Raw genomic sequence first — 72,089 nt, 5'->3', positions numbered from 1 at the left:
ACTCCTGTTCAGGACCATAGAAACGTAACTGAATATCTTCACAAACATTTTCAACCTCCAATATTATACCATACAATAGGGCTTTGTTAATTTATCCTTAACCCAATACAGGACTTTTTACTAAGCAAAGTATTCTAACTACATTTTGCTTTTTTGAATTATGAACAGGCAACATGTGAAAATGATGAAAAGTGCTTAGCAACACGTTCTTAGATCAACATGCCAATGAGTGTCCTTGTAAATTAGTGTATTTCCTAACTTTGCATGGATCTTACCCTTGCAATATTTCAATTTTCCATTCTACATGTTTACATGGAAATTTCTGTAGAAATGTTATTAATACATCAATTGATTCTTGCCGAACACTACTAACACTAGTGCAGTCTCATTTATAAACAGGAGCATTCATGTGCCTTCCTTGTACCTCTTCAGTCTATCTTTTCCTTTACATTTCGGGGAACCATCTTCCACTTTTTGAATGAGTACCATCTTTCACCTCATAGCATCAACCAGTTGTTTCACCTGCATGGACTAATGTGTTCTCTTGTGAGTAGCTTTCTTCATTAAAGAAAGCCTCAGTACTAGAAGTGTGTTTCTATTCTCCTTTGAAACTTATGCAAAAATTACTTTTATTGTTAATCCTTTTCTTTGACTTTTTCTCATCATACACAATTCGGTTTTACCTAGTGTTCTCATCCTGTTCAGTATCAAGATCAATTGTTTTCACGTCAGGGCAAATACTTTGTCAACCACATTTTCAATGTGCTGTTTTTGCTTCAATGTTGTCCTTCTTCTCTTACTCTCTGTCATATTTCGTAACAAATTTCACATTACTCATCTTCTAAACATTCTCACTCCTATTTCTTCACATTGTTTCTGACGTCATGTCAAATTAGAAATTTTTTACAACTTTTCCTACTTTTATTATGACTTACTCCTTATCTGTTGTTACTACATTGTAAAGCTGACTTTTTTATTTGAAACGTTTTCCATATTTTGCATTGTCCTATATACAGTTTTAACAAACTCCTTAGTTTTCTTATCAGCAGCTCTTTTTTCTGAGCACATTCAGCACATCTTGTGCTGTTTTATTCTCAGTTTCAAGTAGATAGTAGTGTGTCCTCTGTTTTTGTCTGTTTTCTATCTTTCATGACATTATAAATGTTCTTCTTTAAACACACACATCTGAAAAACAAACATAAAATACTTGCAACTTTACATTAAATACTACTTCATGAAATGCTTTAAGCAAACAAATACATATATAACAGTTTTATCTCATTTGGTAACAGATTCCTTAACTATAAATATAAATTTATGTTTATAAGTTGCTCTGCACTAAGGCGTCTCAGTGTGTTTCTCATCCAATGAGTATCTCAGTAACTGTATCAGTGCCTCTGTGAGTGTCACTAGATATGTAAGTAACTGTTTGAGTATGTCAATGGCTGTGCTATTGACTGCATAAATGTGTAAATGGATATATAAGGACCTGAAATGTAACTATCTGTGTTAGTTCATCCTGAGATGTATAACTCTGCTAAGCACTGACTATGTTAGTGGTACATACTTAACCTCTATGTGGGTGTGTGAGCAGATGGGCACTTGCCTCTGTTGCTGTGTCACTTGATGTCTAAGTAACTGTTTCCATCTGTAAATAGGTATATGAGTGCTTATATGAGTATGTGGTGCACTATATATCTGGAAAAATGTTTGTGAACCTGTCTATACTGTATACCTGACTCTGTGAGTGCTGGGTACATGAATGGCGCTATAGGTGTATAAGTGCATAGATTATTTCCTTTTTGGATCTTTCACTGGCTACATAAGTGCATCGATAGTTAAGTAAATTATTTTTTTTTTTTTTAAATGTGTTTTTATTATTTATTATCACACAACAAAGTTACACAAATGAAAACTGTCAATGAGAATAGCATTTGCAACAGGTGCGTTCATCACGTCGCCCTAGACGGCTATTGTACCGTGCCTGGGCTAAGGTGCACTCCGCCCGCTCCCGCACCACTGCCAGGGGGTCCGTGTAGCCACGAGCCGGGGTAGGGGGGGATAGTCCAGGCTAAATAGTTAAGTACATTCATATGTGAATGCTTTTATTGGTGCATTTCAGATTGTTTTATTCTCTACCTATGTCATTAATGGGTACATAAGTGCTTTTCTGCTAATGTAACTGGGTGTACCAGTCACTTCCTTGCTATTTATAAGCAAGTGAGTCCCTACATAACTGAATATGTGACTGTGTAAGAGCATGTAAAAGTTTATCACTATACATGCAAAAATGAATATCCTGGGTCTGCTTGATTACCAAACTAATCTGTACACTGCTAGAGGTCTGTGTTTCATCTGAAGGTGACAGTTTAAATATTCTACCATCCACTCTGCCTTTTATTCAATCAAAGTGTTTAAATTCAGTAACATTCAACTGAGTGATACTAAGCATCTTTTACTCACCACAAACATACCTTTCTGAATAAACAGGTGCTTTAGCGACACATATTTTGACCAGTGGTATGATTGCCTGTACGGTGAGTAAATCGTAGTATGAGTAGTTGAGTACATAAATCCTACCCGACGTTTCCACTGGACATCTAATTGTCTCGATCACTCTTTCACTGAGTGTGAGAATGTCTCTATGGTTTTCTGAATAGGTTATGTGAGTGGCTGTGTGGGTGGGCAACTGCATGAATAACTGAAGGTATGGCTGAATGCATTCCTCTGTAATTGACTGTGAACTGGGTACATAAAAAGCTTTTTATGTGTCTGAGAGGATCTGACATTGCCTGTCATATTTTATTTCACCTTATATACAATCTTACATTTTAGAGCACATGTAATTTTTTAAAGCACATCCCAAATGACATACCTTTGAACTGTCTGTGCTGTTCTCCAGTTGTTATCTTAGTATCAGTTAGAATGTCTTGTCAGTCACAATCTGAAGGTCGAAGTACAGGAATGGCATACCACTCGCAGTACAAAGCAACCATTAATGGCAACCCTTCCCACTTCGATTTCAGTGATACAAATGTAGTAAGCAAATCACAACATTCCTTTCAAAATTTAATTTTGTTATGCCACTTCTGATGGCCACCCTTTTATAACCCCCTTCAAAGACTCCTATTAAGAACCTTCAATTTGATAGTGGTTTTGGGAAGATTTGCGGATCCATTGTGGTGCTTACTGTGGCCCCCCATGTAAAATTGCGATAGAACCGCAAATCCAGATGGGGGCCCCTAAAAGCATTTTGTAATCTACTGATGAGCATGTCATTTATCATCTAACTTGTAAAATTGACAGAATTTGAACCCAACACTCAATAATCAGAAATATTTTCATACCACTCTCATTTTCAGATTAATAGTCTAGTCTTTTTGTTGGCTTCCCCCACGCTCTTCTAGCTGCGTTTCCATGGTGACCATGTTTGCAACATTCTCTGCTTTCACTAGGTCAGAAGTTCCCAACACTTCATGTCAGCAGCCTGACAGCTTCAAATTCAGCTGTAGCAGTTGTGGTTGGCTGTTTAGAACCATAAGCATATCCCAAACAGCATAACTTTTATTTTTATTTTTCTGAAACCAATAATACATGAACTTATTTTTTTTTGCACCACCACTACCTGAATGCCATCTGCATATTTACAGCATCCAATCAATTTTGTTATTTTACAGTTTAAGTGCTGTCCTCCATTTTAACAGCCTTTCATTTTGAAAACTGTCAGCTGTTGCCTTCTCCTGTGTGCTAGTCCTGCTTGTCTCCAAAATGGTCAGAGTGTGAATTGTGGGTCACAGTTTGGTGTTTTGGGGATGAGAGAGTGCTAGAAAGAGTGATATTGGTTTACCTAATGTAGACATTACTGGGGTTAGCCAGAGAGGGATATAGGGGCATCAGCTGCTGTCTTTGGTTGAAAGCATTGTGTATTGCCAACATCCAAACCTCATGATTGTCTAATGAAGGATACCTTTGTAAATTAATTGCACTTTTCCCACACTCTGCCTTGGTGTTCTCCAACATTTGCCAAAGTCAGAAGTGGTCAAACAAATTCAGTCCACAGATAGATACATCCAGCACACATATCAATTTAGTGATTTCTGCATCTTCAGAGACCACAACATGGCTCTATATACCACAGCAATTTACGGTTTGATTTGGACAGGATACATAGAAATAAAGGATTTCATTTCACGGAGAAAGGCAACAGTGTGTTACTCAAAAACCTGAAAGACTGCATCCACTTCTATGTGTAATAAGCATCTATATATCATAACACAGAGGCTGTTTTCAGGGCCAAAGCTATTTCCAAACTGCACTTTAATTTCTGTGAAAACTCCCTTTTTTATTATGTCACATGGATCCACTGATCAGTTGCAGATACCAAAGCAAAATGAACATTCAACACATACAAATAACACATTTTGACTCCACGGATCCATTTGTAACCCAAAGTTTTTCTGCCAAACACCACCACATTTAATATACTCCTCAGACAACTGCTTAGATTCATATATCACAGACTGTGGGAATGGCTGTCTACCTGTTTGAGTGGATTTCTCTGTTGCCCGTTGGCTCTGTGAGTGTATATGTGAGTGGGTAATTAAGTAGCTCTGTAAGTGGTTGTGTAGGTGTGTGAGATACTGACTGGGTATGTATGTGGGTGTGTGACTGCTTATATGGGTGTGTGACTGTGTTTCTGAGTGGCTACATGGGCCAGTCAGTGGATGTTGTGGTATCGGCATGGTTGTGTGAGTGGGTGTGTGAGTGTTTGTGTGGGTCTGTGAGTGGCTGTGTGAGTGTCAGTGTGGGTCTGTGAGTGGGTGTGGGAGTGTTTGAGTGGGTACGTGAGTGGGTACGTGAGTGTCTGTGTGGGTCTGTGAGTGTGTGTGTGTGTCTGACTAGATTCGTGAGTGTCTGTGTGAGTGTCTGAGTGGGTATGTGAGTGGGTGTGTGAGTGTCTGTCTGGGTCTGTGAGTGGGGGTGTCTAAATGGGTCTGTGAGTGGGTGTATGAGTGTCTGTGTGCGCCTGTTAGTGAGTGTGTATGTCTCACTGGGAATGTGAGTGGGTGTGTGTGTGTCTGATTGGATCTGTGAGTGTCAGTGAGTGGGTGTGTGGGTCTCTGAGTGGACGTCTGAGTGGGTGTGTGAGTGTCTGTATGGGTCTGTGACTGGATGTTTTTTTTAAATTTAGGGTGGGATTTGCAAATCCATCCCAGATTCAAACAGGGGCCATGCTGAGCACTACGCAGATCTGTAAATCCATGTTTGTGAAAAAAAATAAAAAATGAGCATTTTGTTGCCCCTCAATGGTTCCTAACACACCCCTATATGACACCAATGGGGTCAAAGTACCTCTACCCTGACTCCTATTGCATTTCACTTGAAATTTCACTTTCCGGGACAGTGCCCCGATATACAAAATTGTGGCTGCAACTTTCCAGTCAGAGTCCAGCCAGCCAATCGCGGTATTGCTGGTGGTACCATGGTAGATCCACAATGGATCCACATCCCTAAATATCTCTATTTAATTTTCCTTTAATAATTCAGATAGTACTGAAGGGATTCAGACCAAATTAGAAAAAGAGATCTTTCTGGACCAAGATCTAGCTTTCTAACAAATTTCTTATAATTCCGTTCAGCAGTCCGAGGTGTACTCATATTCAAAATCACTATGGAAAATTGCTTGAGGAAAATGTGTTTAGTGACTCCCCCTTTCTCAGCCCCCACTTGATGGAGCACCCTGGAACTTTCAAGACAGTTGCTGAAGTGATGTGTGTACATGTTCATGAGGATTCATCAAGCGGCGCCAAAGTTATTGGTAAAACAAAACATGCTTTGTCTATGGGAATTAGGTCCTAACTATAATATATATATATATACATTTGCACAAATATACATATATAAATATTACCTGCTGGCGGTCACCAGTAGGTAGCTGTTGTTGGATACTACTTTCCATAGGAAAAGCATTTTTTTGACATGCCTATATCTTTGGCATAGTTTGCTGAATCTTCATGAACTTTTCCAAAAGAAGTCCCCTATAAGGGGTTGTTGAACATGGAAAGTTTCGGGGTCATCCACCAAATGGGGGCCAAGAAAAGGGGGGGGGGCAAAAAAGTGTGCTTCCCATGGTAATTACCATAAGTCTTTAAACATGCCTACAGCCCACACCTCCAAACAGAATTACACCACATTTGGCAGGAAGCTAGATCTTGGTGCACAGCTTGTGCATTTTGCAATTGAGTGTAAATCCGTTCAGTAGTTTTTGAGATATTAGAGGAAAAGGAAATATAAATATCTAGGAACACTGCTCCTCTGCGGATCCAACAGTGACCCTACTGATATCTCATTGCCCGCTAACACTTCAACCAGGAAGTGTTGGCAGACATTTTGGGACTTGGCTTCAGCTGAGTCCCAAAAAAAAGTAAAACAAAACAAAACAAAAGGGGGCAGGGCCTTAATACCCTAACCCCCTAGCCTTGGTCTTGGGGTCCTGCTTCATCCCTGCCACGGCATAAAAGCTTTTTTTTTAAAAAGCTTGTCTCCTTCTCTTTTTATTGAGATTGCCCCCGGGTGGGTTAGGTCTCGGTGGCATGCCCAAAATAATTAATATGCAGGGGGTGCACTGGACCGCCCTCTTAGGGCTTATAAAAGCCCCTGGGACCACGACCTGTCCGGGGTTAGTTAAATCAAATGTATGGGGGCCGTGTGGACCCACCCAGACTCCAGGGGCCACATGTTCCCTGGCCTACATAGAAATAATTGTTTGGGGCCGCCGCGCGTACCCACCCAAGCCCAGGGGACCACCACTTCTGTGAGATAGCTGTTTGCATTTGCTTGGCAGGAGCTTAACAGCTCCCGCCAAGCAAAAGCAAAAACACTGCTTCCAGCAAGCAGGTGCTCTCAAACTGCTTCCAATTGCTGGCAGCGGAGATTTCATCTCTTTCCCTACCCGCACACATTCAGGCAGGGAAAGAGATGAAAGTGTTGCTCTTGCATGCAGGGAGATGCTTTTCCAGCAGCTCCCTGCTTGCATGAGCAATGTTGGCTCGCATAGGAGGCAAGGAGCCTGCTGGGACCGTGTGGGCCTTAATGCTCCACCGCGGTCCCCAACAGCATTGATAAAAATAACCTTTTAAGGTGCAACTGCAGAGAAAACACACTTCAGTGTTTCCTGTAAAATTACACCTCGAAAAGGTATCTGAGGAAAATGCTTGAGTAACACTGAGATTGGAGAAGTTGTATACATGCAAGATCACTGGAGACATTTCCACAGCGTCTTATAGCAGCTAATGTGTAAGATATGCACTATAGATTTTTCCCAATGAGGTAGTACTTACTAATTAGCCAGTAGAAAGTACTCCATTTGAGTAGACATTCTTCTCAAAGCGGTGGACTTTTCTTGGATAAATATGAAGGGCAGGATTCATTCTGGCATAATGCTTATTTCACAGAAATCAAACCTCAACGGGAAGCACTTACAAATATCAACATAGCAGATGCCCAAGTTGAAGTTCCACTTCTGTAAAGTACTAATCATCCTAATTTTTTGCACATGGTCAAGGCAAATCAAGTGCCCTTTCTCTGCATTCCCATCTTGATATGTTAACCTTGATGGAGGTGCTTGCATCCTTGGTTTTTTCGAGCACAATATCTCATGTAGTGACTGTGATGACTGGGTTTGTTCTTGTCATGTGCTGATGAGGCCAGATATTGCATTCCCCTTTTTAAAAACTACAGGCATGAAAATGGTTTAAAAGCCTCACTCTTTTGGCACACCCCATATACATTAGTGGTATGCAACATCTTCCCAACATTTTCCCAGGACGATGGACAGCTTACTAACAGGCCCCTGAAGTGCGTTTTGACAGAAATCACGGTGGATCCACGGATCCCCCAAATTTCTTTTTTTTTAAACTAAGCACGGGCTCCCACACTTCTTTCCAAGGGTCCCCCTTGGTGGCCAAATACCGGGGGCATTGCCATTTTAATGCAAGGGGGTTCACAGCCTCCCACAGACCCTAGGACCGCCATCTACCTGGGGCGATAGATAAAATATGTGCAGGGGGGCTGCATGCCACTCACCCACACCCAGGGAGTACCACCTTGCTGGGGCAAAGTGCTTTGGCTCTCCCTTCCCCAAAAAATAATTATTAGGCTGGGCCCAGGGGATGGGGTCCCCAGGGCCAAGATCGGCCTGGGGATGGGGTCCGCACGGCCAAGCCAGACCCTGTGGACACCCACCGATGCGTATGGCCAAAGGCCATGCACAGTGCAGGGCTCTGTAGTTTTAGGGATTGTCCGCAGGGACTGGCTGCAGGCCAGGCCCTGCAGCCAACCCCCGCCATGCATGGCTGAAGGCTGGGCATGGTAGTGCTTGGATTAACGTATAGTAATGAAAAATACTTCAGGTTGAAAAAAAAGAAAAATTAACTGTTGAAAAACAAAGGTTAGAGGGACGTTATAGTTAGGAAATAGGATTAAAAAACATGGAAATTCACAAAAAAAAACAAAGGTTACAGCAATGTTAAAGTTAGGCTCACATTTTAAGCGTACCAAACCATAAAAAATTCACTTGATATAGTTAGAGTTATCTCAAGTAACTACAACTTGTGCCCTAAGGTAACTATAACTCGCACCCTCACCATGCACTGCTAATTACGGCACAAATTCCGACACTCATGACATTTTTGAAAATATCATTGCTAATATCGATCTAATATTTGCAGTAAAATTTCTGTTGAAAAATGTGCATGGGGGCACGAGTTATAGTTACATTAGGCACAAGTTATAGTTACTTGAGATAACTCTGTAACAGGTGAATTTCTATCTGTAACTGGTGTGAATGTTTGACAACATTCAGCATTTTGTCCTTCATCTTTTTGTGTTGCTATAGTTCCCCTAAATGGGAACAGCATGCCAAGAGATGGGTCCCATGCTCACTCTGCCACTGGATTCATGATAGCCTGGCTGGTGAACAGTGATACCTTGAAACCGGCCTCAGGATGCTTGTTTCCAGTCCAGGGAGGATCTGGACTGGCAGTTTTGGCTGGACATTTCCCATGGGGAACAGGGTAAAAACTGATCTGTATATGACTATGTCCAAACTGTGGTGACATGGTGAGCAAAAAAACATTAGATTTAACTCAGATCTGTGACTGGAGGTGAATATTTGACAATGATTAGCATTCCCATCATCTTTTGGTGTGGTGAATGACAGGTCTGTCCTTTCAGACCTCTCTCTCAGATGACATGGGTTCATAGTAATGCGCAGGGAGGGAATGGTCTCTCCTGTCAGACCTCTCTCTCAAGTGACAGGTGTTCGTATTAGGTTGTGTACATGGACTGGGCACTCCTGTGGGATCTCTCTCTAGATGACAACTTAGCATAGTAAGGTGTGTGCAAGGACTAGCCTCTCCTTTCAGATCTCTCTCTCAGATGACAGGTGTGCACAGTAGAGTGTGCGGAGAGAGACTGGCCTCTCCGCTGAGACCTCTCTCTCAAATGACAAATGTAAGTAGTAGTGAGTGAGGGAATCTCCTCCCTCTCAACACCCCTCTCTCTGATAATTTGTGTGCATAGGAGGGTGTGGAAAGAGACTAAACCTTACTCGCAACTCTTACAAAGCCAATGGGCGTAAATAGTACACTCACCATCTCCATTAATACTGCTTCCTACAGCAGCAAGTGTGCATACTACAGTCTATTCAAAGATCACCTACTCCTTTCTACTTTTGACGATATCCTGCAAGAGTCTTGCAAGATCGTAACTTTTTTTGAGAACTAGGAATTAACCATTTACTCATCACAGTACTTATGTTTTACACACTAGCTCTCAAAAGCAACTAATGGAGTGTATTCAGAACTTGTGTACCCTTTCTACTATTCACAATCATGGGTGAGTCCCGTGAGATTGTAAAAATTTGTTTAAACTACATTTATTTTCTGCATAGTAGATATCCCTTAGACACCTTCTCCCTAAATAAAGGGGGACAGCGTGCCCTTCTGCTGCCCCCATACACAGCTTTTTTACTTAATTTCCACAATACCTCCAATTTTTTACAGTAAACGGCAGTGACGGGCATTTCATTTCTAACATTCTAAAAGCTGGCATATTGAAGTGCTCACTTTCACAGGACTCACAGGAGCCTCTCGCTCTCTCAACAGCATGAAGGCTCACAGGAAAGACTGGCCCCTCAACCAATCAGAGACCTCTATTTTTAAATTTGCACTCCCGTGGGACTCCCACAGTGTTCTCAGGAGCCCAACCACTAATTTCACCCTTATTTTTCACCCTTAGTTTCTCAAAAACTACTGAACAGATTTACACTAAATCACAATAAGCAAAATCGGCAGATCAAGATCTAGCTTCCTGCCAAATTTGATGTAATTCAGTTTGCTGTAGCTGTCTCTGAAGAAGTCTGTGGAAAATGCATGGGGATTTTACATTTTGGGATCCCCCCTTTTTTCATGGCCCCACTTGACAAGTCAGCCCAAAACCTTTCAGGAAGGAGCTGAGGTGGATGAACTTTTATTTTTTGGAGCGTTTTGTGAAGATTTTTCAAACAAGGCCAGAGATATTAGCAAAGCAAAAAATGGTCCATCTATGAAAAAGCATACCTAACCATAACTTCCTACTGGCGACTGCCAGTAGACAATATATGGGTGTGTGTACATGTGTCACCACTTAGTTGCTACATTCAGGTTAACTGTTCCATAAGAAAAGTGTTTTTTGTGTTGCTACTATCTTAGGCACCATTTGACAAATCCCCATGAATTTCTCAAAAAGGTGCTACTTCTTGACCACTTTGCACATGGAAAGTTTCGGAGAGATCCAAGAAGCGGGGATCGAGAAAAAAGGGGGGTCCCAGAACAGTAAATCTTCCTGCAGTTTCAACAGACTTCTCTAAGATGGGCTATGTCAAAAACTGTTCAATGGGACTACATCACATTTGGCAGGAAGCTAGATCTTGGTTGGCAGATTGTGCTTTATGTGATTTGCTGTAAATCCTTTCAGTAGTTTTTGAGAAATTAGGGTTAAAAAAATAATTGCATAGCTAGATGGTTGGATCCAGAAGAGGCTCAAGAGTCTCTTGTGCTAGAGCCAATATACATATAGAGCATTCTGATTGGGCCAGGGAGCTTTATTTCCTTTGGGCAACCTCACTACCCTGAGAGTCTCTCCCACGGGTGTGAGTGCTCTGATTGGTAGCCAGCAACATCAGAAAAATGTTGCTGGCAGCCACTACAGGACGGTGACTAAGTCATCTTGCTGTGCTGCCCTACATCACAAAACAAGGGCAGTAATGAATGTATTTAAAAGAAGAATACTGCAAATTCCTGTCCTTAATCCTGTACTGGACCCCTTTAGGCAGCCTAGGGCCAAATCTGCATTGCACGCAGGATTGTTTTTGTGCAGGAAGGGGCCTTTCTATTACAGCTCCTTTTTTTAAATAATCTTCATTTAATGACCAATTGCTTCATAAGCAGAGGAATTTCTTTACATCTGCAATAAACCACCAGGAATACTCACATATATACCACTCTTGAGTATCATCGCATTACCATGTGAGACTTCCCCTGCACACACTCCCAACACTCAATATTTACACTGAGTGCTTCACTTGATACACAATTGCAGCAGTCTGCATTTTTTAAGCTCACTTTTCCAATGAATCACAGTCGTGGAGCACATGGCTGCTGGAATTGGATACATAAGACACTTTAAAGTTTAATGTCATGCTCTCACAAATTTAAATACATCCTTTACAAATGTTTAAATTCTTTTATGTCTTACCAGTATTTTCCAGCCTTGAAAAGGTCCCAAGCCTGACCGCCATGATGGGAAGAAACATGTGTTGGTTGTTGATCTCAGATCCAAAGATATAAGAACAAAAGCTTATCATCGTTTTTTAAAGGTTTTTTTATTGGATAATCAGGTATAAAAATGCATAATTTAAGCATAAATCATGTCAAAAGCAAAAATATGATATAAATTCATTCATTGTGTAATAGATAATATTACAGAATAATAAAGTGTATTATCTTAGTCGGCCACTTGATCTTGATCAGAATCCCCATAAAGACTCAAAATACCTTGGTCTTACCTTAATGCTCGCACTCTCTGAGCACAAGCCTCTATTCTAACCTCGTAGCCTGATCGATTTTGGTAATCCAGTTCTCAAATATGGGCAATCAGAGATTTCTATTTTTGCAAGATCAATGACTTGGCTACTAACAATCCAATGAAGAAAATTCTTGTTGTCGTAGACTTAATTGACAATAAATTGGAGCTATTCTGAACAGAGCCCCCGGCACATCTGGTTTAATGTGTATCTGCAACTTTTCACTCATAAAACAAAAGACCTTGTCCCAAAAATCAAACAACTGGGCCGATCATCCAAAACATGTGGCCGAGGTAGTCAGAAACATTTGCTGTAGGCAAACAAATGTAGTATAAAGCACATTTAGAATAAAATAGCATGCATTTGTAATTAGCCTGCGCAGGGCTTTGTAAGACATGGGTTTGAACCTGACCCAGCCAGTGAAATTGAGCTTCCCCTCAAAATATTGTGAGATAGAATTGAAAGCTGACCCAGCTATTGACTTGTGAGAATATAAGTACAATACCCAATACCAATTTCCCAAACCTATGCGTTTTTTTTTTTACAAAATATGCTTTAATAATGTGCTCTTTTACACAGCTTGACGCAAGGATATAGGCATGACGATGTTTATAAATCTAAAGGTAAGAGAAAAGAAGACCAGTTGGAATGTCAGGTGGTATACAACTGTCACCTTTTTTTATGGGCGAGCGCAAAGCGCTCAGTCCATTCAGTAATCTCTCTTTGGACTTCAACCCATGCCCATGTCACGTCAATCACTTACATTGGTTTGTAGGCCTGCCCTTAAAATCCGCTTGCTTTCATTTGTGAAAGGCATGCATTCGTCATGCCTTTTCCAGTGCTTAGCCCACCTATGCAGCACCGGTAAACTACTAAAAACATACAAGGCTCGATGTTTTGAGCCTGGGGTCCGGACTACTTTATCTGTTTATTTTCCACACAGCACCATCGCGCTGCATTTGACATAGTGCGATCGCGCTGCGTTTTTTCTTTACGCCGCTAATAGCTCTAACTCGAGCAAATGCGAGACCCGTTGCATTGAAAATGCTTGTTAATCTGGCTGTCTAATACAACATTTTCAAATCTGTGGTATCCTACTCTGGCCCACTTTTTGATATTGTTATGCTGCAAATGTAAGCCTATTGTTCTACATTCCTTCAGAGGCATCTGAGAATTCATCAAGGGTAACTGATAATCCTCTTGAATTTGCAAGAACTTTTTGACAAGTGCGTTAGAGCGGCTGTATTCAGATCTTTTGGGTAATTTTAGTATGTTCAGAAATACTGGCAGCTGTGTCTCTGCCTCAACAAGCATTTTCTGCAGATAAAAAAACAGATAAAAAACAGCTCAACTTTCTGTGGCAACCGATTTAGCCAATACGTACATGCAGCCTGGTAATTTTTCCACATGTGTGGTAGTGCTAATCCTCCGTCTACAATTCAGAGCTAAAGGGTGCAGAATTTTTGTCTTGATATAAAAACCTCTTTATCATCGGATCTATTTCTGAAAAAAAATGTTGTTTTACGGCAATCATAACATTTGAAAACATAAAAATAAATAGGGGTAAAATAGAAATTTTAATTACCACAACCCATCCTACAATAGATAATGGCAGATTATGGCAACTGGTGACAAAGGATCATGTCTTTTTCAGTGTGGCCATATAGATCAGTTTGAAAAGATCCATAAAATCATGTGTAACAGAGAGGCCTAAATACCTCATGGGCGAGTGTCTGAATAGTGTGCTTGCATCTTTTTGGGTAACATTTCAGATGAGCAATGAAACAATGGGTTTTGGATTAATCCTGGTTGATTTTATAGCGCCAGATATCAGAAAAGGACTGAATTTTTGCTGGAGTTCTCTGAACATTTGAGGCTGTTCCTGCCAGATAAAGAAAAATATCATCTGCAAATAGTTTAAGCTTTGGGGCTCCGTATAGCAGCGGCAAAATTGCAGGGGCCTGATAATGGCTGAAGCCAGTGGTTCCACAAATAAGGAAAAAAGAAACAGTGGCATTGGACAGTCCTGGGGCATGCCAATACGTATTGGGATAGATACTATTACGTGTAAATTTATCATACTGTTAGCCTCTGCTTTACTATCTGGATTATGCAATAGCCTAGTTAATTTAACAGGGAAACTGAACCGTGAAAGTTATTAGCTGATAGTTGATCACTTGAACCAGAAAGTTTGTATTGATGGATATAGACCTGCCTGGCAGAAACCCATTTTGACCCGCATGCACCACTGAAGCAGCTATGGGACCAAGACATAGGGGGTCATTCTAACTTCGGCAAAGTTCCCCCGCCAGAATACCGCAGCGCGGTCAAATGACCGCCGCGGTAATTCTGACTTTCCCGCTGGGCGGACGGGCGACCGCCAAAAGGCCGCCCGCCCGCCCAGCGGGAAAGCACCAGCAACGAGGAAGGTGGCTCCGAATGGAGCCGGCGGAGTTGCTGGTGTGCGACGGGTGCAGTTGCACCCGTCGCGATTTTCAGTGTCTGCTAGGCAGACACTGAAAATCAATGTGGGGCCCTGTTAGGGGGCCCCTGCAGTGCCCATGTCATTGGCCCCACGACACCCATTCCCGCCAGCCTGGTTCTGGCGGTGAAAACCGCCAGAACCAGGCTGGCGGGAAGGGGGTCGGAATCCCCATGGCGGCGGTGCTTGCAGCGCCGCCGTGGAGGATTCACAGGGGCAGGGGAAAATCGGCGGTAAACCGCCAGTTTCCCTTTTCTGACCGCGGCTTTACCGCTGTGGTCACAATTGCCCTTGATGCACCGCCAGCCTGTTGGCGGTGCATCCTCCAACCCCGGCCGCCAGGGTCGGAATGACCCCCATAATGCCATAATTGTGGTGAAAAGTTTATAGTGTGCATTCAGCAGGCTTATCAGGTGATAGGAGCCAGGTAACCCAAGAGTCTTACCTTTCTTAGGAAAGCTCACAATAATTGCTTCGGTTAAGTCTTTTGGAATTTCACTTAATAGAGAAATTTGTTGAATAAAGTAAGCAGGAGGTCTACTATTTTTGTGGCAAATACCTTATAGAAATCTAGATGCCATGCCATCATTCCTGCATGCTATTGAGCTGGGAAGGCGTTTAAGGGCGTCCTGAACTTTTGGCGAGTGTAATAGGAGTTACTATACTTTCCTGCAAATTGTTGTACAATACAGGGAGTTTGACTGAGTTAAGAAATGCCTCAAACTGGTTGGGCATGGGAGGATTGCTATATGAGTGAAGGTTGGCATAATGCTCTAAAAATAGTCTACCTGTTTGCTTGCCATCCGTTGTTATCTCTTTTTGCTTAGGATCAAATATGGCTCTAATAATTCCCTGATTGCACCTCTTTTTGATTGACCATGCTAGGAAACACTTTCCGAAAACAGATCCTTTGGCTTATGATCTTGAATGAGACGAAATAATCTTTAAGTATCCGATTTGCACTTACTTGTCTGGAATTAGATTGAGCTGTCATTAAGCTGACATCCTCTCTTCTGGTCTGTTTGAATTCCAATTGTAATGCAGCTATTTTCTCACGTCTTGTTCTATTTAGACAAGCTGTGTAGGCAATACATTCTACTCGTATAAAAGCTTTACATGCCACCCAAATTGAATAGCTCAAAGCTGTACCTTGATTCCTTTGTAGAAAATCAGCTAGTGCGACCCACATGTTGGCTACTCAAACTTCTTGGGTCAGCAAAGACCTATTGAGGGACCATCATATTGCCACTTAGTAGAGTAACTTATCTTCAGGTCTAAATACAAGGCAGAAAGATCGGAAGAAGGATTCGACAATATACTGGATCCTGCTGTTCTACAGCTGTGTGATGGTAAAAAATAGTCGATACGAGATGCAGTATTAGAGCGTTTAGAAAAGCATGTGAATTCACGCCCCATGAGGTGATCTGCTATTGAGGGGTCGATCAAGGTGAGATCCCTTCTCATCCTGGCCAAAACCCTCACTGATTTTGGTTCATTCTGCATTTTGCTTTTGCAGGAATAATCCTTGGTAGTCTCTTGAATAAAGTTGAAATTCCCTCCCATTAAAATTAATCCAGTTAGAAAGGCCAATAAATCATAGATTTCCTGAAGTGATGGCGCCTTGTCCTCGATGGGCCCTTAAAACTTGGGTTAGATGGATTAAAATATTATTAGTGCTTACACTCACCAAGTTCCATCGGGCTTTTGGATCTTGTACCACCTGCGGCACCTCTCTTATAAATCTTTGAGTAAATATAATAGTGACTTCCCTGACAGCCACGTTAGCGGATGCATAAAAGGCCTGTGATATATACCTTGGCAAACTGGCTGCTTAATGGACACCTTCAAAAGCATTTCCCAGGGGACAAATTATTTGAACACATGTTTATTTAAGCCATGATAGAATAGATTGATGTTTGCTCAGATTCTTGATACTGTTTGTGTTAAATGAGATGGTCATAAATATTGTATCTGTAGAACCTGAATTAGTCATAGTAATCTTCACCGACTAGCTCTAAAATGCCAAAGTACAGACCCTTCATTGCCGGCAATAGTTTGCCCGCTTTTCCCTTCTTTTTGAATATACATTCTAGGATTAAAAATACCTTGACTATGTTATATACATTCTCCTGGTTATCCTTTTTTACTCCTTGTGCTTCCCTCCAAAGTACCCTTTCTACTCTATTGCTGACCTCTCACTCTCCATTTCTGGGAAGCCTTCCATGGCTGGGGCCTCTAGGAGAGCTTACCTCCTTCCCCCACCTTAATACCCCTCCTCCCTTCAGCCCCACCTTCCACCTCCTCCTCCGACCATGGCACATTGACATGGCACCTTGAGTCAAATTTCCAGAACACTAGTTAGAGGGTGCTCCACTGTGTTCCGATCAATCAGTAGATCAGTCTTGCTCTATAGTTCCTCTACAGTTAGCACTTGCAAGCTTAGCCATAGTTAATTTCATATGTCTGGACAACCCACCTGTTCACATTAGTACTTAACTCAAAAGTGAAAATAAGCCAACAATGATTTCAGGCTGAGTGGGAATTATTTAGCGTCAGACATTTTTTAAATGACTACTACTTAAGTCTGACAAATTCTATCTACTGACTGAAAAATATGCATCTGACCCTTATATAAAACTTTCAACTTTGACTGCTGAGCTATTCTAGCAGGCACCCCAAGAGTCTTGAAAGTGTCAATCACGCCCTTCAATTCTTTGTGCCTCTGTGCCACCATAAGTAATATGGACGGAGAACACTCTAAATGAGTAGTTGTATGGCAAACTTTGCCTTTGATAGCACTGGATAATATGCGCTCTTTACACAGTAGTCCCCAAAGTTTACCAAGATATTTTGTGGATGCTGAAAATTATGGCTTTGATTAGATGGTACTTGATGGGCTTGGGTACTGATACAATCCACCTTTTTTGATACCATGCCTGTGCAGACGTATTTGTTTATGAGTTCAGTTACTAATGCCATTGCTGTGGTCTTGTGCTCCCAACCTTCCAGGATACCAATAAAGGGCAGATTGGATCGGCGGGACCGATTCTCCAGATCATTGAGCTTCCATTGCAGATTGGTGAGATTGGACTGTAGTTTTAGGGTTGCTGGATCCAGCTTTTGTTTAAAGTCTTCCAAATCTGAAACTCTTGTTTCCACTTGGGTCACCCAGGCATTCAGGAGCTGTGTATTGGTATTGAGAGGACCAAGTTGTTTGCATGTTTCATCTTGCAAATTTCTCCCCAATATCTGATGGAGAAGAACCTCTATTGAGGATGAAGGAAACAAGTTGAGGATCTGCCTAACACCGATGTCCCCAGAGTAATTTGTGAGGGGGCTATCCGAAGGACAGTCATTGCTTTACCCTTCTTATGTATCTTATAAGAAAAACGATTAATGAGGCAGGGAATACACATTCTTCATCAGCAGTTGCTAATAGATGGCTTGTGTCCACAACGCCTGTGCCATCTGCTCATTGTAAAAGAGCAATTCTCTTTCTCCCTTCATCTCCTGTGGCTGGTCCTTCACTTGGTTGGACTTGTGGAGTCTTCAGGCCTTTCGTATTGGTGATGGTAAATATAAGATAGGCTGGTAAATCTCTTGATATGTCATCACAACTCGTTGGGGCACCACCAGTGCTTTCTGATCCTGATGTTTGTTCGGGCACAGCTAAACCCTGAGGGCTTGTATCGGTAGTCTGTGTTTGATCAATTCTCACTAAGTCTGCAGGACCTATAGGGGCTTCTCTAAAGAGGCCTGCAACATTTCAGAAGCAGACATTGAGGATTTCATGTAGACTACAAACCCCTATACTGTTAGATATCAAGTTTACACTATGCCATTGGTAGCCAATGATGATAGCTCAAATGGGACAGGTTGTAGAAAGTCATATGGAATGACTGGACTGTCCATGATTTTATGGTCATGTATTATCTTAGGGCTGCTGGAGGTGTTCCCGATGTTTCGAGGCCTTGGGTGCTTTACCAGTAGTGCGGGCTCACAGAGAGTTATCCTGCTAGAATCTCTTCATTACTGCTTTAATTCTTTTCTAGAGGCCAACTTTCTGAGTACTGAAGTGCGATGGTAGTGGGGTGGAAAGGGAAGAAAGTGTAACTCTGGGCAACAAGCTACAGCCACAACTATGTAGACTGTTTCGGCAGCGGGCCAATCCTGCTTCTACCTGAAGGGGCTCCTATTGAGCCCTCCCTTCTGCTGTGTAGTTGCTGTATAGCTTGCTCTAGATTATAGTCAACAGCACCTTTACTTATAGTTCAGAACACCTTTGAGATGATGAGTTGAGAGCAACTCCCTGTTGATTCTGGTTAGACCAGAAGGTAATTCCGGATGGCAAAAATCACCTGCTCCAGTAGTCTCTTTGCTATCATCTTGGGCCCCCCGGGTAATGTAACTCAGATTATGATTTGCACCTTATATAGTATGACCTAAGGTCGGTGAGCAATTACTGCCGCTGGATATCCCCTTTCTCGGACCTCACCTGAAAAATTGCAAGGTGGTGCTGCGATGTATCTTACATTCCCTAAATCTACTCTCAGACTGAGCTGAAAGGAGCTAAAAGGAGCAGATTTAGAGTGCACCGTGGTGTGCACCGTAGCTTGTGTGTATGTTACAAATCCAAATAAAAGAAGCCAGCAGATGTGGCAATTCTTACCCCCTTGGAGTTCACCTTTCAGTCGTTTCTGGATTCAGGGCCATGCGGGAGGAGCAATGCGAACTGCAGCATAGTGCGATGTACTGAATTCAGTAAACTACTGCGCATCAGGGGCCCATTTTGCTTCTCCTCTGTGCGGGCTGAAAACCACATCACTGCATCAAATATCACCCCTAGATGTGGCCAAAACCTCCCACCTTCCATCCAAACGGGATTCAGCAGTTCAGAGACTCCACCACAACGTGATGCCTGCTGTCATCTTGGAATGTTCTTACCTCCTGCAGAGTTGCCTCAGTCACAGGGCAGGACGGGAGCTCCCAAGACCCATGTCAAAAAGCTCATCATCATTATATCTTCTATACTTATTTTCACTTATTTGCTGAATGTATGTTTCTGATGCACTATGCACCAAAGTGATTGAATGAGACAAGAATGAGACTTATTTCACAGAAACAAAATATGTGTAAACATCCCTCAAACTTTAACTTGGCAACTACCCAGAGTACTCTCTTTTTTTTATTGTATATAAATATATAAATATATATAGACATACACATATATATCACTACAGGTAGTTGTGTAATGTGATAATATCCTCAAAGTGTTCTGGTGACACAGCACCAGAATCCAGAGATACCAATATAGGACCATATAATACATGGTAACCGTTAAGTATTGTTCATATTACATAGTTATTTTGAGGCAGTAAACTTGAAAAAAGCTGTTTTGTTGAAAGTTCAACTAACAATGGACACTGTTTGAAATTAAAATGTTCAGTCTTTTTTACCTTTCTTGAACACACATTCAATAAAATAATGGGCAATAATATGGGTCACTTTTTCTGTGATTGCAGTGGCTTCAGCATTTATAGTATTATTATAGATTTATTCCATGTGCTGCATAATTTGGACAATTTGGAAAGTTCATCAAATGTTTCTGTTTCAAATGAACCAAAATAGTAATGACAGGGAACGTGTTGCATTATTTGCATTTTTGCCACACAAATTAGATAAACTTGCCTCATTATCTGGTCATTCATAATGCATATTCCTAGTAGCCCTTGCAGCCTGAAAGCTCTGCAGGGTGGTGTGTATATGTATTTATACATAATGTTGATATCCACCCTACTGCTAGTAATGATGGTGCAAGCAAAACTCCAATATCATATGATGATCTCCTGAACCATTTCTACTGAGTAATACTTTATCCAGCTCTTTAGATTGTAATAAAAATGGGAGATCATTTTAATGACAGGTGGCACCAGGAGGAATCCATTTTGTCTAACCTATACACATCTGGATATTCTCTTTCAGCAATGTAGGAGATATTTGTTTCAGCTTTGTCTCTCACAATGTCACCTATTTTCAGATTATATATAAATCATAAAACCTTTAAAGGAAACCATTGTTGCATTTGGCCTGATACTCCTCATCCTCCAAATAACTTACTTCAATTCCGAGAGATCAGCTTCATAGTCCCATTTTCAAGTAAAATGGTTTGCACGCTATTCAGAAAAAAGTTATTATGACTAAAGCACTTTTTCATTTATAACAAGCAATGTAAGGGAACTATCTACCTTTAAAAATCATACCATGGTGGATAATCACAATGATTTTCAGACAGCCAAGAGTTCCATGGCTGAGTTAAAAAGCAGGCAACCTGTCTTCATCCTTAACAAATATCAAAATTTAATTCAAAACTCTAACCAAAGTTTGAAAAAATACCTGCAGCACACACTATCAAATGCCTTTTTAGCACGAGAAGACATAACTATAAATCTGTCAATGTTCTGATGTTCCCATGTCTGTTTCTAGCTGTGATAAAACCAAGTTGAGAGAGATGAATACATCACAACAAGCACATTCAGTCCAAATGCCATTACCTGAGCTAGCGAACAAAAATTTGTATGTAGAAATGAAATTGGTCAGCAATTCCTACACATTCTATGGCTGCTTTGTGTTTTTCATTTTAACATTCTTCATCCTTTCTAATCTGCATGAGAAACCTTAACATTGTTCACATGGACCTTTAAGCGTACACACAAGACTAAAACTATAACATACAAAATCGTTTTTTCAAATTCTCCTGTCAGCTTATCTTATCCTGTTGATTTACATTGTTTCTTTTTTTTAAATGCCAGCAAAAACCTGAACATGACTTACTGTATCCAACAACTCTAGATCACCTTCTGCAGTTGCTCTAACTTTTCCCTAAATTCTGTACCCTCATATTAGTGTTGTTAACTATTATATTTAAGGAAAGCATTATGAATTTTCACAATTGAAATGATACCCACATGGACCCAACCCCTAATTGATATAATCATTGTATTTTTCTGAATCCCCTGAAGAAGTGATTATTACAGTTTCCAAACTCAAATTACACCTCCAAATTACTCACAAAACGACATCCATTCAATTCTCATAAAGGATAATAGAAAGGACAGTTGCAGCCTTGTTAAGTTTCACTGGTCCATGGATGTTGTGCTGCTTCACTTCATTTTTTGATTTCGCCTTGTGAAATCTATTATATTCAATATAAATCTTAAAAGGAGTTTGCATCCCACCCCCTTTCTTTTCATTGGTTCCTGTGCTTGCCACTTAGTGCAGAATATTATTTTGTGGTTTTGTTTGCTCTTATGAGTGACCCGAGGCACAGGTGCTCTTTTTATTCAGTTTTGGGTAATTTTGGTTTAACCTTTGCTTGCACATCATTTGCCCTGTGCTTGTTTATGGCTCTCTACAGTTGGTCTCGATCCCTCATGTTGCCCTCCCTTCTCCCACTCACTACCAGTACCTCAAATACTGAGTGTAGCTTGGCCTGCACTGCGCTTTCCCTGTGCTTATTTATGACTCTCTGCCGTTTGTCTCCTTCCCTCATGTTGCTCCACTCCTTTTCCCTCCTCCCACAGGCCACCAGTAGCTCAAATACTTAGCTTATCTCGACCCTTGTGAAACTGCCGCCATCTTGGAGTCAGACAGTAGTCGCGCTAACAACAAATTGTGTTTCTGACCCCTTTCCAAAGATAAACTAGGTCAGAACATTGAAACATGTGGAGACTACGCTGCTCTAGTTTTCACTATCTCCCTCTTTCGTTAATGTGTGCTCATAACCTATGTCGACGTTCTAAAGTTTTTGTTAACTTCCATGCACCAATGTTGTTTATACTTGCATAATTTTTGTGAATGTTGTGAAATGTCAATGTAGACAATATGTTTACTACAAATGACAAACAACGGCGCGGTGTTAGTACAATTCACTGTGCAAGATGGAGTCTTTTGTTTGTTTTTACTTCAGTCATGGGATGATTCCTGGGTCATGAGCCTTTATTTTTTAGTTTATGGGTTGTACATGTTTGGTTATTTAAGGGCTTCACATGCGCTGGGTCATGTTTCATATGGCTGAAGGTGGGGCTATATGTCTGTGGCTGCACTCTATAGGCATAGAGTTTGCATTAGAGACACTAGCAACAACATGGTCATACCTGCAGTTGGTTTGTTTTATTCTTTTGATGGGGGACTGACATACCGTGGTTGCTCCCTCTTTCTTTAATGTGTGCTCAAAACATATATCTACATTGTATTGTGTTTGTTAACTTTCGTGCACCAATGTTGTTTATACTTGCATAATTCTTGTAAACGTTGTGAAACGCCAATTTAGGCGTTAGGTTTACTTTGAATGATAAACAACAGTGGTGTTAGTGCAATACACTGTTCAAGTACTCCTTTTCATCCACTGAACTTCTTTGTGAGGCTGCTGTCTTGATGCCGTAACTTACATTTCTTCCATGAGGCCTGGAACGCATCGCTTCGTTTTCCAAATGCTTCTTTACAGCATGTCTGTCAGGGTCACGTTTGAACAAACTTGCTGCTTCACCAAAGCAACACCCAACGCCATTGCTTGTGGTACGTTTGGTGTCTTTCATTTGCTGGACTTGTTTTAATTTCTCTCTTTTCCTAATATCCTAACTGGATTAAAGCACTGGGACATGCTCTCTCCATTGCAGAGTTCTCATCTAATGTGATACCCACATAGTTTATCAAACGGGAGCAGGCATGATTGATGCAGGGGCTTACGAGGCTTGGAACGCATTGTTCTCCGAGCCTCACTTCCAATCTGAGCTCCTCCCGGAGAGTCCAATTGCATGTCTGTCAGGGTCAAGCATGAACAAACTTGAGGCTTCACCGTCGTAATGCCCAACACCAAGCAGGTTTCAGCAATTAACTCCTATAAAAGACTATAAAACACAGTCAGGTGCCCTCATTTTCATTCAAGTGTTTCTTTTTTTGTCCCCCTGTCGTGGAATAATCGCAGCTCCACTTTGTTTAATTGCAAAAAAGAGAGAAACATGTTTAAGTAATCATTCTGGACCCTCTCCTCCATCGAATGATGAAACAGGATGTATGATAAATAAGACCCAGCTTTTAGATGAAAATAAGGCACTGCTGAAAATCTTTGGCAACTGACGTGGGAGAGGTGCTTCAACAAAGAGGCTGTAAAAGGGAAGCAACAAGTGGGATTAGGGTATTATTTCTGTGTAGGAGGTACACACAGGGGTCTTCCTAACACATGCTGCACAGCAAACCAGCATCTTAATTATTTTGCTTAGGTATAGTTAAACCTCCTGCTTGAACCCCTGCTATGCTCTGTAGTTTCACTGCCCTCAGCAATTCCACTCTGTCCTGCACCTTCCCGTGCCCTCCTTACCCCTGTTTCTCTCCTCTTTGCCTCTCACTTCTCTAACTCATGTTGCTCTTAGTCTTTCCTCTCTATCCCCACCTCTCTCTGCTCCATCGGGGATCTATGCATTACTTACAGAGCTTTTAACCATATGCCTTGCTCTTGTTAAACACAGTAATTTGTATGCCTGTTATTTCCATTAGGCTTTTGTTATTGTAATAGTGTAACACTATCAGAGAGTTTCAATAACTTATATTGCACAACTGCTTACAAAGCTACAACTCACAATAGAAAACATCTTATTAATAATCACATTGGTGAAATCAATGCATTTACCAATGCTTGTTTTCTTTGAAGTCTGAGACTTGTAGTCTTATTTATTCCAGCAGAAAACAGGACTACAGGTCTGGACTGTGTCAGCACATCGCGCATCGACATAGGAATCTTGGCAGCAATGCATTTGTAGTGGGTGACATCTGCCAATGGTATAATGGCAAACACATATTTGAGAATGATTTAACCCCTTCCCCGCCATGGACGTAATGGTTACGTCAGTGGCTGCATCGCTGAGGTGCCACTGATGTAACCATTATGGCCTGGGACCGCCCCTTGGGGATAGCGCTAGCACTCCCCCGAGGGCCAAGTCAGGGTTGGAAAGGAAATCGCTTCCCCTTCCACCACCGACCCCCCGAATGCAGTCAGCACGCGATCGTGCGCTGACATCATCAGAGGGTGCCAGACGCGCTGGAAGTCATTTGCTTCCAGCTCGTCAAAGAAGAAGGAAATATGTTTTTCCTCCGGACGGGAGGGGGATTGCGAAAAAAGAGGCATCGGGGAAAGGAAAGGATTTTCCTTTCCCTCGATGTCTCTTTCAACATTCCTGCTGTGCCCACTAGACACCAGGGAATTTGTTTATGTGTGTGTGTGTATGTGTGGATACAGTGCCGGGGAGCGACCCCTTGGGCAAGGGTTTCTCCCCCTGTGGAGCCAGTATTTTTATTGCCGTTTCTGCCCCCCTTGGGGGCAGATCAGCCTATTTTTTAGGCCTATCTGCCCCCAAGGGGGGGGCAGAATCCACTTAGCGCCAGGGATCATGTGTGTGTGTGTGGGGGGGTGGCCCCTTGGGCAAGGGTCACCCCCCAAAAGGGGCAATATCATCTAATGCCATTTCTGCCCTCCTTGGGGGCAGATTGGCCTATTTTTTTAGGCCCTTCTGGCCCCGGGGAGGGGGGCAGAAACCATAAAAATGGCAGGAATTTTCTTTTTCTTTCTTTTGTTTTTTTGTGTTGGGGGCGCCCCCTTTGGTAAGGGTCACCCCCCAAAGGGGACAAAGCACTGTTGAGTAGTTCTGCCCCGTGTGGGGACAGAATGGCCTATGTTGTTTAGGCCAAATGCCCCCAAGGGGGGCAGAAGCCACTTAGTGTCAGGGATCATGTGTGTGTGTCTGTGTGTGTGCATGCACTTTGTGAGGGCGTGGCCCCTTGGGAAAGGGTCGTCCCCCAAAGGGGGCAATATATTCTATGCCATTTTTTGGGGCAGATTGGCCTATATTTTTTAGGCCCATCTGCCCCCAAAGGGGGCAGAGAACACTAGACAGCAGGGAAAATGTATAAATGTTTGGTTGCAGGGTGTTTGTCAACTGGCGAAGTATTTGCATTTGTGATTATAACAGTTTATTTCTCCTTTTTGTTCTAGTTCAAAGCTTTTGCTTTCTTTGCTGTGGCTTGTTGCAGTTTTGGCAGTGGTTGCCCTGTGGTTTGCGTAGTTGCATGTTTTATGTAAGTAAGTAAAGTTACTCCATAGGAGTATTGCTGCAATGCATGAATGACATGTTTGTAGGTGGGGTACTAAATGCAGGATTGTGTGTGAAATTGTCCTTAGATTTATGCACAATGATATTTGTGTTGTCTTGTGTCTAATTTGCTTTTCTTTTCTCTTTTTAGTGGGATATCATTGGTGATTGCTGTGGCTGTGCAGAGTAGTTGCTGGTGAGTCAAGTTTTTGAGGCAAGTGAGGGGTATAGTTTTTGAATTTATAACCCTTAGTGGTAAAGCTACACTTTGTGTATTACTTATCTTACACAGTGTGGTTGTTTGTGGTGCATTTGTCCAGTTACTTTTTGTAGGAAGGATCATGGCTAGCTGTAGGATGACCGCTCATCAGGTTGTTGGTGTGCTTTTTGAGTCGTCTTCTGACTACGATTATGAGACTGACTCTACATCTGAGGGAGAGGAGAAGTGCAAGATTCTGGAAGTGAATTTTCTGTCAGAGAGGAATCATCTGATGATGAAGCCACTCTCAGTGCTGATGAAGTACCTGTTTTAGAGGAGGACACTGATGTGCCAATGGTGCAGCAGCCAGTGGCTGAAAGGCTTCCAATTGGAAAACCTGACACGTGGGTTGCACCAAACATGGAGCAGCCACAGTTGCCTGCCTTTACTGGTTTCCCAGGGTGTAGAGTAAATACGGAAAACTTTTTGCCTGTCAACTTCTTTGAGTTGTTTATGGACAATGTATTTTTGGAAGAGATTGTTGAGCAGACTAATTTGTATGCAGAGCAGTATTTGAGGGACAACGCTGCCAGACTTAGGCCACACTCTAGAGCTAGCCGGTGGATTCCCATAAATCTGGAAGAGTTGAAAAAGTTATTGGGTTTAACTTTTTTAATGGGGCTGATAAGGAAGCCATTACTGTCTTCTTATTGGTCTACTAGTCCCTCATGGCAACTGCTATAATTCCTGGAGTCATGAGTCGTAACCGGTATGAGCTTCTTCTTCGGATGTTGCATTTTGTAGATAATGCTTTAGCCTTGCCACGAGATCACCTTGATTCTGACCGTCTTTTTAAGATTAGACCTGTCCTTGATCATTTGGTAGATCGGTTTTAATAGATCTATGTTCCAGGCAAAGGAATATCTGTAGATGAGTCTTTGGTCCTGTTCAGGGTTGTTTGGTTTTTAGGCAGTACATTCCTGGCAAGAGAGCACGGTATGGAATTAAATTGTATATGCTGTCTGAAAGTAGTACAGGATATGTTTATAATTTCTGGGTCTACACTGGTAAGGATTCCATTATTGACCCCCCTGGTTGTCCGCCTACTTTTGAAGTTAGGGAGAAAATTGTGTGGGAACTTGGTAGATGACTGTTTAACAAAGGTCACCATTTATATGTAGATAACTTCTGCACTGGAGTTCAGTTAATGAAGGAATTGTTCAGAGTGGACACTGTTGCTTGTGGCACAATCCGCTCTAATCGGAAAGGCTATCCAAGAGAGCTTGTCTGTAAACAACTTGAGAAGGTACAGTGCAGTGCCTTGTGGAATGATAAGCTGCTAGCTCTGAAATTTGTAGACAGGAGGGATGTGTACATGCTAACTACCATCCATGATGAGAGTATTTCACCTGTGGCTGTTTGGGGTCAAGTTGTTGAAGTGCACAAACCTGTGTGCATTTTAGACTACAATAAGCACATGGGTGGTGTTGATAGAGTAGATCAGAGGTTGGAACCTTACACTGCTGCTCGTAAGGCTTATGTTTGGTATAAGAAATTAGCGGTTCACCTGTTCCACTTGGCAACGTTTAATGCTTTTGTTGTGTTCAAGGATAGTTCTCCAGAGTCAAGGATGACATTTGTGAAATTTCAGGAGTCTATCATAGCAAGCCTTGTTGAGCTGGAACAGGCAAGAATTCCTAGAGAAGCAATGGTGGAGGATGTGGCTAGATTGAAAGATTTGCTGAGCACATTCCTCCCACTGCCAAAAAATACTTTCCTGCTAAGAGATTTAGAGTCTGTGCTTGAAGAGGTATCAGGAAGGAGACTAGGATGTACTGCCCTGATTGTCCTTCAAAGCCTGGGCTGTGTGTGAGTGGCTGTTTCAGGAGCTACCACACACAGAAGAATTATTGGGAAATACCGTGAGCGTTAATTGCTGTTTTATATTTTCATATGTTCAGTTTCACGGTTGGCATTACTGTCATGTATTCAGTTAGAGCTTTTGTGTTTGTAGTTTTGTACTTATTTATAACTAGTGGTTTCTTTGCTGTTTAAAAACAAAAAGAAGTGGTGGTGGTGTGCATGGACTGGCGCTTGGCTGGCAGTGTGTGTGGGGTTGCGCTTGGCTGGTGGTGTGTGTGGGGTGGTGCTTGGCTGGCAGTGTGCATGGGGTGGCACTTGGCTGGCAGTGTGCATGGGGTGGCACTTGGCTGGCGGTGTGCATGGGGTGGTGCTTGGCTGGCAGTGTGTGTGGGGTGGTGCTTAGCTGGTGGTGTGTGTGGGGTGGTGCTTGGCTGATGGTGTGCGTGGAGTGGCGCTTGGCTGGCGGTGCCAGCGAATGCCAGTCCCATCAGCTGGTGTCATTGCTGTGTCAGGCATGTGGGCGTATGAAAGTGATGAGCCCTTGAATGGCATTGTCTCTTGATGCAAGTGTTGTTATGTGCTGGGCCCGCAGCTGGCGTCGTGAATGGTCTTATGCATGTCATGTATGAAAGGTGTGTGAATGGACTGTAAAGCGGTTGGTGCCTTGACGTGGCTTTACAGCTCACGAGCTGTGAGTCATTGGTTCAGTTTTTTGGCCTTTCAGTTATTAACAGTGCATTTCACTTTTGTGAAATCTCTTGTTAATACAATTTGATCTACAGAACCATCACTCACCCTCGTGCCAAATCCAACCAGTATGTGTGGTAAAAATGTCAACACCTGCTCCGCTGTAATCAGGCGTCGCAGCACACCCGTGACACGCTAGGTGTCTCGGGTGGGACCCCAATGATGAAGCATGCCACCAACTTGGTTGGTGGGTGGTCTTCTTAAAATAATCTAAGTGCATTTCTTTTTGCAATTTTAGTGTTTGAAACATCACAGAAGTACGTGGACACATCTAAATGATCTATTGCAAAACTACCTGGGTTTGGGGGGGCACCCATGTTTTTGGTCCCGGGTGCGGCCTTCATCTAGGGAAACCTACCAAACCTAGAATTGTTTTAAAACTAAACACCCCAAGGAGTCCAGAGAGGTGCGGCTTGCCTGGATCCTCCAACATTTTCTTACCCAGACTCCTCTCCAAACCTCAAAATGTGCTTAGAAAAGCATGTTTTCCTCACTTTTCTCTGTCGGATCACTGCTCCAGCACAAATTTCCTACCACCCAGCGTTCCCATCAGTCTCCCAAGTAAACTGATACCTCACTTATGTGGGTCCCCAAAGCAGAGTAAGCCTAAAGATGTATAAAAGAAACATATGTGCTTATCAACTCGCTGTGCTATCCCCTCAATCTCTACAGGTTTTTGGCCTTTTTCTGTTGCAGGAACCTGGGCCACCCACACAAGTGAGGTATCATTTTTATCGGGAGACTTGGGGGAATGCTGGGTGGCTGGAAATGTGTGGCTCCTCTCAGGTTCCAATACTTTCTGTCACTGAAATGTGAGGAAAAAATGTTTTTTTAGCCAAATTTTGCGGTTGGCAAAGGATTCTGGGTAAGAAAACACTGGGGGATCAACCCAAGTCACACCTCCTTGGACTCCCTCGGGTGTCTAGTTTTCAGAAATGTTTGGGTTTAGTAGGTTTCCCTATATGGCTGCTGAGCGCAGGACCAAAAACCCAGTTCCTCTCTCCAAAAACAGTTTTGTATTTGATAATTTTGATATCTCTACATAGTGTTATGGGGCATTTCCTGTTGTGGGCCATAGGTCTACCCACACAAGTGAGATGCAATTTTTAGCGGGAGACATGGAGGAATGCTGGATGGAAGGAAATTTGTGGCTCCTCTCAAATTCCAGAACTTTCTGTCACCAAAATATGAGGAAAAAGTGTTTTTTAGCCAAATTTTGAGGTTTGCACAGGATTCTGGGTAACAGAACCTAGCGAGAGCCCCGCAAGTCACCAAACTTGGATTCCCTTAGGTGTCTAATTTTCAAAAAGTACAGGTTTGGTAGGATCCCTAGCTGCCGGCTGAGCTAGAGTCTAAAATCCACAGGTAGGCACTTTGCACAAAAGAGCTCCATTTTCTTTGGGAAAATGTGATGTGTCCACGTTGTGTTTTGGGGCGTTTCCTGTTGTGGTCACTAGGCCTACCCACACAAGTGAGGTACCATTTTTATCAGGAGACTTGGGGGAACGCTTGGCGGAAGAGAAGTTGTGGCTCCTTTCAGATTCCAGAACTTTCTGTCATCGAAATGAGAGGAAAAAGTGTTTTTTGCCAAATTTGGAGGTTTGCAAATGATTCTAAAGGGTAACAGAACTAGATGAGAGCCCTACAAGTCACCCCATCTTGGATTCCCCTAGGTGTCTAGTTTTCAAAACTGCACAGGTTTGGTAGCTTTCCCTAGGTGCTGGCTGAGCTAGAGACCAAAATCCACAGCTAGGCACTTTGCAAAAAACAGCTCTGTTTTCTTTGGGAAAATGTGATGTGTCCATGGTGTGTTTTGAGGCATTTCCTGTAGCAGGCACTAGGCCTACCCACACAAGTGAGGTACCATTTTTATCGGGAGACTTGGTGAAATGCTGGATGGAAGGACATTTGTGGCTCCTCTCAGATTCCAGAGCTTTGTGTCACCGAAATGTGAGGAAAAAGTGTTTTTTTGGCCACATTTTGAGGTTTGTAAAGGATTCTGGGTAACAGAACCTGGTGAGAGCCCCACAAGTGACCCTATCTTGGATTCCCCTAGGTGTCTAGTTTTCAAAAATGCACAGCTGTGCCAGCTGAGCTAGAGGCCAAAAGGTACAGCTAGGGTCTTTGCAAGAAACATTTAAATGTAAAAATGTGATGTGTCCATGTTGCGTTTCTTGTCATGAGCATTAGGCCTACCCACACAAGTGAGGTACCATTTTCATATGGAGACTTGGGGGAACACAGAATAGCAAAACAAGTGTTATTGCCCTTTGTCTTTCTCTACATTTGTTCCTTCCAAATGTAAGACAATATGTAAAAAAGACTTCTATTTGAGAAATGCCCTGTAATTCATATGCTACTATGGCCCCCCCGGAATTCACAGATGTGCAAATAACCACTGCTTCTCAACACCTTATCTTGTGTCCATTTTGGAAATACAAAGGTTTTCTTGATACCTATTTTTCACTCTTTATATTTCAGCAAATGAATGGCTGTATACCCGGTACAGAATGAAAACCCATTGCACGGTGCAGCTCATTTATTGGCTCTAGGTACCTAGGGTTCTTGACGAACCTACAAGCCCTATATATCCCCGCAACCAGAAGAGTACAGCAGACCTAACGGTATATTGCTTTAATAACATCTGACATTGGAGGAAAAAGTTACGGAGTAAAATATGGAGAAAAATGGCTGTTTTTTTCACCTCAATTTCAATATTTTTTATTTCAGCTGTTATTTTCTGTGGGAAAACCTTGTAGGATCTACACAAATTACCCCTTGCTGAATTCAGAATTGTGTCTACTGTCTAAAAATGTTTAGCTTTCTGGGATCCAGCATTGGTTTCACACCCATTTCTGTCACTATCTGCAAGGAGGCTAAAAGCACATTGGGCCTGATTACAACTTTGGAGGAAGGTGTTAATCCATCCCAAATGTGACAGATATACCACCAGCCGTATTACGAGTCCATTATATCCTATGGAACTCGTAAAACGGCTGGTGATATATCCGTCACATTTGGGATGGATTAACACCTCCTCCAAAGTTGTAATCAGGCCCATTGTGTTGAAAAATGTGGTTTTCTGATTCAAGTCTGCCTGTTCCTGAAAGCTGGGAAGATGGTGATTTTAGCACCACAAATCCTTTGTTGATGCCAGTTTCAGGGAAAAAAACACAAGGCACCTTTTGTAGCCCTTTTTTCAATTTTTTGGGGAAAAAACTAAGTTTTCGCTGTATTTTGGCTAATATCTTGGTCTCCTTAAGGGGAACCCACAAAGTCTGGGTACCTCTACAATCCCTAGGATGTTGGGAAAAAAGGACGCAAATTTGGCGTGGGTAGCTTACGTGGACAAAAGGTTATGAGGGCCTAAGTGCGAACTGCCCCAAATAACCAAAAAAAAGGCTTGACACCTGAGGGGGAAAAGGCCTGGCAGCAAATGAGTTCAAAAGAAGTAATTCAATGTAAGTTCTATGTTTAAACTGTAAATATGTTCTTAGGTTCCAAATGGCCCCATGTTTTGTGCAACACTTTTAGCCAGTCCTGGCAAGTTAGTCAACACTGCGTGAATTTTCAGACTTGTACTTTCACATTTAAAATTATAAATATGTGCTCCAAAATAACAGCATGCAAAGTGAATTGTCTATGAAGCTAGGACCGAAGTGACATGGAACCAGCTGCCAGCTGTATAAGATAAAGTGAAAATGTAAAAAAGAAATATGAACATTTATTTTGTAAACATGTCTGACTCTTTCTCAAGTACTTACACATTTTGGCTGATTTGCTTACAATATTTTACTTCGGATATGGGAATTATACTAGGAATGAAAATACAGACACCTGCATTTGGACGTTATTTTTAATTCACCTTTTCACAGCCATTTCACTGAAAATGGTAGCCTTGCTTGATCTTCTTTGTAGAGCATATGTTTATTGTGGCAAATGTAAAGCTCTACTGTATATTTGTTTTGTGTCTATTTGCTAGATGGCGTGCCCCGAAGCTCGCCTAGAATTCGTTAGATTGCTTGTAGCATTTAACATTGTATAGAATAGATGTAAGAAAACACGTCTGCCATTTGTGGGGCCTCGATAAAACTATTTTATCGGGATTGGGAACTGCATTGAAGGCGATTGGCAAACAGTAGAATTAAAATCATGACAAAGCGGTTGATGTTACTTGTTTTAGATCCAACACAAAGTCAGGCAGTGCTTCAAAAAAGACATTCTCATGCACATCAGGAGCTCACACGTATCCCAAAATACATGTTGCAGCTTCAATATGAACTTCAACAAACACAGGTCTTTCTTCCCCATCGTTCCCAATGTTCTTGTGTTCCTTATGTTATTACCAAAACGATTTAGACACAGATTCGGGCAGTTGGACATCTCATAATTACATTTTTAAAATATAGCTCTTAGATTCCTCAGGCCTATGTGTTTCTGGCTGAAAAACGCTATCTGCCTGTTTATTGCAGTATCGGGACAGCACGTTTAGCCTGTCATGGAACTACTGAAATTCTTCACATTGATTGTTGCAATACAAAACGAGTTTTTTCAAAGGCATTTGAAAAGATCAATTCTGTCTCTCTCGCTACAAAACAACACAGCCCAATGCCTCAGGAATTCAAAACTGTACCGAGCGAAAGCATTTTTGTACCGACAGCATTGTTTCTGAACTTAACATACAGGACATCACTTTCAGTGCTAAAAACCAACATTCAGTAATAAATAATCAAAGGCACACATCCACTTTTTAGCTTTGCATGCAACACGAGAGTACATTGCCCACCATGAGGTAAGACAGAAAGACACGACCCTAGTCATATTTGGAATACGCAAATACACCAACAGATTTCTAACATATTGATTCAAGACCCTTATCAAAACCTCGTGAACATCTATGCTCCGAGAAACAATAATTCAAAATATTTATACAGAACTGAAAAGAGCTCCTCCACCTCAAACGAGTAGGACTGCCACAGGCATCGATCCTCTAAAATACGACAAGTAGCAGAAGAGATATCATACATTATTTTAACTCAATTACATTATGGGAGTCACATCATGCGGTCTTTGACATTGCATGCCAGGAAGGGATGCCACAAGACCTTGATGCTGATGACATCACAGTGATTAAGGTCACTAGTGTATACTTCAAACAGAAACATTAATACTAAATCACAGGAAAATGCAATGCACAAAAATTAGATTAAAATAAAGCAATGGTGCTCAGGCTTACCAGTGCTAATTCGCATGGACCACACATTGCATGTGAATTATGTTAGGGGCTTTATTTACTCCTCATGCTTTTAATAAGGTGTTCTCACTTGTGAAGCAAAGAGGTGATGGTTCTGTACAGACATAATTTTTCATGTATTCACAATCATGGAATATGGCAAGAAATTTGAAAAATGTGCATGTTTTTACATTTGTTCTAATAGCATTTTGAATTCTAAAGAGTGTGCATTATACTTCTGAATTTAGTACAGAACTGAAAGTGTAGTATCCCACTGGGAGATGCGGGAACTGCAGGGTGATCATCAGATAATTGAACCGTTTTTAAATACAGATGTTGCCACTTCTGAGGCCAGGGACGTAAAGGCAGAGCCAAGGATTGCAATAAGAAAGCCAGGGGTCTCAACTGCAACTGCTGATAACACCTAAATGACCTCCATGGCTGGACTGCAATAGTAATTGTCAAGAGCCATAGAAAGAGGCATGCAGCAGCCATTCCTCATGTATACTGAAGTTCTATGAACCTCTCACAGTAGGATGTCACCCCTAGGAGGACATGCACAAGCTCTTCAAATCACATTCTCACTTTCAGTGAATGATACTAAGGCCCGTATTTATACTCCGTTTGCGCCGAATTAGCGTCGTTTTTTTCGACGCAAATTCGGCGCAAAACTAACGCCATATTTATACTTTGGCGTTAGACGCGTCTAGCGCCAAAGTATGGGCAAATAGCGTCATTTTTTTGCGTGAACGCCTTCCTTGCGTTAATGAGATGTAAGGAAGGCGTTCCCGTCTAAAAAAATGACGGCGACGCAAATGCGTCGTATTTATACTCCCGGGCAAAAATCACGCCCGGGAGGTGGCGGGTCAAAAAACCCCGCATTTGCGCCACTATTTAACGCCTGGGTCAGGGTAGGCGTTAAGGGGCCTGTGGGCTCAAAATGAGCCCACAGGTGCCCTCCCCTGCCCCCAGGGACCACCCCTGCCACCCCTGCCCACCCCAGGAGGACACCCAAGGATGGAGGGACCCACCCCAGGGACATTCAGGTAAGTTCAGGTAAGTATAATTTTGTACATTTTTTTTTTTTTTTTTGGGTGGCATAGGGGGGCCTTATTTGTGCCCCCCTACATGCCACTATGCCCAATGACCATGCCCAGGGGACATAAGTCCCCTGGGCATGGCCATTGGGCAAGGGGGCATGACTCCTGTCTTTAGTAAGACAGGAGTCATTTAAATTGCGTCTGGGCGTCGAAAATAATGGCGCAAATCGGGTTGAGGCGATTTTTTTGCCTCAACCTGACTTGCCCCATTTTAAGACGCCCTAACGCCATTTTCCCCCTACGCCGGCGCTGCCTGGTCTACGTGGTTTTTTTCCACGCACACCAGGCAGCGCCGGTCTGCTAGCGCCGGCTAACGCCATTCCATAAATACGGCGCCCGCATGGCGCTTCAGAATGGCGTTAGACGGCGCTAAATTTTTTGACGCTAAACTGCGTTAGCGCAGTTTAGCGTCAAAAAGTATAAATATGGGCCTAAATTTCAAAGAACCTAGACAGAACAAATATTATAAGTATTGTCATATCCTGGGTCAAAGGGTACAGGTTCGTTCACCAGAAAAGTGTCTTCTTGCCTACTCTGGCCTTTGCATCAGGTGTCATTGCCAAGCAACAGCACGATGCAGGAACCAGGGACATCAAGGTGCAGCAGATTACTCCAAGTGCTGACCTCTAAGGAAACCCCAGTGCAGTGCAAGTGTGGAGTAACCCTGACAGGATCACAAAACACTTCTAACTTGCCTCATTGGAGACAGCGCACACTTGTCCATCAGTATGAGCTACTATGTTGCGATGTTTATTCCCAATGCATACTGGTTGGACCCTGTACAATGCAAACAACAGAATGAAAAGTGTGCAGAGGATGCTACCATCCACGCCAGTCGCTGCAGCCTTATAGACAATGGTTCAACAGGTACAATCTGAACAAGTGCTGTCCCTAAAGAAATACCCAGTCCCCTGATGCATGTAATACCCACAACATTGACAGGAAGCGGGGATCAATCCATCAATCACAGCAACTATATACACTGATCGTAAAGTATCATACATACAGCAAATTATAAGCTATGTACAATACACAACAAATGAAAACACTTAATGACAGTCAGTGCCATACTGTCTCTTTAATATTCTTCAAGGTATTTTAAGCGCCACGAAGACTTATATTAAGCTTTCTATTGACACCACAGATCCTCATGGTTAAAGTCTGATTTCATGCTAGAATTATTTTATGCAGGTGATTGGTGTTTAAAACGTATGTAACTGTTCAAAATGCCCTTAGGTATCCTAACCCATGCAACTGTTCTTTTATAAACAGCTTATATGTTCTATGTAAAGCGCTAGATACCTTTTTGGGTTTTGAGTGCACTATATAAAATTGCAAAATAAATAAAGACTATTAGAGTCCTAACAATAGAATGTCCAAAACAAATGTATCATACATACAAATACTACATATAGGTAGAAATTGCTATCAGATTACGATTTAGAATTCTAAAAGCTCCAGGGCCCGTATTATGTATCAGGCTCAGTGTTCATGTCTGCGCCATGGTGCACCTTTAAGCAAGTGTGCCGGGTGCAAAACATGAATAGTGCGCCACATTACAATGAACGCCCTGTCCTCAGGGTTGCTGCATATACAGGACTGACTTGAGGGCCACACATTTAGAGAAATATGGAGCAGCTGCTTTATTCAGCGACTCTGTGATTTAATGTGCAGGTGGCACCTGTCTGCACTTTAGAGAGGAGGCAGAAAACCCCTTGCAGGTAGATGTATTGAGTAAGTGCACAAGCTTGCGGGGGGGAGGTGATAGGTGGGCCCATGGGAGCCTCTTTGTGCTCTGCAGCGCTCTGCCCTCAGGGGAGCACTCTGACATTGCACCCCCTGATCGCTACTTTGCCTTAACACCCATGTCAATAACAGCGCAAAGGCAAAGAGGTTCCCGCATTTGCATGGGGGTATGCCCCCATGCAAATGAGGGAACGCTCTCTTGAGATAGTGCTGCACAAGTGTCTGCGGCCCCTTCTATAATATGAAAGTGTCCCAGGTGGTGCACATTCACATTGCACCCCCAGGGCACTTTGTGTAATATGGGCCCTGGACTCTTTTGAATCCCTTCACCTTGCAGTTACTTCCACTAATGAAATCTAAGGTGTATGGTTGTTGAAAGGTTCTTTGTCAAATTCCAGTTTGAATCTCATAATAAATAAAAAAAAAGGTAAGCATCGAGTTATTGGCCTGAAGGAGGCCTTGCGTAGCTTCATAAATCTGGAGTAGCGCAACGCAGCAAAAATTGCTGCGTTGTGTTACTCTTCCCTGGAAAGCCATTCCATGGGCATTGTGTGGGTATGCAACTCCCATGGATTTTGACGCATTCCCAGACTTAGAAGAAGTTGTAAACCTGGGAATGTGCCAAAATGCTACTCCTTCCTAAGGGAGGCTGTAGGACTTTTCATCCTTGGCGTGGTCTCCCTTAACGTTTTGCCTCTGTTTCCCAGGTTGTTGATGTGTGCTGGACTCTGATTTTGCTGTTTTTGTTACTCTGGGCACTTTACCACTGCTAACCAGTGCTAAAGTGCAAGTGCTCCTTTACAAAATGTGTATGTAATTGGCTTACCCATGATTGGCATATTTGATTTATTAGTAAGTCCCTAGTAAAGTGCACTAGAGGTGCCCAGGGCCTGTAAATCAAATGCTACTAGTGGGCTTGCAGCACTGGTTGTGCCACCCACATAAGTAGCTCTGTAATCATGTCTCAGACCTGCCACTTTAGTGTCTGTCTGCAGTTTTAACTGTAAATTCGACTTGGCAAGTGTACCTACTTGCCAGGCCTAAGCCTTCACTTTTTTACATGTAAGGCACCCCTAAGATAGGCCCTAGGTAGCCCCAAGGGCAGGGTGCAGTGTATGGTTAAGGTAGGACATATAGTAATGTGTTTTATATGTCCTGACAGTGAAATATTGCTAAATTCGATTTTCACTGTTGCAAGGCCTGTCCTCTCATAGGTTAACATGGGGGCTACCTTTAAATCTGATTAAAGATTAAATAGATTCCCTTTGGGAGCGGATGGACATGTGGAGTTTGGGGTCTCTGAGCTCACAATTTACAAATACATCTTTTAGTAAAATTGGTTTTAAGATTGTGTGTTTGAAAATGCCACTTTTAGAAAGTGAGCCTTTTCTTGCTTATACCATTTCTGTGACTCTGACTGTTTGTGGATTCTCTGTCTGGGTCAGTTTGACAGATAGACAGTGACACAAAGGGAGCTGGGGTGTAGTCTGCAATTCCTGATGAGCCATATGTGCTAGGAGGGAGGGGAGGAGTGGTCACTCACACCTGAAAGGGTTGTGCCTGCCCTCACACAATGAAGTCTCCAACTCCCTGGTGAGTGTCTGGGGCCTGGCCTGGGCAAGGCAGGATTTCACACTCAGGAGAGACTTTGCTTTGAAGTAGGCCTACGTCAATGGAGAAATTGGGTATAAGAAGGGCACCCAAAACCACAGACTTTAGAACACTTCTGGAAACCAAGAGGAACCTCTGCCAGGAGAAGAGCTGAAGAGCTGAGGAAGAAGAACTGCCCTGCCTGTGACTGTGCTTTGTGGAGCTATCCTGCAGTTGCTGCTTCTGCCAGAGTAAGAGGGCAAAGACTGGACTTTGTGTGCCTTCCATCTTGTGAAGATCTCCAAGGGCTTGATTTAGAGCTTGCCTCCTGTTGTTTGAAGTCTCAGAGACAGCAAATACTTCTCTCTGCCAGCACCTGGAGTCTCTGGAAAGAGTCCTACTCTGCCCTGTGGTGCCCATCCAGTTCCTGGGACCCTGAAAGGAGAAGCTGGAAGCCTAAGAGGAAGAAATCCACGCACAGAACACCGTGCAGAGAAAAGATCGAAGCAACTCCGATCTGTGGCTGGGAAATTGACGCGCTGCCGGCTTCGCAGCTGAAAATTGACGCTCGCCTGTAATGCGACCGAAGAATCGATGCACGGAACTGGACAAATGACACGCAGCATCGCTGACAGAGGCTGGTGAGATCGCAACCCACGCTGCATGGTTTTCAGATCATCATGCGGCTGGATTTCCGACGCAAACACAGCTGGGCGTGTAAAAATTACGCAAGGCCTGCCTGGACCCGAGAGTGCTAACCAGATCAACGTATCGCTCTCCTGCGGAGAGAAGAAACAACGCACGCCGATCTGACTAAAGACGAAACGACGCAAGGCCTAGCTCGTGAGTGAAATTGACACCTCGCAAGCCCTTTTTGACGCACACTCGCCCGTGCAGGTTATTGTTGACGCACCAAAGGTACATTTTCATGGTGTTAGTGTGTGTTTAAAATTACATGAAGACTCTTTTTGCATTTTTAGGGATAATTTGACTTTTGTATTGTGGATTTTTGTCGTTTTGGTCTTGTTGTGTTTAGATAAATATTTTCTATTTTTCTAAACCTGTGTTGTGTCATTTTGAAGTGTTTTCATTAAGTTACTGTGTGTGTTGGTACAAATACTTTATACCTAGCACTCTGCAGTTAAGTCTACTGCTCGTGCCAAGCTACCAAGGGGGTAAGCAGGGGTTAGCTAAGGATGATTCTCTTTTACCCGACTAGAGTGAGGATCCTTGCTTGGACAGGGGATAACCTCACTGCCAACCAAAGACCCCATTTCTAACAGGCATAACAAGAAATATCTTTATTCCTCCTCATTATTTCCCTTTTAGGGTCGAGCCTGCGTTGCATGCGCTCGCGCATGCGTATCGTAGCGAGACGCTTTAGTTATTAGAAAAGGGCTCGGAGCCCTGTCGATGTCACTTCAGTGTGTTTGATTGGTTCGTGGGCTTGCCTAGTAAAATCTGCTTGCTTTCATTAGTGGAAGTCATGCTTTTTCCGGTGGTTAGCCCTCCTCGAGCACAGCGACCAAGTACAGAAAACATGCGAGGCTTGCTGTTTTCTGTCGGATCGTGGACTACTTTTTCTCTATTTTCTTAGCACGATTTCGCTTGGCAGAAGTCGAGTGCTTTACACGGTTAATTTCACTTTTTCGGGTTAGTACATAAAAGCACTTTTGCCGATAGATGAAAAGTCGGGTTAGGAGCTTACAACGTGATCAGCTCTAACACGAGCAAACGTGAGACCCGTTGCATTGCAAATGCTTGTTTTACATGTGCGGCATTCTGCAGTACACATATAAAGAGGAATATGCCTCTCAGGATTGCTTTTGTTTAGGAAGATGCCCCTTCCTCTATAAAAACAATCATGCATTCAACAGTAGGCACCCCTGCACCATGGTGCAAGGGTGCCTGCATTGGCTTTAGGCTGCTAAAAGGGTGCCAGTACAGGGGAAAATGCAAGAATGTATGGTATTCTTTTAAATACTGTGTATAACTGCCCTTTCCATGTGACACAGTAAAACGCAGTAAGGTAGCTTGCTGCGCTGCACTCCGTCACTTTTTCATAAATAAGGCCCTATTTGAAGACTGGAGCTGCTCTACCAGGACTCTCAGTATCCATATTCAGTCAATTATTGGCTTTGGTCATTCAGCAGTGTTGTAGTTTTTATCACTTGAAGCTTATCAGAGTTTACAGCTAATTATAATTTGTGATTCATTTCAATGACGCATTACCACTCATCAAAAGAAAAGCCTTGTAATCCTCTGGTATCTCAGTGAACAATAGCGAAGGCTTGATTGAAAGGTTAGCAGTCAATGTGATTATGTCCAGCATGGATCATTTATATAGTCATAAAATGCTATGATTGGTAATTAAGAAAGCTATTGCTTTATTAAATTAAGGATACTTAAAACAATGCACATGAAAGGAGAACCACATAAACACAAATATAATTGGTTCTGAGGAAAGCTGTAAAATGTGCATGCAGTTCATTCTGGGTATATTGAGCCTTGCTTAATCTTACGTTTGAAAATCATAGTTGAAAAAGCTGTGCGTTTTGCATGGTATGTCATTATTCCTACTGCCAAATAAAACAACTGTTATATCTGGTTAACAGCAAGGACTTCTCCATTACCTCATATACCCTTTCTTGCCCAGAGGACCTACTAAATGAGTTGTGTTCACCTGCTCCACAACACCAAGTAACCTGGATAAAACTAGAAAACTAGCCGTTTTTCACTCCCGTTGCACCCCTCGTCTCTGACTTCTCAGATCACAATATTAAATAGGGGGCAGAGACTCTCAGGCCTTTCCCTTTTTGTGTTTGCTCCCACAAAGGCTACTGTGTTGAGCTCCACGGGCCAGGTAAATTTTTTCTCTGACTTATCTACTTGAGGGTTTTTTATTTAATGTCCTGTGGTCTGGCCTGCTATGTTCTCCAGTTCAGTAAGGTATGTGAGTTGACTTATTCTGTTTACATTGTTGGAATACTGTTGCTTCCTCTACAGAGCTTGATTAAGGGGATTGTTGGAATAGAAATTTGATTTGTCTGGGGTATTTGGATGGGTTAGCTGGGTTGTTTATGGATAACTTGCTCAGTTCCTTCTTGCTTTCTGGGGTTGGTGTGCTGCTTGCTCTGAGGTAATTGCCATGGATGGCCATGTTCCTTGTAGAGGTGTTATCTGATCATTGTCTAATTACTGCCCTCCTCTTTGCTTGCGATTTTGTTTGTTGTTTTCATTGACAGGTCTTCTGGCTTGGATTTTGTACAATTATGAGTCTCAGGTCCCTCGGTGAACTTCGGGCCCTGTTATGGATCTGATCTTGGGTTTGATCAATGTCCCCTTAGGTACCTATGTTTACGTACTGGGGTATTGAGTCTGCATCCTTTCTTATTATAGATAATGGGTCTGAATGTTTTCTTATGATAGTTGTTTCTTATCACATGTGGGGCATTTTTTTCTGGTTTCACTCTAGGACTGGTTACCTTAGGTTTTTGCTTCTGATTCTAGATTGTGAGTCTGCTGGCGTCATTTAGGACTGATTTGACCCACACTGGATGGTGTGAACAACTCTTACTTTGTTACCCTGTTGTCCTGCATTCCATGGTTCTGTGTATGCAGTGATCTCTGTCTGGTATATCTTATGTTCCCTCCAGTATTGCTTTTAGTAATTATGTTCTCCTTTCTTTGGGATATCTTGTATTCCCTGAAGGTAGTTAATGGTTGGTAGGATAAGGGTTGTAAGGTTACTCCTCTATTATATATTATTAGTAAGTACTGGGACAAGGAAAGGTTGAGAGAGTAATTAACAATAATCTTAAACAGTCCGATTATTCAAGTACTTTCTGCCCACACACCCTACCCATGATCACCAATTTGATCCCATGTGCTTTGGAATTACAGGAAGGTCTACGAGTCTCTGACCCTTTTATGGCTCTCTGGAAGGAGGCTGGTGTACTTATTTTAGCTAGATCGTCTGGTGTAAGGGAGGAGGTGGCCACACCTCATATAGTAAGTAGGGGGCAGAAGAAGGGTAGACAGAGTAGTCAAGATTACTTTAAAAGTAATCAGGACTTTACTTTCTCTCCTCTGTTTCTCGTGTTACTGATAAAAACATGAGGCAAAATGCCTAATGTAAATGATAAAAGGGAGGGATAGGTAACGTGCAGTTCATTAAACAAAATGTGTAAATCATGTAGTAATTGGTATTTCCAAGCCTTGGCCCAAGTTCATTTTTAAATTATGAAAAAGAAGAGCTCATAATTACTACTAGTTCAATGTTTCTTTAAAACAAACATTGCACGGAGTACAAAAATAACAAACTGGTTGGTTGTGTTGAATGCCTAAATCAAAATATGTAATTGCTGTATTTTACATAGTTTTTACATGCTTAAAGCATGTTTACACTTTTCCACAGTGGACGTCTCAATGGAGTTTTTGTATTTATACTAAAAAAAGACTATAACTGGAAAAAATGAATAATTCTGCAGTGTGTGCTGTTATCAACTGAACCATTTCAGTCCTGTGCTTGTGTGTTGTCTAAGCAAGACAACAGCGTACACTCCATATAGACAATAGTATATCGTGTACACAGCACTATAGCATTTTTTAAATATTGGCACATCACCTACATAAAACGGAACATAGATCTAAAATTTAGTGATGTTGAATTATTAATTTGAAAACTATGTCAATGTTAGAGAAATAGGGCATCAATGTCGATTCACCAAATGCCAGTTTTTGCGGAAATGGCATGACGTCATTTGACAAGTGATTTCATCAAAGGAAGTGACACAACCTATCCACATCCTCAGCTGGATAGGAATAAGTGATATCACATGACCTTTGGCCCTCAGACATCAAAGGAAGTGAAGGTGCAAATGCAGCCATCTCAGGGGGCACAGAATGACCTGCCTAATTAATATTTATTAGGAAGGTCGCAATTTGTGACTCTGTATTTGCATTCCCAATTGGAGATCTTTTCTTTTTTTAGGCAGAGAGTGTTCCCTGCTCCGTTAAAAAAAACTTTTATTTTTGGGATAACTGCAGTGGAATCAGGCAGCGGTCGATTGCCTACTCCAGCTGAGGCTGCCAAGCCGAGTCCCTGAAGGGAACGTTTCCCAAATCAATTACTGCCGATGTTGTGGAGCCAGTAATTTTCAATGATTTGCAACCAAAATAATTGACACATACTATACCGAATCGCAATTTAGCAGGAGCAGCCTTTTCATGCCGCTTCAAAATTTGCAAATTGGTATGGATCACAAAACCCATTTCACAGGTCAGAAAAACTTTCCCAACTCTTACAATGGGTTTACATATAAAAAAGCCATTTATGGTTGCAAAGCCAGTGATTTAGTGAATTCCAGAGTTTGATGTCACAAAATCCTTTCACACTTAAGGCTCTATGTCCTGTCCAGTTCAGTTGTGAAATTTACCTCACTACCAAGGCACAATTACTCAACTTTATCTGCAATAAAATGGTATTCAAAGTGTCAGACGTTAGGGCGTGGCCAAGATGGCGGCCTCATAAGAGCAAACCCACGGAGCTCCACCCCAGCACCAAAGTTTAAGGGCAGCGGTGGCACCCTTGTGCACCTGCGGACCCCGGAGCCTTTGTTGAAAGCTGCCCTGAGCACCATGTAATAATATAGACTCCCTTGAACGTGTGGAAGACCGGAGAAAGGAGGAACTTTCTGCACATGGCAGAGAGTTGCTGGAATTGAGAGACAAAAATGAGGTTGGCTTGAGGACCTGGAAAACCGTTGAAGCCCCTCTAATATACGCATCAGGGGTGCACTGCTACAAGCGGACATTTGGAAATCAAAAACAACACAGCTGCGACAGTAAGAAGTTATCTATGAAGCCATCAGTTATGTTATGTTATGTTATTTGTTCTTATATAGCGCCAACTACCCGGAGACCTCGTAGCGCTGTTTAGACTGAAAGATTAGACAAACTGGGGGAATCCTTAGGCTTCTCTAGAGAGGGGGGTACTAACTTACAGTTGGAACAGCCAGGTTTTAATGGCTTTCCGAAATTCTGTCACCTGGGTCATCATACGAATGTTCATAGGCAGAGAGTTCCAAAGTTTGGCTCCCTGGTACTGCAAGGATCTTCCTCCCCAAGATATTCTCTTTACTTTGGGAACCACTACAAGGGCTTTAGAGGCTGATCTCAAGACTCTTGTGGGTGTGTAGAATGAGATTAATGATTTTAGATGGTGGGGGGCCCTTTTATATAGAGCTCTGTGAAAAAAATATAGTGCCTTAAACTTTATCCTTTTTACAACTGGAAGCCAATGCAATTCAATCAGAGCTTTCTTAGCCGATGTGGACCTTGGCAGATTAAATAGCAGCCGAGCTGCAGCATTTTGTACCACCTGTAATTTATTAACCACATAACCTGGAGATCCCAGGAAAAGGCTGTTTCCGTAATCTAACCTTGATAAGATCAGGGCTTGTACTGCAAGTCTTTTGGCCAATGGCGGAAGCAGGCCAATGACCTTCCTAAGTAGCTTGAGTATCCCAAAACAAGTGGCTGACGTTCTCTTAGCCTGATATTCCAGGGTGAGTTTGGGATCCAACCAAACTCCAAGCGCTTTAATCTGAGCCTTTGGAGGGGGTAAATAATCTAAATGTATTGCTCCGTGTTCTTTGCTGGATTGGCCAGTTTTCCCAAAAACTTGATTTTTGTCTTTTCTTCATTGAGTTGCAGCCTGCTATCTGTCATCCAGGAAGCAACCGCTTGTAGGCAGGCAGGCAAGGCCGAGTTGTCAACCTCCTTATTGGAGGAAAAGGAGACCACCAGCTGCGTATCGTCCGCATAAGAAACTAAAGATACTCCAAAAGGTTCAATGACCTCTGCTAGGGGGGTCATATAAATGTTAAAGAGAGTGGGGCTCAAAGATGAGCCCTGTGGAACTCCACAAAAAGATTTGAACTGCGATGAAAGGAAAGAGCGATCAAGGACTTGGAAGGTTCTATTTTGTAAAAACGAGCTCAACCATTCGAGCGCCATTCCATTGATCCCGCTTTTTTCAATTCTTTGAATAAGTAAATCATGATTAACTGTATCAAATGCAGCGCTCAAATCTAGCATTATTATTACAGTCGCCTGTCCTTGGTCCATCCATTTTCTCGCTTCTTCCGTGACCGCAATCATGGCTAATTCAGTGCCGTGGCCCGGTCTGAACCCCATTTGAGTTGTGTGCAAAAAACCCTATAGTTGTGTGTTTACATATTTATCAATAAGTTTTGCCATCATAGGAAGGAGCGAGATTGGCCTATAATTTTTAAATACAGCTCAGTTTAAATTAGGTTTCTTTAGTAGGGGCTTTACCACTGCATGTTTCCAGGAATCAGGCACCGTCCCACTTTGTAGTGAGCTGTTTAATAGATCCATTTATACCGGATTTAGAGCTACTCTTCCTTGCATTATTATATGGGGAGGTGCGGGTTCTAGTGGGGAGCCCGATTTTAGTTTACTGAGAAGCCCAGAGGCGCCTTCCTCAGAGATGGGGAGAAAACTCTGTAGCACATTGTCACCTTCCTTCTTCTCAGTCGGCTGCCCTAAGACTACCCCTTCCTCCCCCGGGAAGTTATCATAGATATCCTTAATCTTCTGTAGGAAGAAGGAGGCACAATTGTTGCTGTGTTCTTCTGATGCTTCCATTGCTTCCGGGCAGGTGGGAATATACAACAGCTCCTTCAGCACATAAAAAATTTATTTTGGAGATCCTGCAGCCTTTTCAATTTTCTCTCCATAATAGGTCGCTTGCGCTAATCTGATCTCCTTCTGGTACAGCCTGATTGCACCTCTATAATCTTCTCTATCTGCCTGCTTTAGTGATTTCCTCCATTTCCTTTCGGTCCTCCTACAGTTTCTTTTTAATGTCATTAAGTGAGAGTTGAACCAGGGGGCCTTTCCTCCGTTCTTTTGCCCAGAGAAGGGTTTATAGGGCAACACCCTATCCAAACTGTCCAAAATCCAATCGTTAAAAAGAGTAGGGTCCATCTGCTGGTCATTCAAAAAATATTTATTACTTCTGGTTAGTGAATTGACCCATTCTGTTACCTTTAGTCTGTGCCATTTCCTGACCTTACTATTTGAGGGTTGGTGATGACCATACCTATTGGGTATCTTAGCCTTTAAGGTGATTAAAAAGTGATCGGACCATGCTACAGGGGTTGGGGGTAGTGCAACCAGCGATGGAAGATTACTAAACACCAAGTCTAAGGTATGCCCTTTCTCCTGTGTAGGACCGCCGATCAATTGGTGTAGTCCTAAAGCTTCCAGATCATTCACAAACCGCTTAGTTGCCGTCAATTCTAGATTATCCACTTGGATATTAAAATCTCCTAATATTGTAAAATTAGGTCTATTGCAGATGAGACCCGCCATCCGCTCTGGTAATAGGTTCAGGAATTCATCATATGTCCCCGGTGGACGGTATAGTAGTACTCCTGTAAATGTGAAAGTAGGGTTGAAAGTTAGGGAGAAGTTCATTCCCTCACACCCTGCGAGGTCAAGAGGACTGTAGTTAAAAAGAAAGCCTTGTTTAAAAATAATAGCTATTCCCCCTCCTTTCCCTTTATCTCTCTCAGTTTGATCGGATTTGAAAGTTTTAAGAAGTTGGTGGAATTTTATTTAATTGTGGTGTGGAGAGGTGGAGAGTGGGAGGAAGAGGGAGGCTAAGGTTGTGGTAACCCTAAAAAGTGGGAGAAAAGTGGATGAGAACAGAAGCAGAAGAGTAATAATATGGAGGAGGAGGACTGCACATTTGTTTAGACTGTATTTTTTTCCTGGCTTGACCAGTAGTTTTTTTGGGTCAGCCGGTAAGCATATTTTTACTGTAAAGTTTTTAAAATTGTATTTTTAATTTGCGATTTTAAATCAGCTGTCTGTTTTAGAGGGAGGGGTAGCCATTTTTACCACGCTCTAGCAGCCCACGGAGGTCCGCCATCTTGGGGGTTGGCGGTCTAGTTGACCGCTTCCCAGGAGTAATAAAACAGGTCCCGGCGTCCGCGCTGGAGATCGGATTTGAAAGTTTTAAGAAGTTGGTGGAATTTTATTTAACTGTGGTGTGGAGAGGTGGAGAGTGGGAGGAAGAGGGAGGCTAAGGTTGTGGTAACCCTCAAAAGTGGGAGAAAAGTGGATGAGATCAGAAGCAGAACAGTAATAATAAGGAGGAGGAGGACCTCCCATTTGTTTAGACTGTATTTTTTTTCCTGGCTTGACCAGTGTTTTTTTTGGGTCAGACGGTAAGCATATTTTTACTGTAAAATTTTTAACATTGTATTTTTAATTTGCGATTTTAAATCAGCTGTCTGTTTTAGAGGGAGGGGTAGCCATTTTTACCTCGCTCTAGTGGCCCACGGAGGTCCGCCATCTTGGGGGTTGGCGGTCTAGTTGACCGCTTCCCAGGAGTAATAAAACCGGGTGCGCCGTCTGCGCGCCAAAGGCAAGCCCGTCTGCGCCCGTCCGCGCCAGGACGGGGCTAGGGGCCACCCCCCTTACATCGACTGAAGATGGTAAGTCCTGAGATTTACACCTACACATCAGGGGCACTGAAGGACCTTAGGAAAAGATTAGGAGAGGGCTGCTATGTATGTTCCAGCTTAGTGGGGGAGACATGGACCTGCCCCATATGTGAATGGACTCTGCGAGAGCCTATTGGTCCTGACTTAAATCATGCAGAACTTTCCAAACAAAATGTGAGGATTCAGTTAATAAACTGCCGCTCTTTGCCAGCACGTAAATTAGACATAAACCTCCTGCTGAGTGAGGGGGCACCAGATGCCCTCTTCCTTACAGAAACATGGCTCCATGAGGGTTCAGGGCCGGATCTAGCTCTTGCACTGCCCAAAGGGTATGTTATAGCAAGAACTGATCAGTGAGTGACAGTGTTAAAGAATGGATGGGCGCTGAACCAACTACAGCAACAGGGTAGTGCCTCTGAAACAGAGAATGATTGGTCTGCTCCCTAGAGTTGCGGTCAGTGGCGTCCACTGGGGCTCTCACTAGTGGCTCTACCGCTTGTTGCCATGCCTCACTCTCTATCACCTGGCAGGTGCTGCAAGTTACACATTGTTGCATTTATAGATGCGGCGGAGCTCCCCTCTCCTGTCCTGCAACATGGACTGGATTGGCCACTAGCAGCATGGACCCCTACCATATGGTGTTTTCTGCGCTCAGCAGAAGGAATTGCTTTGGTTTTATGTTATTGTTATTTGTGTTCCACTAAAGGTCATCAACACGGTCCACGCCATGCTCTACAGCAATGAGGTAATTTTGTGGGGTGGAGGTGGAATATGTGTATCTTCTGAGACCAGAGCCAGATAAAATTTGCCCTCAGACTCGCCTTGGTGTCCCTTTGGTTCAATGACTAAAATATTCAACTTCGTAATTCTCCAGTGAAATGATTGGCCTTGCTGTCCATATTGAGAGAGTCCAAACGTGATCTATGTCTCCTACAAGAGATGCATCTCCTTAAAGAGGACTAGCCCCGACTCCGGTCTCACTGGTTTGACCAGCAATTATTTTCCTCACCCACCCAGAAGTGAACATGGTTGGGCATATTCTTAGCCACACATTTCCAAGGCTGCATGGTCCAAACCCAAGCAGCATTCCAAGGAATGTTGCCACTCCGCTTTGCCCTTCACACTTATGCCTTCACCCTAGCCACGTTTTACTTCCACAACGACCCCCAGGAAATATTTCTCAGAGTTGCGGTAGGACTGGTGATGGCATCTACAGACCAGGATGTGCTAGTGGGAGGCAATTTCAATTTAGTTCCCGATACAATCATGGATCATTCCGCCCAGCGGACGGGACAGACTTGGGCATTCACAGAGGCGGGCTTAAGGTGGCTTACAACATAGATCTGGTGGACATATGGCATGCATAACACCCACATGTTAGAGGGTATACATTCTATTCCGCAGCACACCAAACACATGCATGAATGTACTTAATCTACACTTCTTTGCGCATTACGGCTGCAACTACTGCAGTAGACATAACACTGACCGCCCTATCCAATCACTCTTCTATAATAATTACACTGCGCCTTAATTGCCACCCACCTACAACAATAGCTGGCATATCAATACCAGGCTCTTGCAACATGAAGCAGTGACCACAGAAATCACAAACTCTATACATACCTATTTAGCTACTAACGACCTACCTGACACCCCTGTCATCCTCCTTTGGGACACGCTGAAGGCAGTGCTACGAGGGGTGTTCATAGCAATCTCGGCCCAATATAACAAAAAACGCAGGGCTGAAAGAGTGCTCTTAGAAGGCTAAGTTCAGGAACTAGATGCACAGTGCAGTCAATCTGGCGCCCAAAGACTGCGCTGTCAACGTATGGCAGCCCGAGCGGAGCTACGGGCATTAGACATGGACAAGGCTGAGTATGCCCTACTACGACTGAAACAAAAATATTACACAGGGTCAAAAAGGCTGGTTGGTTGTTAGCACACTGTTTATGTGCACAGGTGATCTGTCAAAGAATAGCTGTAATTGAGGGGGAGCAGGGGGAGAAGCATTGTGAAGAGGATCACATTGCTCATGCATTCAGATGCTTCTATGGCAGCCACTGTGAGATACTGCACAATACGGATACTCTCCACTACCTAGACTCTGTCCAGCTGGACTTCATGCCAGCTAGTGATGCCACACACTTAGATAGAGAAATACAGGAGGATGGAATTATGGCAGCCATAAAAAAGACTAGTTCCAGGTAAAGCGCCAGGGCAGGACGACTTCCCAGACTTCTATAAAATGCGTTGCATCTCTGCTCACTCCTATATTGGCTCGCCTCTATAATTCATTTAGAAAAACTGGGACTCTCTCAGAAACCATGTGCCATGCCACCATAGCGGTGATCCCCAAACCCAAGAAGAACTCAGAACACTGTGCCTCACATAGGCCCATTTCATTGCTAAATGTGGATGCCAAAATCTTCATGAGTATCATGGCGACAAGGCTGGCCCCCTACATGCAAGGGCTCATAGGCCCAGATCAAACTGGATTCCTCATGGGTGCAGTGATAGCACTAAGGGCCATATTTATACTTTAGTGCAGTTTTGCGTCAAAAAAATTAGCGCCGGCTAACGCCATTCTGATGCGCCATGCGGGCGCCGTATTTATTCAATGACGTTAGCCGGCGTTAGCCGCCGGCGCTGCCTGGTGTGTGTGGAAAAAAACGACGTACACCAGGCAGCGCCGGCGTAGGGGGATATGGGGCTTGGGTGTCAAGAAATGGGGCAAGTCAGGTTGAGGCAATTTTTTCGCCTCAACCCGATTTGCGCCATTTTTTTTCACTCCCAACCCCCATAGAAATGACTCCTGTCTTAGCAAAGACAGGAGTCATGCCCCCTTGCCCAATGGCCATGCCCAGGGGACTTATGTCCCCTGGGCATGGTCATTGGGCATAGTGGCATGTAGGGGGGCACAAATCAGACCCCCCTATGCCACAAAAAAAAAAAAAAAAAACACTTACCTGAACTTACCTTAATGTCCCTGGGATGGGTCCCTCCAGCCTTGGGTGTCCTCCTGGGGTGGGCAAGGGTGACAGGGGGGGTCCCTGGGGGCATGGGAGGGCACCTCTGGGCTCCTTCAGAGCCCACTGGTCCCTTAACGCCTGCCTTTTGCAGGCGCTAAAAAACGGCGCAAAAGCGGGCGTACGTCATTTTTTTTGACCCGCCCACTCCCGGGCGTGAATTTTGCCCGGGAGTATAAATCCGACGCACATGCCTCGGAGTCGATTTTTTAGACGTGAACGCCTACCTTGCATCTCATTAACGCAAAGTAGGTGTCCACGCTAAAAAATGACGCAAACTCCTTGGACTTTGGCGCTAGACGCGTCTAACGTCAAAGTATAAATATGGAGTTAGTTTTGCGTCGAAATTGCGTCAAAAAAAACAACGCAATTCCGGCGCAAACGGAGTATAAATATGCCCCTTAATGCCTCTGTCTCCTTATAGACAAAGTACATTGCTGTCTCACACGGCACTCTTGATGGTGGTTGACACCAAAAAAGGGATTTGACAGAATATACTGGCCATACCTCCGAGCATTACTCACGAAGTTTGGTCTGGGGCCCCGCTTTTGTAGATGGGTATGGTGTAACTATGTAAATCCACAGGCACAAGTCTGGGTAAATGGAGTGCTATCCCAGCCCACTGAGATAGCACGCGGTACGAGGCAAGGGTGCCCCTTATTTTCTTAGCAGAGAGAATAAGGCAACATCCTCAGATAAGAGGCATCCTTACGAGGGCAGAGAACACAAATGTGCAATGTCCGCAGATGACGTAATGATCTCCCTCATGCATCCTCGCTCCCAACACTGGTAGCAGAACTGGGAGAGTTTGGAGCAATATCGGGGTTCAAGGTTAATCTTCAGAACACATGCACACAGACACTCAAATCATCGCTCAGCAGTTTCTGTTCACCTCGGCAACACAGAAGATCAGCTATCTGGGCCTACAGATATCTTCGTCTTTGGAACAGACAGCCAAGCAAAACTATGCAACGTCAATATCCATGGAGAGAGCGGACCTCCAAGCTTGGGCTGGAGCTGCTCCCTCCTGGATGGGATGACGAGCAGTGATAAAAATGACATTTCTCCCCAATCTCTTGTACGTGATGCAGACACTGCCCCTACCTCCCCCTCCACAAAGTTTAGGGAAAATGTAAACAAAGCTGGAAGCCTACATCTGGCGGGGAGGGGAGACAGCTTGCATCTTACAAACACACACAGGCCTATTGGCCGAGGAAGGAGGGTGGGTTGGGGATCCAGTATTGACTCCATTACTATCAAGCTGCCCAGATTAGATATATGGTGGAATTATCTAGGCCCATGACTGAGAAGTACTGTTGATTTATAGATCAAGAGAGAGCCAGGATTCATATTTGGAAGATCCCATGGCTTCCTAAGCTGTCCAGACCAGCGGAGGTGTATCTGTCGCCAGTGCTTCAAACTACAGTGGGTACGTGGGACAGGGTACAGACCACAAAATCATTATCAACGTGGCTTTCCCCGCTGACACCGCTGATGAGTAACCCGGACTTCCCTCCGACAATGAACAAGTCCTCCTTTAAACAATGGCAAGCTTCAGGTTGCAAAAGAGCAGGGGACTTTTTTGACCAAGCTGGGCTCCGGTAATTCACACAGCTACAAGCTGACTTCGGCCTTCCCTCCAGTGCTCACTGGCAGCATCTAGGGATTTGTCACTGGCTCACACACCCTCATGTGCGGCCACATGTGAGCCACCTGCTCACGCCATTCAAACAGAGGTTGCTTACTAGAGACACATATAGATGTCTATTATCGGACATATACACCTTCCTCAATAAACCTACACAAAGGGCGGCATCACCAGCACAGAGCAGATGGGAAAAAGAATGCAAGCGTTCCTTTATGACTAAAGAATATTCCGACATATTACAGTGGGCCCGGCTGACAGTGCATAGTGCTGATGGTCTGGAACACTTTCTAAAAATAGTGCACTTCTGGTACTAAACCCCAGCTAGATTGGCCCGGTAGAAACTTGGGGCAAGTGACGCATGCTGGCAACAGTGTGGGCAGCTAGGGACTTTTACACACATACTTTGGCAATGCCCCAAACTGGGAAATTTTTGGCAAGATGTTTCTCAGACATGGACAAAATGTATGACACGTACATACCTCGCTTCCCAAGCTACATCCTAATGGGACTGCCCAACACCCTGACATACCCATTGCGGTCAACGCAGGGCCGAGCTATATTCTTAGCACTGGGAGCTGCCCATTAAGTTATACTGGCAAGATGGGGCACTAACGACATCCCATCACTCCTGGATTTGCTGTATAAACTGTGGGGTATACTGGGAATGGAGAAACTGACCGCCGCAGTAGACTGTGATCTTCTGCACTTTACTAAAACATGGGGACCAAGTATTAAGTACTTGTCTCAGTAGTTCCGGGAGCTTATGTGCCAGTGGTATCTGAAGGTTCTGCACCTGACACAGAGGGACTCATTTTCACACACCCCTTCACCCCTGACTTATGAATACGTGGGAAATACATCCTTGCTTTGATCTTCAAAGTTAAGATAAGTGCACAGTGGACATCCCCGATTGTTAACTCTGTTATTTTCACCCTGGCCCTTACCCCCTTCATTTGCAGCTCTTTTGTCCAACTGCTTGTTGATTGTAAATGCCTGTCGGCCTGTGGATAGAGGCAGAGACGTTGTAAATTACACTTTACATTAAAAACTTTAATAAACAGAATTAAACCAACGTGTCAGGCATAAGACCCCCTGAAAACGTGGCCACACACAACCTATTTAGAACTTAGCAGCTAAGGGTAAATAGAAAAAAACGTAAAGTCCTTACTGTGCCTATTCAGCAGCATAGAAGGGCAAATACAGACTACTGGTATTAGCTTTTTTAACTCCCTTTTGATGCCATGCTCAATGTGTCTGGGATCTGGGAGGCATGGAAGTCTGTGTTGCTAGGCAACAAGATAGCAACTCCTTAGCTGATGAGACAAATTGAAGCAGTTGCAAGTTTCAAACGCAGTCTTTCCTCCACTAAGTGCAGCCTGAAGCAGTAGCTAAGCTGTTTTTGTGTCACTCAAAAATTTCCTATTTCCTCTGTTCGTAGTGCTGCGTTTTGAAACCTTAGCCCTGGGGTCACAGGAAAGTGTCAGGCGTCACAGAGGGCAAGTCAGGGGTCACAATTGCATCCCCTGGTAATCCCTAAATAATGTCTGCGTACTAGAGACACAAGAGGCACAAACATGATATGCCCAAGGATTCTTCAGACGTGGCCACAGGCTTTCACACAATGAACCTATGGTTAGCTTCAGTCCTGTGTAAGTTCGTGAATGAAGATGACATAAATTGTATTGCACTTAAAGTCAGGGGCGTAACGGAGGCCCCCGCAGCCCATGCGGAGCAGTTGGGCCCCCATACTTACCCATACTGGAGGGCGACTCTTCAACCCCTGCTGATGTGAGAGTGGGGGGGCCCTTCAGCACAGCTCACGGGGGGCTCACATTTTGTTAGGCCACTGCATTAAGTCTCTCATCATAAAGGGAGTTAACATTTTCTATTTAACAAAATGCACTAAACTTGTGAAATCTTGTTTATTTCTGAAGCTACTGATTCCTCATATGCTTAAGGTTTTGAGGAAAAAAAGAAACAAACTGGAATTTTATGGCTGATAGTTTATATCGATGCAAATATATCAGTTTGTCTCCAGCTTTCTTCTATTACAATTGTCGGTGGGAGGTCTAAGGCATATTTTGGTTGCATATACATCTTTGTTCTAAAAGTATTACCTTTCCAAAATGAAACAATTTCAAACCTATTGTATCTGTTCCAGGTTGTTTTGTTTTATGGCGATCGAGTGTCTGGTTTCTAATACTTGTGCAGAAGACGAATCACACTCGATGCTGTCTTCCCCACTGTATGCTGTCTACGAATTGAGAATGCTGCTAAACACCACAGGATGTTGTTTTCAGACTAAGATGTAGGCCCAATCTGCAACCATGATCACCTTTTTAGGGTTGGGGTGAGGACAAACCTCAAATATTCCACACAGGCCACACGAAAGTGATGGTTACTCGACTTGACATATAGACACTGTAGCATCTATAGCACCTGCTTGACGTGCAATTTACTCTGTGTCTGAGTTTTAATAAATTAAGTTGTCTTCATTCTACACTATGACAGAAAGGTCCAAGCACTAACTCATTGCTTCAGTTACACAAACCTGAAAAGCTACTGAAGGGTTAAACGGGCAAAAGCATAGGATCAAATACTCCCAAAGTTGCCCACTTAACACAGTACAAAGGTTGGACTTTCTTTCACCTTCAAACCTTCTTGTCTTTGATTAATGGGCATTTAACCGACTCTGTCTGCATGGGTTCTACTTGTCCAAATCTTCATGCTCTTTATGTTAGCCAGTTAAAGCCTGAAAATGTGGTTCTCTTCACTTACATTCCTCTTTATTTTCGCTAAGGTACTGATCAAGGAGTAGTGACTGAACTATTATGTCTGAACATGTGGTTGGTTGCGTCTCCACCTCAGCCAACGCATATTTCAACTGAACTGGTAGAATAAAAGGCTTTCTTTTCCTCCAGAGAGTTGACTTTGACTAAGAAATAACCAATATTAACACAGACCATTGGAATAGTAATAAAAGAAATTAATAAATTCAGAGAGAAAAGCTCCCAATTTCCAGATGATAGGACTGTTTTTGCTGTGCTCAGGATACCCTTACAGTTCTCATTTCAGGCAAGATATCAGGAATGTCACCTTCGTTTGAATACACAGAAACATCTGCAACTTGTATAGATAGTGAACTCTACTTGGATCATAAATTGCTTGAATTTCTTTTGGTTTCCCACAAAATATTCGAGAGTGGCTGTAGGAACAGCTAGCCAAATATCTACAACCAGTGAGGGTATCACACTTAATGTACAGGCCATGGGCACATGTAGTGTATTTTACTAGGGACTTATGAGTAAATTAATTAATAAGGAATCCCCAGTGTTAACTCATGAGAGGGGTAGGCCTCACAGTTGTTAAAAACGAATTGGGGAGTTTTTCACTACCAGGACATGTACAACTTAAAAGTATCTGCCCCACCTTTTAATTACATAGCACCATGCCCCATGGGCTACCTAGGGCCTACCTTAGGGGTGACACATGTAATAAAAAGGGTGTTTAAGGCTTGGCAGGGGTTTCTAAAGGTCAAGTCAACACGGCAGTCAAACTGCACACACAGGCTTTGTAGTGGCAGGCCTGAGACATGTTTAAAGGGATACTTAAGTGGGTGGCACAATCAGTGCTGAGGGCCAACTAGTAACACAAAAGGATGATGGACGGAGTGTTGAAACATTTCAAACACTCTCCCCCAGTCACAGATCTGGGTTTAATTCATTGTTCTCCTGCTCACCATGCCACCACAGTTTGGACCCAGCCATATGTAAATCAATCTTGACCCTGTTCCCCATGGGAACAGTCATGCCCGAACTGCCATGCCAGGTCCTCCCTGGACCGGAAGCAAGCATCCTGGAACCGGTTTCAGGGTATCACCCTTCATCAGCCAGGCTAGACTGAATCCATTGGCACCGTGAGCAAGGGACCCACGTCTGGGCATACCCTTCCCACTTAGGGCAACTTTAGCAACACAAAAGGAAGATGGACGGAGTGTTGAAAGTTTTCAAACACTCATCCCTAGTCACACATCTGGGTTTAATCCATCATTCTTCTGCTCACCATGCCACCCCAGTTTGGACCCAGCCATATGCAAATCAGTCTTGACCCTGTTCCTCATGGGAACAGTCCAGCCCAAACTGCCAAGCCAGGTCCTCCCTGAAGCAAAAACAAGCATTCTGGGACCAGTTTCTGTGTATCACCCTCCATCAGCCAGGCTTGCCTGAATCCAGTAGCACAGTGAGCAAGGGACCCATGTCTGGGCATACCCTTCCCACTTGCGGCAACTTTAGCAACACAAGAGGATGATGGACGGAGTGTTGAAAGTTTTCAAACACTCACCCCCAGTCACAGATCAGGGTTTACTTCATCAATTATTTTGCTCACTGTTGGAAATGGCCTTTCTGCAGGGTCACCTCCAGACTTTTTGCCTTCCTCCTTCTCTTTTTCTGACCTCATTTTTGCTGACTTTCGGACTCTGCGCACTTTTCCACTGCTACTCAGTGCTAAAGTGCATATGCTCTCTCCTTAAAACATGGTGACATTGGCTCATTCCCAACTGGCTTATTTAATTTTCCTTATAAGTCCTTAGTCAAGTGCACTACAGGTGCCCAGGACCTGTAAATTAAATGCTACTAGTGGGTTGCAGCACTGGTTGTGCCACCTACAAAAGTACCCCCCCTAACCATGTCTTATGCCTGCTTCTGCAGTGCCTGTGTGAGCAGTTTCACTGCCACTTTGACTTGGCATTTAAAAGTACTTGCCAAGCCTTAATCTCCCGTTTTTCTACATATATGTCACCCCTAAGGTAGGCCCTAGGTAGCCCATAGGGCAGGGTGCTGTGTAGGCAAAAGGCAGGGCATGTACCTATGTAGTTTTCATGTCCTGGTAGTGTGAAACTTCTAAATTTGTTTTTACACTGCTGTGAGGCCTGCTGTTTTCATAGGATAGCATTAGGGATACCCTTATATACTGTTTGAGTGGTAGATCCTGATCTGAAAGGAGTAGCAAGGTCATATTTTGTTTGGCCAGAATGGTGATGCAAAATCCTGCTTAATGGTGAAGTTGGATTTTATATTACTATTTTAGAAATGCTACTTTAAGAAAGTGAGCATTTCTCTACACGTAAATCCTTCTGTGCCTTCCAATCCATGTCTGGCTAGGTTTAGTTGACACCTCCCTTGTGCATTCACTCAGACACACCCCAAACACAGGAAACTCAGCCTCACTTGCATACATCTGCATTTTTTATTGATTTTACTGGGCTGAGAGGGTGGAGGGCTTGACACTTACATGTCAAAGGACAGTAGCCTTCCCTCACACAAATGTCTGCCACACCCCCTACTGGGACCCTTGCAGACAGGATGGAACTGAAAGGGGATCTTGTGGACTTCTAAGCCACTCGTTGAAGTCTGCCCCACTTCAAAGGCACATTTGGGTATTTAAGCAGGGTCTCTGACCCTACCACCTTAGACAGTTCTGAGGCAGACACTCTACCTGACAAGACACTTCCTGGAGAAGAGAACCTGAACCAGAACCTGCATCCTGCCAAGAAGAACTGCCTGGTTGCCCAAAGGACTCAACTGACTGCTTTCTGTGAAGGACTGCTGCCTTGCTGTTGCCCTGCTGCCTTGCTGCTCTCTGGCTGTGGTAAGAAGTGCTCTCAAATGGCTTGGATAGAGCTTGCCCCCTGTTCCCTGAAGTCTCAGGACCAAAAAGACGTCATCTCTACAAGAAGGACTCCTTGTGTGATGAAAATCGATGCACAGTCTGCCAGGAATGTTGCACAGCCTGCACCGCAGTGAAAAATTCACCGCACGCTGAACTGGAACAACGCAGCCCGACTTCGCAATGAGAAGATCAATGCAGCGCCAGTGCAGCGACTGGAAATTCAACACACGGCCCACTGGATCGACGCACGGCCGGGCCGGAACAACCCAGCCAGACTTCCAGAGAGGAATCTAGGCAGCACCTGCCGTGCAATAGAAATTTCCATGCAACGCCCACAGGATCAACGCAGCCCCTGTGACTTCGTCCTGTCAGCACCAGAAATCCACGCATGATCCCTAGGGCGTCCAAAAACCCCGCAACCCGAAGGGGATCCACGACCGAGTGCCGGAAATCGACGCACAGCCGTCCCTGCGTGAAAACGAAAGGACGCATCACCGTGTGTGGCCCAAGAAATCGACGTACACCTCCCTGTTTTCCATGCATCTCCTCCTCTGTGGTTCTTTGAGGAGATTTTGAACGCAAACCAGGTACTTTGTGCTTGAAAGAGACATTTATTGCTTTTAAGAGACTAAAGACTCTTTATGTCAGTTTCACAGTGATATTTCAACATATACTTATTGCATCCTAATCGTTTTGACCAGCATTTTTACCAGATAAATAATATATATTTTGTGGTGTATTTTTGTGGTGTTCGACTGTGTTATTGCATGATTTATTGCACAAATACTTTACACATTGCCTTCTAAGTTAAGCCTGACTGCTCAGTGCCAAGCTACCAGAGGGTGGGTACAGGATAATTTGGAGTTTGTGTGACGTACCCTGACTAGAGTGAGGGTCCTTACTTCCACAGGGTTTAACCTGACTGCCAACCAAAGACCCCATTTTTAACAGTTCATCATGCCACCCCAGTTTGGACCCAGCTACATGCAAATCTGTCTTGATCCTGTTCCCCAAGGGAACAGTCCAGCCCGAACTGCCACACCAGGTCCTCCCAGGGCCGGAAGCAAACATCCTGAGACCAGCTTTGGGGTATCACCCTTCATCAGCCAGGCAAGCCTGAACTGAGTGGCATAGTGAGTAAGGGACCCACGTCTGGGCATACCCTTCCCACTTAGGGCAACTTTAGCAACAGAAAAGGATGATGGACAGAGTGTTGAAACTTTTCAAACACTCACCCCCAGTCACAGATCTGGGTTTAATCCATTGTTCTTCTGCTCACCATGCCACCCCAGTTTGGGCCCAGCCATATGCAAATTAGTCTTGACCCTGTTCCCCATGATAACAGACCAGCTCGAACTACCAGTCCAGGTCCTCCCTGGACCAGTAGGTGGAACACCATAAGAAGGACCACTAACTACCAGGTCTTATCCAAGATGAGTTTAAGCCAGTTTGCATTCATCTATGCAGCTATTTCAGAGTGCCACTTGCAGAAGTTGTCTCAACAGAAATGGGTGTTGCCACCCAGTCTAAGTGAGATCTGGGTATTATCAGCATTTTACATGAGTTTCAGACCAAAAGAGTTAGAACCTGATTTAGAGTTTGGCAGAAGGCCTGTCGTCCTTCAAGGTGGGAGAAAACATTACCTGTGCTGCCCAGGTAGGACTACCACACACAATATTTAGAGCTTTCCACTCACCTTCTGGATATTCCTATGCATTCAGAGGAGTCTAAAGGCACTGAACATTTGCTGTGGCCACATATCATACAGTGACTCAGCAAATGTTATTTCTTTTCAAAAACCAACTCCAAAACTTGAAGTTTATTTTTGAAACTAAAATTCAGAAAACTCTGACCCGTTGGAGTTTTCTCCCTGGGTGCAGGAGTATTTTTTTTTTTTTCTGTTCAGGACCACCAGGCTTTCTCTGGTAACCCAGAACAGACAAAAAATTAACCAGGGTGTGTGCTCTAAATGTTGTGGATGGTCTGATGTACCTACAGTAACGTCCCCAACTCCATCGGGCCATTGGTATAGGGTTTCAGCTGGCACCACCAGCGGGTGCACGCCATTGGAAACATAACCACCCCACATTAAATAAAGCAAATGGACTATCATTTTGGCAGGCAGGGTACTCCACTATGTTTGTGGGCAAGCTCTAAGGTAGGCCCTTAATTATTGTAGAGATGGGAGAAATAAATATTGAATAGTGACAGGCTCATTGAGGAGTCTTGAAGGACTCAGCAGTAAAGAGGGAAAGGTAGATTGCTTGCATTTGATTGGAGAGAAAAGAAGAAAAGCAGGAATTACTTTGATCTAAGTGCCGAGCTGTTAAAATCTGTAGAGGAGATGAGTATGGGATAAACAATTGAAAGCAACAAACATATCTATGAGGATCTATTGGCAGTATTGCCCTGACCGGGGATCATCCAGAGATCATTAGGCACAGCACCGAGTGCTGATTCAGTGCTGTGAATGTGTTGTAAACCCAACTGAGGAGAGTCAGAGAATAGGGAACATCGAGGAAAGAAGTGAGTTGTACATTGATTTGGTTTTCCAGACTTTTTGAGGGGTAGGGCAAGAGAGAGTTAGGACAATATTTACAATGATTTGCAGGATCAGCAGAAGGTCTCTTTCACAAAGGAGCAATCAAGGCAGATTTCCAATTGGATAGAACCAAGGCAGAGCTAATAGAAGAGTTGCAAAGGTTAGCGAGGGTAGGAACTTAGTCCATGATAAAGGATGGTGGACAAGGATAAAGATTCAATGCTGGAAAGCTATGAGGATAATGACTAGACCATGAGTGGAAACAATTAAAAATGAGTGGGAGTGCAAGGCAGAAGAGTTTTGGAAGAGATGGAAGACAAAGAGGATCAGGGAGAAATAATGTTACCTAACGAAAAAATTCAGAGTGCTTCTCATTGCTCTAAGAGGGGTAATGGGGAAACATTTGCAGCATGGTAAGAAAAGGTTTCAAACTGTTTTGAAAACTTTGTGGGTAGTGTTGTTGCCTTTCACAATTATAGTGCAATAGTACAGAGAACATGCACCCTTGAGAGATGTCTTATGGATTATGAGTGCAGTAGTGTAGTGAAGACGTGCATCAGGTAAATAGCTGCAAAGCCAGGCCCATTCAAGAATATTGCAGTGCATTTGCCTGAGGTCACATCTGAAGTGTACCACACAGCCGGGGTGCAGGTTCATATATTAGTAATAAATATGATAGATATGAAAGAGTCCAGAGAGGGCAACATCCAGGACTTGTACTTAGTAGCAAATTCCACCACAGTGGAACAGGACAAGTGTAAAACAATTTAAGATAGGGCTTTAATGGCAAGAGTTAGTAGTTTCTCCAAGTGAGATACAGAGAGGAGTGCTTTGATTTCAGTGAGAAGATGAAGAAGGGATGACCAGCAACATGGATAGGGGAGGTGACAATTTGAGAGATGCCAAGAGTGTTTAGAAGGATGGAGATTCCTGAATTTGGTATTCTTGATGACAAAGCGGGTGAGAAAGCCACTATGAGAGGAGCAGATAGAAATGTAGTAACAGCAGTAGGGCAGTAACAGAGAGCTTAATTGATACCAGTGCTAAGGGATGAGCATAAGAGAAATTCAGCAGGAGGAAAGAACCCAATGAGAAGCAGAGAGAATTAAACATTGTCTCAGAAGAGGATGATGGCTGCACCACGTGTCTCACTTGTTTGGTCAACACGAAGAATTTGATTGTCAGTATAGGCAGTGTAACCTTGAGAACTGAGGAGTAAAGGATCCAGGTTTTGGTGGTGATGCAAAGTTGGACTTGCAGATAAGCTCATTGAGCTCACTGTGTAGCTGTGGTAAGGAGAAGAAGTTAAGCAGGTCACAGCCAATGTATATCCCGCATTCTAGATGATCCAGAGACATATCAGAATATGAGAAGGGAAAGTGAGGGGGTTAGTGCAGGACCATGGATTCTTCTCTGATTCTCGGAGGTGGGCTGGCAGTAGAACTGGTGAGACTTACTGTGTATTTCAGACAGACAACTTCTGCTCATGAATAACAAATCTAGGGTGCAGCACGGGCAGAGTTTCAGGCCCTAAGCCTGAATTCAGCATGGACAGGCATGGATGGGCTCGCCTTTAGGGCATATTTGACACACGTAGGCAGACCAGCTACCCAGGCATTAGGTAGTAATGCCCAGAGTCAAGACGGAGGCAATAAGCTTTGAAAGTTGTCGGGTAACATGAGAAGCTAATGGTCACCTCTGACTCCGAGCTCTACCAAGAGCCTACAAGGAGGGCTAAAAGAAACTAAAGCCGTACCCAGTCCCTCTGCCACTGATAATATGCGACTGTCAAATGAAGAACAAAATTCAAAGAAACACACTAAAAAGCATAAAATGAAAATTATAAGTTAAAATAACAATAGAGCAATAAAGCACTCAGTAATTGCAAAAAATAATTAAAATATCAACAGTTGACAAGTGATGGCAGGCTTCTCAGACGATACAATGAATATAAGAAAAGGGGTGTAAAATAAAGATAGAAACATTTCGAAGCAACCTTTTCAAATCTTTCCATCATCAGCTTACGAGGTTGATGGAGTATATACATGAATGCTCAATAGTCCTGCCGGAGAACCGATGTAAGTTCATACATTAACATCATGGATAATACATCCTCTGATGAAGGGCAGTACCCCAAAATGCATCAGGATTATTGAGCATTTATATTTATACCTCATGAACTTTGTAAGAGGATGATGGAACATTACTCAAGATGAAATAGTTGTTCTTGATGATTAATAAACATGATTAAACCGACCACTATTAGTTAAGCGTATTCACTAAGCTTGGGATACTGCTTTGAAAAGTTTGAAGAGATCAGCAGGAGAAGGCACGTTTAGTGGCAAAATACTTTACACATTGCCTGTAAGTTAAGCCTGACTGCTTTTGTGCAAGCTACGGAGGGTTAAGCAAAGGTTAATTTACTGACGTTTGTGACTCACCAAGACAAGGATTGTGGTTTTTGCCTGAGAGGGGGTCCTCTCCCCTCAACCATAACACAATTTCTTTGAAAACTATAAAAGGAATACTATACGTCATCATAACAACATAGCAATAAGACACTTAGGGGGTCATTCTGACCTCGGCGGTAAAAGGCGCTTACCGCCGGTCAGAAAACCGCCATAACACCGCTGTGGCCGCGGTAAACCGCCACGGTCATTCTGACCCGCAACTGCCAAACCGCCAAAAACACGACATCCACAAAAGTCCACTATACCAAATGTCGGCGTAAAAATGGCGATGACCAAACTTCCACCGTCACGCCAACAGAAATACACCCACACTATCACGACACACGAATCCATGCGGCGGTCTTTCAACCGCGGTATTCCATTGGCGGTACACACCGCCGCTGTCAAAATACACACACCCTTACAAAACACTACCACATTGGTCATTTTGAAACACACACACCTGATACACATACTAACACCACTCCCACACACCCAATACAATATAAAACACACACCCACATCACCCACAAACCCCTACGACCCGAAATTCTGAGAGAAGGCGAGAGAGAGAGCACAGAATAGACAATCACACAACACAGAGGCACACAACACCATCACCCACACAACATCCACGCACCAAACACCACACACCACCACACGCACCACACTCATCACCACAAACGCCACCCCACATCTCATCCACACCACCCCATGGCACCCCAAAGACATCCCAGGTTCAGTGACGCAGAACTCAGGGTCATGGTGGAGGAAATAGTCCGTGTAGAGCCCCAGCTCTTCTGGGCACAGGTCCAGCATACCACAATTGCCAGGAAGATGGAGCTATGGCAAAGGATAGTGGACAGGGTCAACGCGGTGGGACAGCATCCACGTAATCGGGATGACATTAGGAAGCGCTGGAACGACCTATGGGGGAAGGTGCGTTCCATGGTATCAAGGCACAACATTGCGGTGCAGAAGACTGGTGGCGGACCCCCACCTACTCCCCCAGAATTCACAGCATGGGAGGAGGAAGTCTTGCACATCCTGCATCCTGAGGGCCTCGCAGGAGTACGCGGAGGAATGGACTCTGGTAAGTCAAATCTTAACTACTTCTTCCCACCCCCACCCCACCTGCATACCAAATCATACCCCCACCCTCACCCCCACCCCCATCACACCAACTCCTTGCAAATGGCTCACCATCACAACCCACCCAGCCCGAAACCTAGCCCTGCATGCGTCCACAAAGCATGGACACCCATCACCAAAGCATGCCCACTGCGCACACACATCACCCCCACAACCCACCCTCACAAAAGCCCCCACAAGGGAAGGCCTGCACTTGGGTACACGAACACCCACCCATCACACGAAATGCCACACACAGAAGCAATAACCATACCTTCATACCCCTGCAGGACCCGAACGCCACCACACCGCCACGGAGGGCACAGAGATGTCCATCCCACCTCCAGAAGAGGCCCCCAGGGATGACAGCAGCTCTGTCGACCTGGACCCAGATGACCAGCCCGGCCCATCGGGGACCTCTGGACAGTCGGTTCCCCACAGACAGCCACAGGCTACACCAGACCCTACCCCCTCTGGGAACACCAGCACAGCTCCCACCCAGCGAGCCCATGCCTCTGTCTCCAGGACACGTCAATCAGCGGTGTGTCTGCCACTACAGGGCACCCAGGTTGACCCACCACCCCAACAACAACAGGGACCTGGGGGCAGTGGTAGTGGGCACACCGTCCAGGGGACAGAGGCCCAGGAACACAGAGGAGCTGGGAGGGCTGCTGTGCGACAGGGGGGGGACAGGCCCAGGGAACCCACTCTCCAAGAGGCCCTCTCCACCATCATGGGAGCTTACCACCACTCCCAGGAGACGATGGCGACGGTACTGGCCAGGTTCCAGGAGATCCAGGCACAGCAGGAGGAACGGTACATGGGGTTCAGAGAGGAACTGAGGAACATCGGTTCCGCAATGGGGACCATCGTCCTGGCCCTTAACCAGATAGTCACCACATTGTGGGACCATGTGGCACCACAAAGGGCCCCTGTCACTAGCCCAGGCCAGGAACAGCCTACCACCTCCGCCGGCGCTAGTGGACAGGAGGCCCCCATACAACAACAGGCCACCAGAACCCCACCTCCTGCTGAAGAAGAACCACCCCGCAAGCGGAACCTGAGATCTCACAAGAAGACAGTGTAGGATGCCAAGACCCCCGCCAGCATAAGATACCCCCTGATGTCATCCCACTGTCCCACATTGTCACCCTGTCCAACCTTTAACTGCCCCTGCTCCATCCTTCCACAGGCATATGGACAATGCACCTGTGCGACTGAGAACTGGACTCTGCCATGGACATTACTCCACCCCCACCCATCACCGTTTGACAATCATGTACCAATATGTAGCACTTCAAATAAATCACTTATTGCACTTAAAATAACAGGAGTCTGCTTGTATTCCCAACAAATGTATTACACATAACAGTGCAATAATGTCCAGTAACTTTGTGACAACAACATACCAATTTCAATAAGCTGTAGTCCATGGGCAAAAAAAGCAGAAGTCACGCAGTGGGTCATACAGCTCTGAAAAGGGAAGGGGAAAGTCACAAATCAGTTAACGGGAACTGGGGGGAAACACAGACAGTACAGACGCATGAGGCCTTAAGTAAATGTAATATGGCGTGGGTGAATCTTACCTGTGTGCTACTGAAAATATTGTTGTATGATTGTATCCCTGTTGTCCGTGTCGTCCCCGTCGTCTTCCTCCTCTTCACTCTCCACAGGCTCCACAGCTGCTACAACACCACCATCTGGACCATCCTCCTGTAGGAAAGGCACCTGGCGTCGCAAAGCAAGATTGTGCAGCATACAGCAGGCCACGATGATATGGCACACCTTCTTTGGTGAGTACATAAGGGATCCCCCTGTCATATGCAGGCACCTAAACCTGGCCTTCAGGAGGCCGAAGGTCCTTTCTATTATCCTCCGAGTTCGCCCATGGGCCTCATTGTACCGTTCCTCTGCCCTGGTCCGGGGATTCCTCACTGGGGTCAGTAGCCACAACAGGTTGGGGTAACCAGAGTCACCTATTAGCCACACACGGTGTCTCTGTAGCTGTTCCATCACATACGGGATGCTGCTATTTCGCATGACATACGCGTCATGCACTGACCCAGGGAACTTGGCATTTACATGGGACATGTACTGGTCAGCCAAACAGACCACCTGGACATTCATCGAATGATAACTTTTTCTGTTCCTGTACACCTGCTCACTTTCACTGGGGGGAACCAAAGCCACATGGGTCCCATCAATAGCGCCAATGATGTTGGGGATATGTCCAAGGGCATAGAAATCACCCTTCACTGTAGCCAATTCGCCCACCTCAGGGAAAATAATGTAGCTCCGCATGTATTTCATCAGGGCAGACAACACTCTGGACAAAACCTTGGAAAACATAGGCTGAGACATCCCTGATGATATGGCCACTGTTGTCTGAAAAGACCCACTTGCCAAAAAATGAAGTACTGACAGAACATGCACCAGAGGGGGAATCCCTGTGGGTTGGCGGATGGGGGACATCAGGTCTGGCTCCAGCTGGGCACATAGTTCATGTATAGTTGCTCTGTCAAGCCGGTATGTAAGAATGATATGTCGTTCTTCCATTGTCGACAGGTCCACCAGCGGTCGGTACACGGGAGGATTCCTCCTTCTCCTCGCAAGTCCCAGCAGACGGTGCCTAGGAAGGACAACATGGAGCACACAGTCAAGCAACCCACAGGTTCGTTCACACAGCTTGCACAGTACACGATTCGCTATGCATTGAAAGGCTTGTATGAGTGTTGATGCAAGGCCTAGGCCTCTGTGACGCAGTAGAAATCAAGCCATGTGGGCCCTTGAAATGGCAGCTGCCTGACCTGTGAAGTGTGACAGTGGGATGTGAGGTCAATGCGCTGGCGTGGCACACCGTGGCGGTAGGCGGTCGAAGACCGCGGGGTTAAGCCGCATTGGTTAACATTGAACCCTATGGGTTTCAGTAGCCAATGACGATGTGCGCAGGCGGTCGCGGTACGCACCGCGGCGGTACGCACCGCCGCGGGCGTGACCGCCATTTTCTATCTGATTAATCACTCGAGACCTGATCATCCACAGGAGAGGACCTATACTGCAAGTGCTGCTGTGACCTCGGTCTGGGAGATACAATGGCTGCTGCGACTGGGGAAAGGGCCCCTGCCTTCACTTCAGAAGAATTGGAGAAACTTGTTGATGGGGTCCTCCCCCAGTATGCGCTACTCTACGGTCCTCCAGACCAACAGGTTAGTACACAGGGTGCAGGTTGAATGGGCTATGCCTGTGTTGAGTGGGGTGGATGTAAGATGGTGGGGATGGGAGCGAATGAGGAGTGCAACGCACGAAAGATGAGAGCATGTGCCACATGGCAAGGTTGGGGAGGGGGGGGGCACTCACATTGACCAGGCTGAAAAGTGATGATATTTATGTTTCAACCCTGTACATGTCACACAGGTCAGCGCCCATCAGAAGATCGACATTTGGCGTGCCATCGCCAAGGATGTCCGGGCCCTGGGGGTCCACAACAGACGGGGCACCCACTGCCGAAAGAGGTGGGAGGACATCCGCCGCGGGACCAGAAAGACCGCTGAGTCTCTGCTGGGGATGGCCTCCCAACGTAGGAGGGGTGCAAGCCGCCAATTGACCCCCCTGATGTCCCGGATCCTGGCGGTGGCCTACCCCGATTTGGATGGGCGCGTGAGGACATCAGACAGACACAAAGGGGTGAGTATCAGCACAATCTGCTATCTTTGCGCGCAGTGAAGGTGTCTGGGTGAGGGAGGAGGGCTGGGGCTATCTCTAGGCCAGGGCGCATTCTGTAGGCTAGGCCCCTCCGTTAGGCATGGCCCTGTGCCCCCGCCCCCACCTCTGTAGGGTGCCAAGTACAGCTATCCATGGTCCGGCCTCATCCATGTGTGCATTTGTCATCCATTGACCTGTAGGCCTAGTCATAATAACTGAGTAGTGTACCCCGAGTGCGCGGCGTAGTGCAGGGGGCTTCTGTGTCTGTCCTCTCCGCCAACAGTGCCGCCAATGCATGCACTCAACATGTCTTTCTTTCTTCTCCCCCCCATTTTCTTTGTCTTCCTGTTCATGTGTGCATTAGCATCATCAGGCGGAGGAGAAGTGGCATCGGCGCATGAGGAAGCTGCATCTCACATGGCCCCGGAGGGCCATGCAACAGAATCCGAGTACACCAGTGAGACGGAGGGCGAGGGGAACTCCACAACGGGGACCCGTGGCGACGTCAGCGACACCGACACGTCCTCGGAAGGGAGCTCCCTTGTGGTGGCGGCAACATCCGTGCCCACCGCAACAACAGGTACAGCCGCCACCCAGCGCACCAGCCCCGCCCTCCCAGCAGCCCCTCAGCGTTCGCCCCGTGCCCGCTCGGCCAGGAAGCCGGCCATCTCCTTCGCCCCAGGCACCTCAGGCCCTGCCCCAGTTACCCCTGCTGCCCTCAGTGAGGAGGTCATTGACCTCCTAAGGACCATCATTGTTGGGCAGTCTACCCTTTTGAAAGCCATCCAGGGTGTAGAAAGGGAGGTGCATCGGAGCAATGCATACCTGGAGGGCATTCATTCGGGTCAGGCTGCCCATCAGCGATCGTTCAACGCTCTGGCCTCAGCACTGACGGCAGCCATTGTCCCTGTCTCCAGCCTCCCTCTTCTGACTCCCTCCACCCAGTCCCAGTCTCCTGTTCCTCTGCCTGTCCCATCCACACCATCAGACCAGCCTGCACACACCTCAACACCCAAGGGCAGCTCATCCAGACATAAGCACCACAGATCCCACAAGCATTCACCCAAGCAACATCCAGATGCAGACATGCCTACAGTCACTACCACCTCTGTGTCCCCCACCTCCTCATCTCCCTCCTCCCTCCCTGTGACGTCTCCACTCACACCTGCATGCACACCACCATCATCCAGTACTTCCATCACCAGCACACCCTCCATTACAGTCCGCACACGTGCAGTCACCACCCCCACTGCCATTTAAACGTCCCCTGTGTCCTCTCCCAGTGTGTCTGTCACCCCCTCTTCCAAAACACACAAACGCAGGCAGCCACCCACCCAACAGCCATCCACCTCACGACAGCCTCCGTCACAAGCACCTGCACCCAAAGACAGCACACTTGACTCTCCTACAACCACATCCTCTTCCTCCACTCCCATACCCACTGCACCTACCCTTCCCATGGCTCCTAAAAAACCTTTCCTCTCCAAAATTGACCTGTTTGCCTCACCTGACCCACCCCCTCCACCTGGTAAGAGTCCAAACAGCACCTCAGCCACCACCAGCCCTGCATCTACTGGGACCATAGTGCAGGGCTATTGGAGACCACCAGCTCCTAGGGCAGGAACATCGCCCAGCAGCAAGGGGACAGCCAGCCCACCCCCTGGGAAGAGGACAAAAAAAAATAAGGGCCGTTGCGACAAGCCTGAGACGGCTGCCACCAAGGACAGTAGCCATGCCCCGTCACCTGCCACATCATCAAAGGGAGGCAAGGGCCACAGAGCTTCAGCGAAGGAGGTCAAGGGCAGCAGGGCGGAGGAGTCAGGCAGCAGCCGAGCTGCCCAGGAGGGGCCCCACCAGCCCCATTCCGAGTGTGACGGACGACACCCACGGGGCCAGGACTCCATCACAGGAGGGCCCCGCGACCGCACCGTCGGATGCCGAGTGAGCGGGGAGTCTTGGCCAGGTCTGGCTCCCTAGAAACACAGGACAAGCACCGCTGAACAGGGGCCCGCCGTGAGGAGAACCGCTGAACAGGGGCCCGCCGTGAGAAGCACCGCTGAACAGGGGCCCGCCGTGAGAAGCACCGCTGAACAGGGGCCCGCCGTGAGGAGAACCGCTGAACAGGGGCCCGCCGTGAGAAGCACCGCTGAACAGGGGCCCGCCGTGAGAAGCACCGCTGAACAGGAGCCCTTCCTGTCAAGCACCGCTCCGCTGGGCCCTTCCTGTCAAGCACCGCTCCGCTGGGCCCTTCATCTCAAGCACCGCTCCGCTGGCCACCGCCGTCTCAAGCACCGCTCCGCTGGGCCCTTCCTGTCAAGCACTGCTCCGCTGGGCCCTTCCTGTCAGGCACTGCTCCGCTGGGCCCTTCATCTCAAGCACCGCTCCGCTGGCCACCGCCGTCTCAAGCACCGCTCCGCTGGGCCCTTCCTGTCACCCTTCCTGTCAAGCACCGCTCCGCTGGCCACCGCCGTCTCAAGCACCGCTCCACTGGGCCCTTCCTGTCAAGCACCGCTCCGCTGGGCCCTTCCTGTCAAGCACCGCTCCGCTGGGCCCTTCCTGTCAAGTACCGCTCCGCTGGCCACCGCCGTCTCAAGCACCGCTCCGCTGGGCCCTTCCTGTCAAGCACCACTCCGCTGGGCCCTTCCTGTCAAGCACCACTCCGCTGGCCACCGCCGTCTCAAGCACCGCTCCACTGGGCCCTTCCTGTCAAGCACCGCTCCGCTGGGCCCTTCCTGTCAAGCACCGCTCCGCTGGGCCCTTCCTGTCAAGCACCGCTCCGCTGGCCACCGCCGTCTCAAGCACCGCTCCGCTGGGCCCTTCCTGTCAAGCACCGCTCCGCTGGCCACCGCCGTCTCAGGCACCGCTCCGCTGGGCAACGCCGTCTCAAGCTCCGCTGGCCCATTGACAGTGCCGGGTCTGTGTCGAGCAGGGCTTCACGTAGCACTCTGGGCACCGTGCCTCCTCCATTGACAGTGGAGTCAATAATCCATCTGATGGCCTGTGGCTTTGCACTCCCCAGGATGGCGCAGTGGGCAATCCACCCACTGTAGAGACTTGTGAGACTGTGGCTTTGCACTCCCCAGGATGGCGCAGTGGGCAATCCACCCACTGTAGAGACTTGTGAGGCTGTGGCTTTGCACTCCGCAGGATGGCGCAGTGGGCAATCCACCCACTGTAGAGACTTGTGAGACTGTGGCTTTGCACTCCCCAGGATGGCGCAGTGGGCAATCCACCCACTGTAGAGACTTGTGAGACTGTGGCTTTGCACTCCCCAGGATGGCGCAGTGGGCAATCCACCCACTGTAGAGACTTGTGAGGCTGTGGCTTTGCACTCCGCAGGATGGCGCAGTGGGCAATCCACCCACTGTAGAGACTTGTGAGACTGTGGCTTTGCACTCCCCAGGATGGCGCAGTGGGCAATCCACCCACTGTAGAGACTTGTGAGACTGTGGCTTTGCACTCCCCAGGATGGCGCAGTGGGCAATCCACCCACTGTAGAGACTTGTGAGACTGTGGCTTTGCACTCCCCAGGATGGCGCAGTGGGCATGGAGGCCCCTCGTGGATCTGGCGTCGTGGACTCATGTGGCTGAGGTGCCCCCCCTTCCCTTCCCCCTGAGGTGCCTGTAGTTTTGTCATCTGATGCCCCAGCAGTGTTCTCTCCAATGGATTTGTGTCTCCTGTGTGGGCTTTGCCCCTGTGTTTGTGCACATTGGCCCACGGACTATGGAACTTTGACAGAATGGGCAGGACTTATTGCATATGTATATATTTTTTACTATGTTCATTCCTTATTTTGTATCTTTTTTATTTCATATTTCACATTACTTCATTTGTGCTATTATATACTTCAATTTCTATTTTCATTTTATTTGGTCTTTGCATTATTCCGTGGGGTTTGGGGGGTGTGACTCTGACTTGTTGCTCGGCAATGGTGTGTAGGTATTTGGAGGAGGGGGGTGGGGGGGTGGGTGTATCGCGTATGTGTGTGCCCGGAAGCTTTTCTCCTCCCCCCTCCCCTGTGTCGTAGGTGCAGTACTCACCGTTGTCGTCTGCGCCGGCATTCGTACTCGTGGTAGATAAGCAGGTAGACAATGGCTGGTAGGATGTTTAATTCGGGTTCCATGCTGTCCTCCGTTCTCGTGGAGTGTG

The sequence above is a fragment of the Pleurodeles waltl genome, chromosome 8 (genome assembly GCF_031143425.1).
Source record: "Pleurodeles waltl isolate 20211129_DDA chromosome 8, aPleWal1.hap1.20221129, whole genome shotgun sequence".
In the NCBI taxonomy this organism is placed as follows: Eukaryota; Metazoa; Chordata; class Amphibia; order Caudata; family Salamandridae; genus Pleurodeles; species Pleurodeles waltl.
Note: the sequence above shows the minus strand (reverse complement) of the source record.